Raw genomic sequence first — 71,588 nt, 5'->3', positions numbered from 1 at the left:
GACTGGTTACTTTTAATAAACTGCAGACAGGAAAGCAACTGAAGAGTGGAATTTACTTACCCTTTGTTAAGAGACATTTACATTGTAAAGGAAATCTCCATCTGTAAAGGTGTCTCCCTCTCTGTTCCTCTCTGTAACTGTTTCTTATCTCTAGAAACTCTTATCAATGCCAAAGGCAAGGACTTAAATCTGCATAATATTCTTATTCCTGTTTATTGTGCTTGTCTGGTGACCTCCTGTAACTGACTCCCCCCACCCCCAACGTCCTCCTTTGTCTTTAGCTGAATATGATATTTAAGGTGGTGGCTTCAGCCATTTTGGCGAGTTGTTCAGTTTGCCTGAGCCTCTCCCATGTATACCTGTTATAAAGCTTTGTTTAATTTTCTCCTGTTATTCTGTCTCATGTGAATTTAATTCATTCTCTAGCCAGAAGAACCCAGAGAGGGTAGAGGAAATGTCTTCTTCCCTTACACTATCCTCTTTAGGCCCACATTATATGCCATCTGAGAAGCAATTGCTGGTTGCAACCTGGGCTCTTCTGGAAATAGAGATTCCCACAGGCCCAAAGCCTGTGGCCTCCATTATGCTTTAGGTCATGTGAGCAGTAAGGTTGACATCACCACTGAAGACTGCTTGCTAGAATGAATATACATATAAAGCTTTGAACACAGAGTCTGGTTCATAACATTACTCAACTAACAATTATAACTATTATTATTACTTGACCAAGGTCACAGACATAGCTGGGATCAGAACCTAGCATTCCCAAGAAGTCACTGACTTTAAGAGAACATTCATTGCATTGTGTTGCCAGCAACTGGCTTCCCCAGCCACTGTCAGGAACCAAGTACCTGAGCACATCTATGCAACTAGGAAGAGAGTGGTAGAGGGGAGAGCAGAGGGAAGGATACACTACATGTTCTTGCAGTTCTTAGGTAGGAAGAAAATATTCATATTTTGTGTAATACAAGCACAAATACAGATAAAATATATACATATTAGAATTATATACACGTATATAGATACATATATACATATATAAATGGATTTTACTCCTGTGATTAGATTATGTTACATGGCAAAGTTGACTTTATTTTGGGGATAGTGTAACATAATCACAGGAGCCTTTTAAAAATGGTTTTCTCCAGGTGGTGGAAGAAGAGGCAATCGGAGAGACCGGAAGCATAAGTTCTCCATTGCCAAGATGGAGAGAGCCCTGGGGTGAGAACTTGAGAGTGACTTCTAGGAGTTGAAAGTTGTACTTGGCTGACACGTAGCAAGAGAATGCTACCACAAGTCCTACAACCACAAGGAAGTGAATTGTTCCAACAAGAAGAGTGAGCTTGGAGGAGGATTCCAAGCTCCAGATGAGAACGCTCTCAGCTGACATGTTGATTTCAGCTTTGAGCCTCTGATCAGAGAACCCAGCCATGCTGTATCTGACTTCTCACTTATGGAACTGTGAGATAATAAATGAGTGTCATTTTAAGCCAGCAAATTTGCAGTAATTTGTTACGAACGCATTATTTGCTTAAATAAATAACATTTTTTAAGGAAACAATAACAATATTTTCCAAAAAAACTTAGTGCAATAACCATGCTCTATCAGATATGTGATTTACAAGTATTATCTCCCAATCTGTGACAGCCTGACTCCAGATTTCTGTTCTAGGGTGGAAGCTCATTTCTCCCTTAATTCTTAGATCCCAAGGTGGTACTTTTGGCAGTACCACTGTGCTTTCTTGTCAGCTTTATCGGAAAAGCTGAATAGCACAGAGCAGATTCAGAGCTCAGTGTGTGGAGCATCTTCCCCCTCCAGGGGCAGGGAAGGAGGGAAAGCGCCCTTCCATCTGCCCAGGCTTCCTGAGAAGGGAGCTGCTGGGGAGGGGTCTTTTGGAACACAGGGTGGATACAGAGTGACTGAGCTAAAACACTGTGGGCGCAATAGTGAGGGACTCTCAGAGCAGATCACACTGTCTCAGCTGCCCAGGCCCTGGCAGCTTAAACAATCCTCTGGATGGTCAGGACCCTATGTTCTGGCTCCACTGAATTGCCCTGCTTTCCAGGGATCCTGAACCACTTACCCTGCAGGAGGCAAATGCAGCCTAGAAGCCAGGAGCCCCAGCCGAGTCCCAAGCCCCCAGGCAGGGGCCACAGCAGGAGTCAGGCTGCCTGCTCATTGGCACACAACACAGAGAAGAGGAGCAGTGTTGTCTAGCCAAGCCTGCAGATAAAGACACTGTGATCCACGTTTGCTGACCACCGACTAGCAGGTTAGTTCTGGGGAGACAACTCCAACAGAGAACCAGGGTGTCAGGCTAAAATGAAAACAAAACTCTTTCTAAGGAGAGTCAAGGCCCTCTGTCATTTCTGGCAACACACTTCCTCTGGTATCTTGAACATTCTGAACTCCTTCCAACTCTGTGTCTTTGTGTGCTATTTTCCTAGAGGAAGATGCTCTTCAAACTGGTCCTTGCAAGCAAATTTCTGGTCACCTGTGAATTGCTCTCTCATTCTTTATCTCTGAAATCTTCTGAGTGTTCAGGCCAACAGAGGACTCTTTCTTCTAAGGTCACAATGCATTTTGTACATAACATCAGTAGAGCAATTTCCTTTTCCTATTATGGTTGTTTGAGTATATCCCTGAGGACTGTAAGCCCCTTGTGAGTTGGAATTAAACTTGATCATCTCTCTATTCCTAGTACCTTCTCTGCTGAAGCAGAGTAAGCACTCAATCCCAAGCACCACAGTAGGTACTCAATAAATAATCATAGAATGAAAGAACAAACAGCATCACTTTAGGACCTGCCTGGCATTGTGTTGGACAGGCCCCACTTTGTGTGGTCCCATCCAGCTTGGGGTTCTCACACACACCCTTCCCCCACCCTTTGCTGCTTCCCTGGGTCAGCAGCTCTGCCCTTGGCAGTCCTGTTCCTCAATGCCAGGTCAGTCCTGGAAGTTGTGTTTTTACAGCAAGGCTAGACTAGGCTCTCCTGGATTCAGTGGCCGTCTTCCAGTCCCCCCTTTCAATGAGTCAAGTCTCCTTTCTCAGTTTCTACAAAGTTCAACCGTCAGTTGTGTAACTAAGAAGCTGTGGTCAAAGAACAAAGCTCTTTGGGGGACGTGTTAACTCCCACGTCTCCAATGCAAATATTGGTATTTACTTTGTCCTGGAACCAGTATTTGAGGTTCTATAGCCTGAAGGTCTGGCTACACGCCCACACACTCAAGGAAGATGGATGACTGCATATAAACTCATTTTATGCATGTGAAACATGAGTCTTAGAGGGGTTATGTGATCTTAAAAGGTTGTACAGCTAATCAAGAGGCAGAGTCTGGAGTCTTGAGAACAAGCTCAGGACTCATCCCCCAACATCACAGCCCCTCTCCCATCCCACTGCACGGCCTCAAGCAAGTCCCCTGCAGGCCAGTCTGTCCTCTTCCAAACTGCTAGGCAGCATCTCAGACAAGGGCTATTCAACATTGGCTTCAACATTGGCTTCAACATTCCCTCTACAGCCCACTTAGTAATGAGGAAATATCTCCCAAAGGAGGTCCATGCAACCTGTGGTCAAACCTTCTTCTTATACAGAATCAAAATCTAAGCAGCTCATCCCCTGGTCCCCCACAAGATGATGGAGAACAATTCTCACATGCCACAACTCCCACTCATGTTCCTATACCTCTCCTGAAAGGACTCAAAGGAACTGCTTGATTAGGAAACCGATTTGTGTGAGGGAGAGTGGGGAGGAGGATCCTAGAGAGGGGAGACAGTAATGTGGCTGGGAGCCAGGAGTACTGGGAGGGAGTCAGTCCATACACGCTCCCTGCTGGAAAAATGCCAAAGACTTAAAAAAAAGTCTAATCTCAATGTCCCATCCAGCCTGTGTCAAGGCATAACACATGAACAAGCACACGCATATCAACTATAGAAGAGTTTGGGGAAGGGGGTGCTACATGTGACAGCCTAGTGCCGGTAATGTTCTAGAGAATTAAAGGAAGGTAGACTTCTGTCTCCAGAACAGAGTGTGTGTGTGTGTGTGTGTGTGTGTGTGCGCCATATAGGAGAGAAATGTAGAGTTGTGAGATAGAGAGTCCACGAAGAAGAAGATATCTGAGAGGTGACCAGAAGAACATAATTCACAGAAATTGTAGGGAAGTCTGGACCTCTAAAAGACTCTGTGATCATACCTATTTCATTTGACCCATTTGCCCCACCCCTCTGGCAATCACCAACCTGTTCTCTGTTTCTATGAGTTCAGATTTTTTAGCTTCCACATATAAGTAAAATCTACAGTATTTGTCTTTCTCTGACTTATTTTACTTGGCATAATGCCCTCAAGATCCATCCATGTCACAAATGGCAGGATTTCTTTCTTTTTTATGGCTTCATATATTCTATTGTATATATATATATATATATATATATATATATACACCACATTCCTTTATCCGTTCTTCTGTCGATGGACACTTAGGTCACTTCCATGTCTTGGCTCTTGTAAATAATGCTGCAGTGAACATGGGAGTGCAGATATCTCTTTGAAACACTGATTTTATTTCCTTCAGATATATACTCAGAAATGGTTTCACGGGATCATGTGGTAGTTTTGCTTTTAATGTTTTGAGGAAACTCCATGCTGTTTTCCATAATGGCTGCCCCAATTTACATTCCCATCCATAGTGCACAATGGGTTCCCTTTTCTCCACATCCTTGCTAGCACTTGTTGTCTCTTGCGTTTTTGGTAATAACCATTCTAATAAGTGTGAGGTGATATCTCATTCTAGTTTTGATTTGCATTTCCTTGTTGAGCAGTTTTCAAGTACATTTTGGCCACTTGAATATCTTCTTTGGAAAAATGTTTATTAAGGTCCTTTGCCCATTTTTAATTGGATTATTTGTGATTTTATTTTTATTGAGTTTTATGAGTTCCTTATATATTCTTTGTGTTAACCTCTTATCTGATATATGGTTTTCAAATATTTTCTCCCATTCCGTAAGTTGCCAATTCATTTCATTGATTGTTTCTTTAGACATGTAGAAGCTTTTTAGTTTGATGTGACAAAGTCAAAACATCTTATGTTTACATGATAAAAGGATAAGAGGGAAGAAAACAAAGATATTTGATATATATACACACACATACATTTGTGCATAATATAAACACATGCACTATATATAGATTATGTACACACTCTCTATCACACAAACACATAAACATATTCATAAATTAAGAAAGAGAGACTCATGACAATGACAGTCCTTGTTTCTGGTTTCTGTAACCGGTCACATGGTCAGATCTGGTTTTTATAACTACCACCTTCCATAACCCATTCTGTATTTCCTTTGCCCTCAGCAAGCACTTCAGCTGAGTGTGGTTCTTTATCTGGTGGGATGACTTAAACTTTCATTCCTGAGGTGTCTGGGTCATTAGTATTCTTGTCTGGATTGCATCGTGGTGATTTTTCAGTGACTTTAATCACAGGCCATGATAATATTAAGAAATACCCTAAGGGAGCCACCATATTCTAGACACGCTCTTCTTTACCCCCACTGTTGAGCAGCAGTCCAAATTATCCTTTGAAGTCATGTTGATCAATCAACACAGCCAGCACAGTGACTCCACTCTTTGCTTGTTGATTTAGAGGGATAAAGATCCCAAAGTGGCTGGGTTGGACTCCTAACTTCGAGTTTGATAAAATCATTGTTGTGACTCCTGGTGGAAGCATTCTTCCTTTTGTAACTAAATCTCTATGCTAGCACATCATAAGGTCATGGGGACAGGAAACAAAATTTTTGCTAATGAGTCACTGGGGGTAATAGTGAATGGTGTCACTACCACTCCCACCCCTTGATTCCTGGACCCATGAATCCTGGCTACTGGAGAAACAGCGCTATACAATGGATGTTGATTCAGAGCATACACAGCCTTCTCGAGAACCTTGCCTCAGCCCTGCAGGGTACTGCTACCTAGCTGGGACTGTAACTGGGTCTTCAAAAGGCCATTCACCAGTTCTATCAAGCCAGCTACTCCCTTCACAAATTTATTTCCACAGACATGGTGAAAGATGTGTCTGATGGACCCACCCAGAGTAGGTGAGTATGTCTTAAATGACGAATCCTAACAACCCAATCTCCTTAGGCCTTTGAATCTCTTCCTCTACAGTAAACCAAGGCAGCTTTGAGATTTTGAGATTACTCACTGTGGGCTACCTTTGGTTCATATTTCAGCCAACCAACCAAACCAACTGTTAGAGCCCTTTCTAACTTCCCAAGTTGCAACATTAAATGCAGAATCTCTGCTTAGTGAGCCAATCAATTTATTGATTTATTTACAGCAATAAATTCAGCTTGATCCAACTTTATGCTCCTTTCTCTCTTTCCTGCCCAGTGCTCTCCCCTGCAGGAGCTGCCCACCAGCTCCCCCACCCTTTCCCTGCCCTCCCCAGGGCTCCTCCCTCCCACCACTCTGTCTGATCCCAGGATCTGAGCAGGTCCTGGAGTCTCACCCTCCAACTTCCCTCTACCGGAAAAGGGGAAGCAAGACTTAGAGGGGTAGCATAGCAGGGGCTTCTGGCTAGGGGAGGGTTAAACAGCAGCCCAGCCTGACTCCCCACTTTCTAGAGAGGAGGGACCAGGGAGAGAGGAGGCTCAGCCCTCAGGCTGCAGGGAGGATTGGCCCCAGAAGCTGCGTGGGGAGCACCAGCTGTGAGGAAGATGGACGAAGACTTAGAAAGAGAAGGAAGGCAGCAAGAGCTCTCTGATTAACAAGAGATGCTAATCTTCAAGAAGAAGAAAAAAACCCAGGAGAGTGGATGGTAATAAATAAAATTGATTTTAAAATGTATTTAATTAATATAAAATTATAAACTCTCATACATGTCAACGTAAAATTTTGTCCGTTTTTCTGACCCTATCACCACACTGGGAAACCAACAGTAGTTCCCTCTCAACTCATGCGTCAAAGCCAGCTTCCCTTTCTTTGTGGTGTTTCCACTGTTTCAAAGCCTATAATGGCAAGGACTTGTTCTTGCCCAGCTCCTCGCCAGCAGACATAGGGACACTCCAGGTTCTAGTGGTTTCTTTGCCAAAGCAGTATCACCTCCCTGGTAATGGGTTCCCTTAATGCAGCCAAAGCTGCCCTAGATCAGGATTCTCAGCTTTGTTGCCACCAAAAGGCTATTTCATTCTTTCCATTCATCTCAGAGCTCTAAATCAAGCACACTGCATTTTCAAATTACAAGACAGTGGTTTTCTCCTTTTGTTCACCAAAGGTATCAGAAGTGTCCTTTTAGTGGTCAGCCACCCCACCACCATCCCAGCTCCACACAATTGCCTTCTCTTCCCAGGAGCCTGGGTCACTCACTGAGGAGGAGGCTGATGAATGTCAGGAGCCAGCAGAGGTGGGGGTGCTCACGAGCAAGGCCCCATCTCAGGCTGCCTGCCACCCTGTTGAGCTGCAGAGGAAATGTCCTCCAGAGGACAAGAGATGTTTCTGGGACTCTGACTGGCATTCCCATGCACTGTGGTTCCAAACCCTGTGGGTGAGGTTCTAACAAGGGCTACAGTTAGACCGGGGTTATATAGGGATATAACAGTTGATGAGATTAAGGTGAAAGTTTGGATAAACATTGCAATGTTCGAACTGATTTTGTGTCAAGTGGTTGTATCTCCTTTACCAAAATATATATTGGAGATAAAGATTGTGTCTGAGTTGGGAATTCTTCCCCACCAAGTATTGTAAAACAGAAGACATGTAAATTCACCCTCAGTCAATATTAAGAGAACATGCTAAATGAACAGCCATAAGATTGCCTGAGCCCATACAAGTCATCAATTTGGATCAGTATGGAATATCTGGTGGACAAAAGGAGACTAGCCCTTTAATTAATGCCCTATTAGTATCTGGCTGGAGTGCTAGTGCAGACAAATTCTCTGTACGATAGCCCTATGTGGAGCTTATGGCTAAAGCCAGTGAGTACTACCCAGCAGTGACTGCTGGGACTTTGGACCAGGAGTTTGAGAGGCAGATATTTGAGAGACAATAACCTTGCTATCGTATGTTAATTGAGACTACTCCTGTGACTGAGAATAATCCTGAAATACTGAAAATGTCTTGAGTGATGTCAGAGAAATGCTCTAATGGAGAGGACAATGCCCAGAAGCATTCCATAATAAAATGGATATGGTTTATACAGGAACATGCTGCCAGAGGAATGCAAGGAGAACTCACGAGCAGATGAGTTTTCGTCCCTAGCGACCAACTTTGGAAACACCTGAAGAGTTGCTAAATTCTGAGGCCATTTGGACCACTTGAGAGTTGCCTTATGAACAATTCTCTATTGACAAAGATCTGCTTGCTTAACGGATGGCAGTTATATGGTGAATAAACAACATCCTGCTTGGAACGGCAATAGTTTAATTGAAGAAGGTAAAAATAAAAGAGTTCATGTGGCATTAATTGTGTGCTGTTTACCTCATGTCTGGAATTTTATTGGCCTAGCCATATGGTCAGGCAGAAGTGTAATGGAAAACTGTCCTAATGGGATATCAATATAGAATGTGGTCTCAAGGAAATGACTATGGAATATACGGGGTGTATTTATGCACATTTTGATGTGCATAAAAAGAACTCCTTCCAGGATGGGAAAGTGATTGGAACCGGCAAGTAGATATCTTGGTGCACTCACTCGAGGTTGCCACCTGGGCCCATGAGTGGATAGGGGTTGCTGCAGCAATGCAGAGATGAGCTTAATCCCCTTGTACCCGCTGAGGCACAAAATGCCTATAAGAGCTCTTCTATCCCAAACAAGAGGGAGATGCCCAGGGAGCAGGCCCTTACAATACTGAGATATGGTCTAACACTGCTGTATTAGTCTACTAGGGCTGCCATAACAAGATAGCAGAGAATGGGTCACTTAAACAACAGAAATCTACTTTCTCATAGTATTGGAGGCTGAAAGTCCAAGATCAAAGTATTGGCAGATTTGGTTTCTCCTGATGCCTCTCACCTTGGCTTTCAGAAGCCTGCCTTCTTTCTGTGTCCTCACAAGGCCTTTCCTCTGTGCATACATCATTTGTATCTCCTCCTCTTCTTATAAGGACACCAGCTATATTGGATTAAGGCCCCATCCTTATGACCTCAATCAACCTTAATTACCTCTTTAAAGGCTCCATCTCCAAATACAGTCACATTGGGAGGGGGAACATATGAATTTTGGGGGAATGTAGTTCAGTCCATACCAACTGGAATTGTTGGTAAGATTATAATACTGATATTGATGGCCAAATATATTGGCAATTTGAGTTAAAACCTCCTCAAGATGTAATATCGATGGAGAGTGACTACCCTGAGGAAAACTGAGTTTATCCAACCATCAGCTAATTTCTATGCTAAATAGTTTTGCACAAGTTTACCATAAAACACAAAGGTCAAGGGGGAAATGAGTAATTCAACTGGTAGAAAAGTATGTTCCACTACCACTCAGTCTCACCTGCTTGGCAGCCCTAGATTGATCCAACTCTCCTCCACCTCTGCACAGCACTCCAACTGCCTGACAGAATCACCAGCCACCTGGACAAAGCAATTATAAATTCACAGTATCTAACCTCAACCAATCTTTAACACCACCCAGCAATCAGTTATGCGCTTGATAGCTATTTAAAGATAAGTTAATAACAGCTAACACTCATTGAGGGCTTGCTATGTGCCATGTACTATTCCAATCATTCTACGTGTTTTTAACTCACTTAATCCCCATAAACACCCTGTGAGATAGACATCATTATCCCCATTTTACAGATTATTAAAAGGAGACATAGAAAGACTAGTCCACACAGCTGGGAAATATCCGAACTAGGATTCAAATGCAAGTAATTAAGATCCAGAGCCCATCTTTTCTTCACTCTGCTGACTTTTTCTCACATTCTCCCAAATCGCAACTCTATCGTTTCACTCTTGACAAATGACAGTGCCTCCTACTTCTCAGGAAAAAAGAGAAGTCAGAAAGTGATGCCTTGAATTTCCTACCGCTTAACCTTGAACTGACCTGCGTTTACCTGCATCTCTCCTAACTTTCTCTCCTGTCCCCACAAAAGACACTGACTCCTCGTGACCAAAGTTAGTACTTTCACCTGTGCTTTAAGCCTCTTCTCCTCCCACCTTGTCAGGAACCTTGCTGTCGAAGGTATTTCCTCTTTCTCTGGTATGTTCCACTGACCCTACTCTCTCCTTTCCTGCAGCCCCTAAATGTTCTCGGTACTATCCCTTCTTAACGTGTCCGATAACATCACACCTCCAACTGTTGCCCTATTTCTTCCTCTTCCACATCACAGCCACTTCTACATTGCTCCAAGTCATTCTCTCCTTGTGCCTTCCTCGACCAGCACTCCTCAGGATATTACCAGGTTACCAGCAACTGCTCCAGCGCTTAACACTGTTGACCACTCCCTTCTTCTTGAAACACTCTTCTTCAGTTTCCTTGGTATCACACACCCTAGATCGCCCCCCTCCTCTCTGCCATCCTTCTCAGGAAAATTTGCTGGCTCCTCCTCCTCTACTTCTACCCTTATCTCAAACATTGGTGCTTCCAAAGATTTGATCATAAGCCCCTTTTCATCTCATTTTTCATTCTCTCACTAAGATATCTACTCTGTGGGCTCCGATTATCAGTCACATGCTGCTAATGTCTGAGTCTGTATCCCCACCCCACACCATCTGCTTAGCATCAGTCCTTGCATTCCCACAACGTGTCCAATAATGCATTTATTATCTCCAACTTCCAACCTGTTTCTGTGTTCCCACTCTAAGTTAATGACCCATTCCAGAAACCTGGGCCTTTTCCTTGGCTTCTTTCTCCTCCACCATCTAGGGTGGTTGATCAAGTACCTACAACACATCAGATCGTGTCCGAAGCAACTCACGTGCAATGATTTTATTTTATTGTCATAATCTTAAAAAGGAAGAAAAAATAATTAAATGTTAGCCGTTCTTAGCACTTATTGGTAAGAAAATTGAGGAAGAGTTCGCGAAGCCATCCCACTTTTTCTCAGCTTCAACCCCTCCCCCCCATTTTGTGCACATCCAGAACAGCACCCTCCTTCCTTATCTCTCTCTCTGACCCCAGCCCAGTGGACATGTTCCTCTTAGCCCTCTCATCACACTGTATGGCAATGTGCCAGGTTCCTTTTTTGTATTATATGGAACTTGGCAAGAAAGAGGATGGATTCTTTTCCCACAGGACATGAAAGCAGAAGCAATTATTACCTATGTAATTTGGCCATAAATGTGTGTTTTCTTTCATGGGAAAGGCTGGAGTAGTTTAGCTGGTTTACCTGGGCCTAAGAAAAATATTGTGAGGTTATTTCTTCTTACACAATACATTTTCTCTCCGTCCTTTTTCTACTGCCATCATTACCCCATATAAACGAAGCAGCCTGCTATTTGCCCAAATTATTAATTTAAACAAGACAAAAGTGTGTCTCATATGTGTCTTCCTTTCAATATCCCCAGCTTAGCCTCCAAACTCTACATGTAGCAGCTGGATTCCCAGAGATCAGAGGGAGCCAGGGAAGCCGATCCTACCTAAAACTCCAGCCTCTGCAAAGGAACACACACAAGCCTGCACACGCAGAGACATAGACAGCAGCCTCCTGCCACGCAGCTGTGCATGATTTATAACCAAGGCTCTCCCAGAAACATGCAGGTTGCAATTTAAAGGAGGGTTCTAAGTATCTGCAAACATTATCATCTTCTAGATGGGTGGGGAGCAGGGGTGTCTCTTGGAATTGGGCAGTGAATGCTCTGAGCTAAGCTCTTTTGCCTATAGGTTCCCAAGATGCTCACTCTTGCTGGTGGGCAGGGGGCATGGAAGAACCATTAGGGAACACCGAGATCCATTAACTATAGCAGGTGATGATATTATTATTAACTACACTGTAAATAATCTGTGGGAAAAGTGCTCCAACTTGAATGAAATATTATTCATATTTTCAATTTAGAACAAATGGTAAGGGTGATGGGTCAGATACTGCGGGTGAGCATACAAGGCTAAGATGATACTTACAAAGCATAACAGGGCTCCGTGCCACCAGTGTCCTGTTGTACCCTCTAAACCATTTTGCACAGCTTCACTAGATTAGTCTCCGTCTCTGAAAACCCCCTTCAAGAACCTCAGTGTATTCCCCACAACCTGGAAGACAAACTTTTAGTCTGGTCTTCAGGGAGGGTAATTTTCCCTCCTTGTAGGCTTTATATCCTGCAACCTTGGTAGACTCACGTATTAGTTCTAGGAATCTTCTTTTGTAAATTTCTTGGGATTTTCTGCGTAGAAAAACATATAAATAATATGGTGAGTGTTGAGAATGGACATCCTTATCTTGTTCACAATATTAGAAAGAGAGCATTCAGTTTTTCACCATTAGGTGTGATTTTAACTGTAGGTTTTTAGAATATATTCTCTATTAGATTTATCAGTTTCATTGATCTCTGTTCCTATTTTTCTTCCTTCTTTCCTTCCACTCACTCTTGGTAATATTTTGCTCTTATTTTCCTAGATTCATAAGGTAAAAGCTTAAACGACTAATGTGAAACATTTTTGTTTTGATATATAAGCCCTTAATCACATATACTTCCCTGTGAGCACTGCTTCTTCTCACAGATTTGGTATCTTGTATTTTCATTTTCATTTGGTTCAAGTATTTTCTAATTTCCCTTGAGACTTCCTCTTTGACCTATGGAGTATTAAGAAGTGTTTTGTTTAAGTTCTAAGTGTTCGGAGATTTTCCTGTTAGGTTTCTGTTATTAAATTCTATTCTAATTCTATGACGGTCAGAGAATATACTTTATATTATTTCAAATCTTTTAAATTTGTCGAGGTTTGTTTTATGACTCAGGATGGGATATATCTTGGTGAATTTTCTATGTGTACTTGAAAAGAATGTGTAGTCAGCTGTTTTGGGGTTGAATGTTCCATAAATATCAATTAGGTCAAGTTGGTGCATGGTCATGTTCATTTTTTCTACATTCTTGCTGATTTTCTATCTTCTAGTAGCTTTACTGAGACAGGAATGTAATAGGCTGACTATAATAGTGGATTTGTCTATTTCTCCTGTCAGTTCTTTCAGTGTTTGCTTGGTGTATTTTGGTGCTCTGTTGTTAGGTGCATACACATGTAGAATTCTCATCCTTTCTTGGTGAATTGACCTTTAATCTCTGTATAATATCCTTCTTTATCCATGGTAATTTTGTTTGCTCTGAAGTCTGCTTCCTCTGATATTAATTAGCCATTCTAACTTTCTTTGGATTAGTGTTTACATGGTGTAAGGTTAATTTTATGTGTCAACTTGGCTGGGCCATGGTATCAAGATATGCAGTCAAATATTATTCTGGATGTTTCTATGAGGATATTTTGATGAGATTAAAACTTAAACTAGTGAACTTCCATGTTAGAGGACTGAGGGAAGCGAAATTGAATAGCTCCATGATGCAGAAGACAAGATCTGGGAGGATGAGACCTGATGTGTTCCATAAATCTCTCTGTTGACCTCATTTCCTTCTACTTCATCTTCATCCAGAGTGGAATGGAGAGAGACTCAGATGCCTCTGGTACCTCTACTGCCTCTGTCCATCACTATGCTCCCTCTCCAACTTCCACACTCATTGGCTTTGGTGGGATAGACCAGAGGCTGGGTCCTGGAAGACTCTCCTTTGGGACTTTCCAAGACTATAAAACTCTTGCTTTCCTTATTTCATTTGCATAAAGTGAACAGATGAAGCTTGTATAAGGAACCATCTTTCCTGTTCATTTCCCTTTCATATCTGATCTGTTGACGAAAATAATCCATAACCTATCTATAAATGAAAATTTGGGAGAGTTTTTCTGAGCTAAAATGTGAGGACCATGGCCTGGGGCCTTCCTTCCTGAAGGAAGAAAGGGCACCAAAGAAGTGGGGTATACAGAGTGGTTATATACCCCCAAACAGGATGTTTCACATAGGATTGAAATGTCCCTTTTACAATAGTCACGAGACTGCTCTGTTGGCACAGTGATTGATGGACACAGCAGGTAGTGAGTCTGCTATCTTGGTGGGCGTAGCAGGAAGCAAGTCTGTTGTCTGGAGCTGGGTGGTCACAGGTGAGCGCAGCAATCAGTTTCTAGCCTAAGGAAAGATGCTTAATCTTTAAGGAAATGCCAATGTTGGGAGGGGGAGGGAAGTTGCACCTTTATCTCAAGGGCCTTTGTTCTTGCCATAGGAAATGTTTTAAAGCAGATATGCAATGTGTGCTCAATGGCCACAGTCAGGTCCTTTTGGAACAAACAAAGTCAGGCCGAATTATGTTTATACCAAATGGCTTCCTCATATACTCCAATATATCCTATTGCTTGCCATTTCTATTTGTCAGATCCGTGTTACTGTTCACAAATGCTAGTTGTGCTATTAGCATCCTTAGTTTTAGTGTTATTTCTTGCTCACTAGATTGTAGGCAATTTGAAGGAAGAAGCTTCTTCTTGTTCTCTGCTACATCACCTGTATCTAGTGTTAAAAAACAAAATTCAACCTAGTAAACTTGAAGATATATTTGGCTTATTAAATGATTCATAAATTGAGCAGCATCCATCTAGCAACTAGAAGGGTGCTCCAAGGGATTGCACAAAAAATCCCACCTTTATAGGAAGAAGGGTGGGGCAAAGGAGCTATTAGCAAAAGAAAAGAAAGGATTGTTTTTAGGCCAGGACATCTTTCATGGGGGGCGAGAGGAAGGGAAAGGCAAGTGTTTTATCATGTAAATTGCCTTTTCTCCTCCTGGGAGATGGAGAGGACCCACGTGAGGGATTACCTCACTCATGCTGACCCGAAAATTCCAGACTGGTGAATCAAGATTTACATTTCTGGGAGAGATTGAAACCAGTTAGGTTAGGTATTAAATCGAGGTTTGGTATTTACAGGCTTTAGTACCAGTGACGTCATTTGGGGCTTGTGGTTTACTCTTTAACATTGGAACAAGAGTCGTTTAATTGTAGTTGTTCAAAAACTGTTGGTGAAGATATGAAACATTTGCTCAAAACCAATTTGCTCCTCCTTTGGGCTCGGGGCTGCTAGGGGAGCTCATCCAAGCACACATGTCAGATCACCTGAAGTTAAATGTCATTGTCTCTGGACTTGCTCAGAGTTGCCCACTCAGTTCTTCCAAAGAGAACTGCCAGGGTCTCCTGTGAATGGATCTATCCAGTTTGCATCCAGCTTTGAGAACTAAGCTGTTTTGTACAATATATGCTGTTAGGCTCATATCCCATCCCATCTGCCATCATGCTGATTTACCATAAGGATTAAGTCATGTTGATTTGATCTAGTGAGAGGGAAGTAGCAGGTACCCTAGATGTCCTGGTGCAACAGAAAAGCACCAGAAAATGGATTATGAATGCCATGAAAATTAAGGGTCCTGACATCTCTTTCTAGGAGTCCCATCATTTGGGGGAATATCGGTATATCCCCTCAAAGTTAAAAGCAAATTCGTTTCAGTTTAATGTCCTGTCATGAGGAGAGAGACACTAGGTGTTCTAGGCCTTTTTGTATTTGGAGGCAAATGCATCACAACTAGGTGTACTATGACAGTACTTTTACCAAGTAACCCATAAGACAACCAACTTTGAATGGGCCCAGAGCAAGAGAAGATTCTTTTGCTGGTGCAGGCTGCAATGTAAGCAGCTCTGCTACTGACCCTTATGGTCCTGGAGACCCAAAGCTGTTTGATGTGATCTTGAGCCGTCTAATTGCTCCTTGGGGCCTGTGCCAGACTGCGAAAGAAGAAAAGACATAGAGGTTCCTCTGATATTATGCAGAACCATATCTTCTTTGGAAAGTAACTCTCCTCTCATATAGTTATAGGTTTATATTGGACTCTAGTAGAGTCTTAACATCTGACCATAGGACACACTCAATGACCACGCAACCCGAACTGATCATCCACAACTGGGTATTTTCTGACCCACAAAATCATAGTCAGGCATGTCCAATAACATTTCATTATCAAGTGGAAGTTATGTACAAGAGTAGGCTCAAGCAGGACCCAAAGACAATTAAATTGCATAAGCAGTTCCCTTACAGTCGCAATGTACCTACTCCTGCTGCCAAGACCATCTCTAACATTAGCAGAACCCTGGGCAAGAGGACAAATGGAGATCCACACGGCATATGTCTACGTGTGGTTAAACGTTAAATAAAATATGTACAACCATCCTACCTTGAAATATCGCCCTCTGAGGATACTTGACTGAGTAAATTCTAACAAATTACTCATGAAACTGCAAGCTGGAAGTTGGTGTTAACCTAATGGAACCACAATTCCTTAAGAAATTGGAAACATTCCTAGAAGGGAGGGGAGGTCTGTGGCCAATACTGGGCTAACGTGGGCCTCCTACCTGTTTCACTTGAAGCAAAGTTTCCTGAAGACTACTGTTGCAGCAAAGGGGACAATTGTCAGGCAGGCTCTAGTACCACTGCTGAAGGCAGCCTGTTGCCAGAAACAAGAGACGCTTGCAAGAAGTGCAGTGTCAGTGACTGAAGGCATACCAACCAAAAGGAAGGAAAGGCCTCTACCCATGTGTTGAGATTAGAGAGATATACTCAGTGAGACATCAAAAGTGACAATGGGATTGCCCACTAGGCCATGATATTGCAGGAGGATCTATAGTGAAGTCTTACAGACAGAGGCTTGAACTTTACCAGACAGGCCTCCAAATTATTATTTTTGATGAAGCTATTTGAAGAGGAAGAAAAAACAGTGGTCATATTTGTCAAACACACCAAACGACTCGGTTGGATGGGAGACATCAGTTCAGGTTTAGGGATCTGAAGGCAATGTGGTATGTTGTGCCCCTCAAGTTAGATTTCTACAAACTAACCTTCTGGGTAGGAGGATAAAGAGATCCCTCCTCTAGCCACAGAAAGGACCTCAGATCAGATCTGTAGGAAGCCTTATCATGCACAGTGTTCACTAATTAACGTTCATGTATGTGGGATGGGGGCAAGTAGTTATCATAGCTGTGACCACCCGTCCTTAGTATCTAGCAGTTCTAGTGTGTGTAGTGTAGATTCAGATAACTCAAAGCATTGCCTGGAAACTGGGAGGCAAAAAAATCCCACCCGCTTCTTTCAGTTAAGATAAGAAAGAGTATTGTGTAGCAGACTGCACCAGAAGCAAACCCCACCCTAGGAGTCCAGAAAATAAGGTCAGGAAATGAAGCGGGTGTCAGAGTGATGAGTAGTTTTAGCTCTAGAGGTAAAAGACCTTAGCAGGTACACTAGTCTGCTCCTCTTGTAACAGGAAGGGCATCCGCCAAAGGATGCTCTCTTCCAGGGAACAGGAGCATATCAGGGTGATCCCTGACTCTGACAGGGAGGGTGTGTGGCAGAAGATCAGTTCTAAATCCAAATGCTACCATATTTGATCAAACTTACAGTTGCGCATTTCCCAGCTTGAACTCCCTAGCACCTCCTGCTGATGCAGGGGAATGCCTGAATGGCTGGGTTGGATAGATACAGCCAGATTTGATGAGCTGGTGCCCCCATGGAGAGGTCCAGAGACATAAAGGACCATAAAGTAACAGGATTATTAAAAGTGTCCCCGGGGGCTGGCCCCGTGGCCGAGTGGTTAAGTTCGCGCGCTCCATTGCAGGCGGCCCAGTGTTTCGTCAGTTCGAATCCTGGGCGCGGACATGGCACTGCTCATCAAACCACACTGAGGCAGGGTCCCACATGCCACAACTAGAAGGACCCACAACTAAGAATATACAACTGTGTACCGGGGGGCTTTGGGGAGAAAAAGGAAAGAAAATAAAATCTTTAAAAGAAAAAAAAGTGTCCCCGGAGAGGTTGGCCTGGTGGCGCAGTGGTTAAGTTCGCATGTTCCGCTTCGGCGGCCCGGGGTTTGCTGGTTTGGATCCCAGGTGTGGACACAGCACAGCTTGGCAAGCCATGCTATGGTAGGTGTCCCACATATAAAGTAGAGGAAGATGGGGGCACGGATGTTAGCTCAGGGCCAGTCTTCCTCAACAAAAAGAGGGGGATTGTCGGCAGATGTTAGCTCAGGGTTAATCTTCCTCAAAAAAAAATAAATAAATAAAAGTGTCCTTGGAGAAGAATTCTGCCCCCACCATTATAAAAAGGAGGGAGTGTGATGCTACACAGGACGGAGGAGCCCAGTGCCACAAGTAAATATTGTGATTCGTCTTCTCCATTCCCACCTTGGGGGAGAGAATTTGCAAGGAGCTATAAATATTTTTCTGAGATGTAATGAGACAATTTTAGTGACCAAAATTCCAAAGAGGCTGAGGAAGACCAACTAGCATGAGGAAGACAAGAGACAGGTGATTGGAATGCAGAGGCTGGTTGTCCCCCTCTGAGGGAAAAGTCACTTGTCAAGAGAAGCTGGCTTTGAAAGGAAGTAGACAGTGAGAGTAGTGCCAAAAAGATGGTGGAGGTTCTGCAGTGTGATTCTTATGACGATCTCCAGATGTTCAGTGAAGTCATTAAGCTAATGAGATGATGAGCTCGAGTGGTTCATTTCAGTGGAATGCAATTAGGGCAGACCGGAATCATCAGGAGGAATTTAGTAATGGAGGAGGCATGGGGAGGGGCATACAAGAATGTAGAGAGTTAAAAAATTACTGAAGACTGAGGATGGTTTTTGATCATCCTAGACTAAAAAAGTGAGTTTCAGTTTGATTAAGTTGATATCCAAGTTACATAAAGATGAACATTCCAAGAGATACTGGGCCAGAGGAACTTCCATTGGGTTACTCAGTTACAAGGGCATCATTCATCAGAGGTGCATGGGGGATTTCCATGTTGGGTAGAAAAGTTGTCTCCCTATCCAGGCTGGATGAGTCTGTAACCCCATGAATCAACCAATCCTTCAGCAGGGACTCAGCTGATATTCTTCCTCTTCTCAGCCCTTGAGAGTTCTCCCTCCATGGGAGCAACTCCAGACAGGGCTCCTCATTGTGAGCCATGTATGGGAATTGAATCAACAACTTCCCAGGACATCTGAAACAACCACTTCTCTGTCTCTCTAATCACCCAGCCCTCATGACTCTGATTAGCAAGCCTCTCCCTTGGCCTTTTCTTCCTGTCCAGAAGACAGCTTTATTTCTCCCTCAGATGCTGTGACACAAAACCTGTCTGTATCAGTTCAATCAACTTTTTCACACATCTCCAGTTCTGAACACCCCCTATAAGACAAGTCATGTCTTGGGCAGTTAGGATGGGGGAGAAAGGAAGAATCATTTCCCTGGTCAAACCCCTCTTTGTCAAAGCCAATAAGTTAACTTGTAAAAGGATGCTCAAATTCACTTGTCAACAGGGAATTAACAAATGAAACATGATACCATTTTACATATATCGAATTGACAATCAGGATTGTCAGACACCTGCAAGGCTGTGGAAAAGTGGGAACTCTCATACACTGCTGGTGGGAACATAAACACGCACAGCCTTTTTGGGGAGCAATTTGAAGTATATCAATGTAAATGTGGAGTGCACTTTGATCTTGAAACTCTACTTCTAGGACTATATCTTAACAGGAGTAAAGCTATACCTATATGCTCAAAGAAACGTGTTTAAGAGTGCCATGGCTGAAAATTGCTAGTTGCCTACCCATTGTCTATCATCTCCTTTCTAACTATGTATTTGGTGGTAGTGACGTGCCTAACTAAAAATGGGGATTTCTAAGACTCCCTGGTAAGACAGGGAGGGCAATCAGGTGTAAGCAGAAGTCCCCGGTCAGGACTTGAGGGAAAACCCTTTCACTCTTTCTCTCTTTTCTTCTTTCTGGTGTCTGGAACTTGTACGTGATGGCTAGAATTCCAGAAGCCATTTTGTGACTTTGAGGATGGGAACCACAAACTAAGGAACAGAAAAATACAAGGAACCTGGGACCCTGATGCTACATAGAGCTACCGTTCCTGCCTTTCACTGCTTCCCTACGGATTTTTTTCCGGACACAAGAGAAAAAAAAGCCCATGATTTGTTTGTGTCACCATGGTTGGTTCTCTTTCACCGGCAGCCAAGTGCATCTCTAACAGACACAAATGTTTGCTGTAACATTCTTTAAAATAGAGGAATAATGTAAACAGTCCAAATGTCGCCAGCTTCCTCTTTCCTGAGTTTTCCAGATCCAATTTCAGTCTCAGTACATGAGAATCCTGACACTGAACCTCTTTTTTTACTTGAAGAAACTTGAGCTTGGCCCCACATCAGTACACTCCTCTCAAGCTGCTGGAGAACCAAACCTGTAGTGCAAATATTTTTAAATTTCTGGAAAAGAAGACATGAAGTAAACAAGATTCAATAATTATAAACTATATATAAAATCCCAAGTTATATCAACAAAAACTGAGAAGAGTTAGAGATGGAGAGAGAAAACACAGTGAATTATCACTGACTATGGGCAAAGAAATAGCATTCTGTTCACAGCATTGATAATTAGAGGAAAAACAGGTTCAAACTCCTTTTTATTAATTTATAGGAAACTGCTAGTAAAATTGAAAATAGGATGTTTACCTTCAAAATCATTAGGAGGTAGAGAAGGCAAAGAAATAAGTCTATATCAGCGGTCTACAAACTTTACAGCAGGGTATGAAAAATAAGTTAAAAGATTTTAAGCAGGCAATCCAAACATACGTATATTTATTAGTTTGTGGATTGTACATTTTGAAGCACACACCAAAAAGTTAAAATCTAGAAAAATATGAGATATCCTTATCTATGAAATAAATAATCTTTTAATATCTTGCACTTCCTGATGACTTCATACATTAGCTAACCCCTCAAGGCTCAATATGCATTTAGAGTTACAGTTATTATTAACAGTGGTAGAGGCAAATCTATATTTCATATGGTCTTGAATTTTTTGCGAGTTTGAATTTTTGAGTTCAAAAATTCAAGCTAGGGACGTTTAGAGGCTAGGGACATTTATTCTGTTTACATTATTCCTCTATTTTAAGGCCACGTTACAACAAACATCTGTGTCTGTTAGAAATATGCTTGGTGGCTAGCGAGAGAGATCACATCATGGCAACCTAAACAACTTTGAATTTTTGACGTTTCTTCTTCAGGTTAATTGGGTCATCTGTTTTGTCTTGTAATGCGTTGACGAAAAGCATACACCAAGCATGGGAGAAGGGTCAGCTCTGCCTTTATCTTGTTCTTTGTCTTTTGTTTATTATCTTCAATCTATGAAAGTCAGGAGGCGATCTTTTTAAACAACTCAACCACTCTGTGCTGGTTAGTTCAGTGACATTCTTGCCCCCTGGACAGCAACCATCTGAAACTGACCAAAGAGTGAGTGCGCCACTCTCAACTTTTCCTCTTGGGGTATTTCACTCTCCTGTGATCATGTAACATACAGACCAAGCCAGGGTGCCAGAGAAATTCTGTTACATGTTAGAAGTGGGCTTTTTCTTTCTTATCATAAGTAAAAAGATCAATAGACATTTTCTTCTGATACCACAATGGATCATCTCACATAACACACTCTGGAGATCACTACTTTGTCTAAAAAGATAACTTTTTTTCATTTTATTTTAAAATGCACAGAAAAACATACCCAGAGGAGCTACATAAGGATGCTTATGATTGATTAAAAAAGGGGCAAAGGAACTGCAAATATTTTCCTAACGAAAACACACAGGTGGACAACATAAAAGATGATCAGCATCACTAATCTTCAGGGCAATGCAAATCAAAACCACAACGAGATGTCACCTCGTACCTGGTAGAATTGATATTACCAAAAAGATAAGAGAGAGTGCTGGCCAGGATGTGGAGGAAAGGGGATACTTGTGCACTGCTGGTGGGAAGGCAAACTGGTACAGCCACAGTGAAAAACAGAACAGAGGTTCCTCAAAATGTTAAAAACAGAACTATCATACAATCCAGCAGTTCCACTTCTGGGTATCTGCCTGAAGGAAATGAAATCAGGACCTCGAAGGGAATCTGTCTGCCATCCCCCATGTTCATTGCAGCATTACTTACAATAACCAAGACATGGAAACACCTAGATGTCCACTGATGGATGAACGGAAATACACACACACACAATGGAATATTATTCAGCCAAAAAAAAGAAGGAAATTTTGTGTTTTTTGACAACATGGACGTACCTGGAGGGCTGTGTGCTAGGTGAAATAAGTCAGACAGAGAAAGGCACATACTGTATGTTCTCACTTATATGTGGAATCTAAACAAGCTGAACTCATAGGAACAGACAGTAGATCGGTGGTTGCCAGAGCTGGGGGCTGGCGGAGATGGGAAGATGTTGGTCAAAGGGTACAAACTTCCAGTTATAAAATGAATAAGTTCTGGGAAGCCAGCATACAGCATGGTGAATATAATCAACAGTACTGTATTATACACTTGAAAGTTGTTAAGAGAGTAGATCCTAAATGTTATCATTACAAATATAAAAAAAAAAAGTAGTTGTGTGAGAGGATAGAGATGTTAACTATCCTCACTGTGGTGTGCATTTTGCAATATAGATATGTATCAAATCATCATGTTGTACATCTTAAACTTACATATGCTTTATGTCAATAATATCTCCATAAACTGGGGGAAAAGAATGTGTATGGTGGTTAGCTTTCTGAGGTGTCATAACAAGTGATATTTCTTCTTCTGGACAATTTTCTATGCTTCCCAAATTTTATATAATCAATATGAATTATTATCAGAAACAAAACCCTTATTTTTAAAAATTCGTGTGTCCTTTGGCTCATCAGGCAAGGTGAGCATGAACTGAGAGGATTCAAAAGGAGAGTGAGGGGGCCGGGCCGAGTGGCGCAGCAGTTAAGTTCCCACGTTCAGCTTCTCAGTGGCCCGGGGTTCGCCATTTTGGATCCTGGGTGTGGACATGGCACAGCTTAGTATGCCATGCTGTGGTAGGCATCCCACATATAAAGTAGAGGAAGATGGGCATGGATGTTAGCTCAGGGCCATGCTTCCTCAGCAAAAAAGAGGAGGACTGGCAGTAGTTAGCTCAGGGCTAATCTTCTGCAAATGAAAAAAAAAAAAGAGAGTGAGGCTGGGAGGGGGGCCGGAGGCGGGGGAGAGGAGGAGCCACTGGTTTAACCTTGTCAACAGACAGTCATGGACTCCTTGTGCTGCAGCTGGTTCTCCTGCCAGACCCTGATGCTCCAAATGAGCCTCCTTCTCGGTGAGCAGCAGAGCAGGTGGGGCAGCTCCAGGCTAGTGTGGGGGAGGCTGAGGAGTCAGGTGGGAGGGGGAGCTGGGGCTTGCATGGTATTAATATTCTGACTCTTCCAGCTTCTTTGAGGGTTGAGGGGGAGGGAAAGGGGGCTAGGGCTTTTCTGGGATGCCTGCAACTTCCTCAGGACAGGAAAACCTCCATCAAACCTCCACCTTAAAGGGCAGTTATTTGTCCTGCTCCATTGGGCTGCTGCCGCTGAGATCCTCAGACCAGCATCTCATTTTCCACCTTCCTGTTTGGTGGGAACAAATCCACAGTCTCAGGTCCTTGTGTCCGTCTGCTCCCCAGCGCCAGCCTGCTTCCTTCTTCTCCTCCCAGGCTGACGAGGGCATGTGTGGGGAGTGAGGGGTCAGAACAGCTCCCACTGCCCATCATTAGGGACAGCTGAGCTGTGGCACCATCTGCAGAGGCAGAGGAGGAGAAAGGAGGGGAAGCGGGGTGTAGGGGGGAAGTGGGACCTTCCCCTCTCACTCTGCTGGTGACCTTTCTGTGTGGTTACCGGTTGTTTCCCAGCTCTCCATGGGGGTGGGGATTATGCTGGAGGTGCTGCTTCATGGGAACCAGGCTCCAAATTGGTGGCCTGGTCCCCTGCCCTTGTCCCCAAAACTTCCTTGTAGTAGAATGAGGGGCTGAGCTCTGCAGTGAGACCCACTGGGTACAAATTCTGGTCCTGCCATATATTGGCCATAAAATTTTAGACAAATTGTAAATACCCTGGAAAAGTGGCTTTATCCTTCTGAGCTTCAATTCCTCACCTGGAAAATGGATAGAATAATACCCAACTTGAGGTGTTATTTGGGAGAGTAAGTGAAATAGGGCACTTTCCAACCGGTGTCTGACACAGGGACACAGATTCCTCATGTATATAGCATCATACATTTCTTGCTTGATAAAAAAACTTGCCAATAGACACCAAAAAAGAATGATGTTGTTTCCTTGTTTCATAATTGACAGTGATATCGTGATCCAACAGTTAAAAACAGGAAAGGTTTCCCTCTGGGACGTGAGGTAGTTGTGGTAACACAGAGGTCGCACACGTCCCTACGCTCCCCACTGCCCTCCACCTCCTGCACTGTGGTGAACATTGTGGGAACCTTTGAAAAAGTCCATTCCCCCTTACCAATCAATAAGAGAAATATTACCACAATTCTTGGTAAATGAGCAGAGGATATGAATACATGAAGCATAGAGAAAAAATATATAAGATAAAGAGAAGCATAAAAGACAGTCATCCTCACAGGTAATCAAGCAAATGCAAAGTAAGAAAACTGGATATCATATTTTCATATCAAATTAGCACAGGTTTTTTTTTTAATGTGAATACTTCATTTGACAATGGGACAGTGTGACAGGCACTCTCGTATATTGTAGGCAGCTTTTTAAATGAGTAAAAAGCTTCTGGGTAGTACATTTGACGTGGCAGAAACATTTAAAATATGTCTACCTTTTCCTTGGTAACTCCACTTCTGGAATTTACCCCAAGGGAAAAACCTTCATGCAGAAGAAGCTTATGCACAAAGACGTTCATTTTGGTCTATTTATAATAATGAAAATCTTGTAAGCCAACGAGAGGGTAAATGACATATGGGCCAGTTACAACATTAAGGTGGTGACAATGGCAGCCCCAGGTAAGCCGGGTTGGGCGGGTGACTGAGAAGATGGAAAAGATTTGGTCAGAAGGGACAGGAATAAACATGTGCTGAGCATCTACCATAGGCAAGATCTGCACCTGGAGTGTTCCATACACTCTCTCATTGCAGCCTCACATCACCATGTGTTTCCTGTGGGGCTGGGAGGGATACTGAGGCAGGGAGGACAGGACAACGGAAGACCTGTTGCTCATGACCAGGCACTGTGACACATGGCAGGAATCTGGCTTTCTATGTAGCCCCACTGAGTAGATGACACCACCCTCGTCTTACATTTGAGGAAACCAAGGCTCAGAGAGGCCAATGAACTTGCCTGAGAGCTCAGCACTACTACGTCTTAGCCCAGGTATCTAAGAGCCCCAGAACCACGTTCTGCCTCAGACTGCAGAGAGCTGGGGACTCAGGCTGCATTGCCCTCCTCTCCTAACCCTCCCCACCCCCACTCCCACACCCAGACCTCTGAATTCTTAACTAAGCAGGTAGGGGAAAATCTGCTAGTTGAAGGGAATTTCTCTCTCACCTTCTGTTCCCGCCACCCCAGCCTCTAGGAAAATTATTCCTTTTATGTTTCTCAATAGGGAAACAGCTGTTCCCTTAGTGCCTTCCCCCATCTGAATTCTCTTTCCTTTTTCTGCTCAACAAATGCTATCATTTCCCGTTAAAGGTCACAGAGTCTGTGGGGTCAGTGAGCACTTTAAGGAGTCCTCCTGGGTCTTTCCTTTCTTGAGCTGTAGTTAGGTCTATGCTGGCTCCTCTGCGAACATTTCCACTGCTCTGCCATTGTAGCATTTGTCACCATTCTCAGAGAGCTGCACACATGGCAGGACCAGGGTGCACAGGAAGCTGCCTCTGCCCCCAGCTGCCCTCTCTTTGTATGCTATTGGTTGCCACACAACCACTGAGGGCGGTAAGTCCCCCAGAGGAGGAAATGCAGCTGTTCCTGCCCCACCCAAGCTGGCATCAGCCTTACTGAATTCTAAGCAGATTGAGAGCAGCCATTACCAGGCTGCATGGGGTCTCATAGGACAGGGGAGGGCAGGGAGGTGGGAGGGGCCCAGTGGCTCTAGCCACAATGCCCTTTCTATCCTTTAAACATTGACAAAACAAACACTCTTTCCTGTAAACATAGCTTGGATTAAAGCTGATTCAGGCAGCGCTGGGTTCATGGTTAACTCATTTTTATTAAGAATCAAAGTTGACTGAGCTAGTGAACTCTTGTCCTTTATTTAAAAGCATAATATTTAAAATAGTCAAAGGATATGGCATTTTATCATCATATTTAATTTTAGTTCCTTCAAAATTTGCAAGGGAAAAATTTTATGGAAGTATATTTGCATGTGTCTCAAGCAGGGCATAGGATGTGTTGGTATATGAGAGATGGATTGGCTGTCATTGCACTGCCCTTGCCCAGCCTCTCAGTCGTTATTGGAATTGGTCCTTCCTGTACGTTTTATCTGTCCCAGCAGTGCACTGGGAAGAGAACTGGAAATCAGGAACCTGGATCTCATAAAGACTGTGGCACCAACTTCTCTCTAGTGATTTCTCTCAGTTTTCTTGTAAATTGAAACTGCATTTCCCTGTTAACAGTAAAGAATCTTTTCTGTAGCCTGTGATAAATAGGTTAATAAATTTATTTAAATATAAGAAGGAAAGAGAGAGAGAGAGAAAACAGGAGTCAGGCAGTTGGAGACCACTCAGATGCACAGATCTAGCTTCACTGCTGTGTGAGCTCTGGCAGCTCTCTTCATTAAATCGTTGGTCTTTGGAAATTCCCTCATTCCTGCCTTTTCCTGAACCCTGGCCCCTTGCCTTCTTTTTAGTGATTTAGTTCCCTGTTTAAATAACCAACCTTGCTTTGGGGGGACAAACTGTTCCTACTTTCAAGTGTTTTGTCTGAAAGAGATAAAACTCCTGGATCATTGTCACAAGCACACAAGCATGATTGAGTGGTTCCAATCTTTCAAAAACCCTCCCTTGAAAGCCTAAAGGCCCAAAAGAAGAAATGAAAAAGCAGGATAATCACATATACAAAGGAAGTTAAACAAAAAACTATTGTGTATGACTTTATACAGATACATGGAAAACTGAGATGAAATGGATAATTTTCTAGGAAAATATGATTTAGCAATACTGACTCCAGCAGAGAAAGAGAATCTAAACAGAGAAATTACCTGCTATGGAAAAACACACTCCTGTGTTTCTCCTTTACTTACACGACTACCATACTACTTCTGACGCTAGACGTGTGTGTTCTTTTCCCCACATGGAGCAATTTTGTGACTTAGATACCAGCTGGATGTCCTACAATTTTACTCAGTTCTAACACTGTCTTCCTGCAGTTTGTGTCAGATCCCACAGGTTTAGGGCTCAACCCCACAAGACTATCATCCCTCGACTTCAGACGCCAGTGACGAGTCCAGGTTGTTACCAACTGGCTTCTGACTGACGGGGTAAACTTCGGAGGTTCCCATGACCTCCTGGTTAGGTTTGAGTAATTTGCTAGAGCACCTCACAGAACAATGGGAAAACAATTTACTTACTAAATTCTTAATTATAAAAAAATATAACTCACGAACAGGAAGAGGTGCAGAGGGCAAGGTATGCAGAAGGCATGTGGAGCTGCCATGCCCTCTCCAGGTGGGCCACCCTCCAGCACCTCCTTGTGCCCACCAACCCAGGAGCTCTCCTACCACCGCCCTTTTGGGTTTTTATGGAGACTCATTACATAGGCATGATTGAGTAAGGGTTACCAGAGGATGGGGGAGGAGGAGGAGAGAGTAACTATTTGGTGGGTACAGGGTGTTTTTCTGGGATGATGAAAATGTTTTGAAACTGGAGAGAGGTGGCGGTTGAGCAATATTGTGAATACACAAAGTGCCACTAAAAACTATACACTTTATAGCATCAATTGTATTATGAGAGTTTCACTTCAATGAAAAAAACAACATGCACCTAAGAGTAGCTGGCATAATTCTTGAAAGACCACAAAAAGGAACAAAAACTTAGGAAGCTTCCAAAGGAAAAATGCTTTGAAAGGAGAAATAATCAAACATCTTGTCTGCAATAACGGAAGCTTGATAGCAGTGAAAGAACATCTATGAGCTGCTTAAAGGAAAGGACAGCAATTGACAAATCCTTGCAAATCAGCTAGATGTCACTTACTGTCAGGATAAGACAAAATATTAGCACTGAGGTAAGGATTCAGAGACTATATCACCACAGAGCAAATTTGAGGAAAATCCTCCAAACAATTCTCCATCAAATAACAAATTCATCATAACAGACATCCCCAGAGTAGGAAAAGATACAGTCAACAGTGATAGCAAAGAACCACAAGACAATTGTAATTAAACGCAACGGATGATGGTAATGTGACTGGGAACTTGTGATTTAAGTGAAAAGTAAAAATTCCTGGATCAAAGAAGTCACATTTTTGGAGAAAATCTAATAATGTCTGGAGATAGAACACTTGACTGTTTCGGTAAAGCCTCTAGGTTGGAAGGCTGCTGCAGGGAGAGGGGTAAGAATGTTACAGGACTGTGAGGTGGCAGAGAACACCTGGGCTACTGAGTGTTCCGCATTCTCATCCTACTTGGGGTGGTGAGCAGTGGGACATGGAGGGCAGAGGGTGTAATTTGAATACTTAATATAATAGCAGAGAAATGTATGTATTACGGGGGTAAGCACCAGTGGAATGGAGAAGCACCAAAGAATTTTGGAAGTACTCAGGAGGATAAGAAAAGAACAGAGGGCAGCCTGGCCTCACCTCTCAGCAGGGCTGTCACAGTGGCCTCCCCTCCCTTCCTGAAACTCCTTCTTTGGCTTTTGTGACACTGAGCTCACCGGCTTTTCCCACTGGCTGCTCCTTCTCCCTCTCTCTTAATGGTGGTTGGTGCTATGCCATCTTTTCTTCCCTAGCTATAATCCCCCCCCCACCCCAGGTGATTTTTGCTAATCCCATGGCTTTAGTAGCATGGCTGGGCTGAAGGCCATGTCTCCAGCCCTGACCTTCCCCTGAGCTTCAGACCCAGACCCTACGGCCTATTTAACATCTGTTCTTGGAAGCCAAGGTTAACATGTTTAAAACTGAAAATTTGTTTTATGCCTCCCCTCACCCCGAACTTGCTCTTCTCTAGGCTTTAATAATAATTACAGCTCAATAAATGTCACACCATCTACCTAGCTGCTTAAGCTGAAACCTGGAAGTCATCCTTGAGTCTTCTTTTCCTTCGCTCTGACATCCAGTCCATCAGCAATCCATGTCAGCTCTACCTCCAGATTTTTCCTGAATCTCTCCACTTCTCTCCATCCTCTGCCAGCATCCTTCTCTCACTTATACTATTGCAAGAACCCCCTCACTGGAATCCCTTTTCCTAGTCTTTCCCTCCTATCAACCATTCTCCAGACCGAATCTAGGCTAAAGTGATCATTAAAAATGTAAATCACGTGGTATCACTTTGCTAAGAACCATCTGGCAGCTTCCTGTTGCACTCAGACTGTGTCCAGTCTCCCTACCGTCCCTGCGAAGCCTTCCCTGCTCCCAGTCTCCTGTCTTCAGATCTCTGCTTCGCTCCTTCCGCCCCAGCCACGGCGCTGCTTCTGTCCCACATGCAGACCAAGATCATTTCTGCACTGGGAACTTGGCACACGCTCTTTCCTCTGCCGGGAATAATTCATTCTGTCCTGTCATCATTCAGGTCTCGCCTTAATTGTCAAATTGTCACCCCCTCTCGGAGGACTTTCTTCATGAACCACGGACCCCACCCCACAATCTGCCAAACCACTGCTATTCTATCACATTATCCTAAGTGTCAGTCAGGGTTCTTGGTTACAAGCAAGAGAAGTCAACTGACTAATTGAATATGTATATATCAGAGCTTAACAGGTGACCCACAGAACTTTGAGGGGTTCAGATGGCCAGGCTTTGAGACCACTCATCCAGGAGTCACACCCTGAGTCACACCACCAGAGCTGGTCCAGTAGGAGCTGGTCCAGTAGAAGCTGGTCTGTTCCTCTTGGCCAAGACATCACAGCTCAGACCCCTATTCCACTGACTCTGGACACTTTCTCTGCCCCAGAACTGCTGCCACCATTGCCTCAGGCGATTGTGTGTGGCTGCTGCCATGACTGCCATTGTCAACAGCACAGATCGTGTGGGCCACCTCCCTTCATGTCACTAGCTTGTGTTTGAAAGTCTGTGGTAGGTGCATCTGATTGAAAGAGCCCAGATGATGTGCTCTCTCAGCCGCAAAGGAGGCTGGGAAAGTATCTGGCATTCATAGCAAGAGGTGGGCTCTGCCTCATAAGGTAGAAAATTCCACAGATATGTGAAGGAAGTTCAGATGCCAGGCAACAGAGATGAAATCTATGCCACATCCTTTTTATTTTCTTCACAGCACTCATAACTGTCTGAAGTCATTTGTTTTCCCTGATTTTTTCAGCAGTGTCCCTCACTAGAATGGACGCTCCATGAGAGCAGGGACCTGGTCTTCTTGTTCATCACTGTGTCCCCAGCAACCTCAACAGCACAGAGCTCATTAAGCATTTACTGAAGGAAGGCTGGCTGAGGGCCCAGAGGGGGAAAAATTTGTATCCAATAAGTAGAATTTCAAGGAAGGGAGAACAGTCCCATGTCAAATGGCACAAGATGGTCCTGAAAGACTGGGACTGACCAGTGACAATTGACTTTGTTAATTTTAGGGGATTATTAGTGACCCAATCAAGAGCAATTTCAGAGGGGTGATGGGCCAGAAGCCACACTGCAGTGGGTTAAGGGGAAAATGGTGGCAACAGAGAAAGCTGGAATGATTTTCTTCTGGTGTGTACAAATTAACGGGGAAATTGGATTATTGTTTAGCAACATTAATATTTTCAGTTTCTTTTTTCTGCAATGAGACCAAAGACCATGTTAGGTGCAAGCTGCAAGAAAAGGAAAGAGCGTGAGTGTGGGAGGGTGACAGACACGTGCTTAAATCAAAACTGCCATGTTCTAGGCAGGACCAAGGCCTGGGCAAGTTGTCTCTCAGCTTTGTTTCCCTGTCCGTAAAAAGAGAGAATTCTCTTCGTATAAATATAAAGTTAATGAGATGTGAAAGCAGAGAGGAGATGCAGCGTGGTGTTTGCCCTGCTTCTTCCTTTCCTCAATCTCAGCTGTTCTCTCACCAGGTTCCCAGACTGTCAAAGACCCCAGCTCGTCCTGCACATTGCAAAGGACCGTGGGGGGATCTGTGCAGCTGCAACTGACCTCCTCCTCGTCTCCTGACATCCGAGAGATTGAGTGGATTCGGAATTCCGGTGATGAGAGAGATTTGTTTCTGGTGTCCTGGAAACCTAATACCTCTAATCCTGAATGGTATGGCCTTGAAGAAAAATACAAGCACAGATTCAGCCTAACAGACCTGGCTTTCTTGATCATCAGAAATCTCAGTATGGAAATGAGTGGACTGTACACAGCGAAAATCAAGTTCCAGTCAGGAAAATCCCAGGAGGAAGCCTTCAGACTCTGTTTATATGGTAAGGTTTGTAGGGACCATGCCCCACACAGGCATTCTGGCAACCACTTTATCTAAAGTAGGTTAGTCTAGAATTGGGTAAAACCCCCATATTTTATAAGTTTTTGCGTTTCTTCTGATGCCATAAAAATAAAACTAATTTTAAAGATTACATCTCAGGAAAAAGTAGCTAAAATTTCTTAAAAAGTATAAAATGCACATGAAACTGGGGGTCGGGGGCGGGGGGGGCGGGCAGGAGCTGCCCCAAAAGATACAAAAAGTTTTTTCAATCATAAAATATTGCAAAGTTGTTATTAGACATGCACAAGTAGAGCCAGTCCTGGTGGTCTAGTGGTTAAAGGCGGCGCTCACTGCTTCAGGGGCCTGGGTTTGGCTCCCAGTCATGGAACCACACCACCCATCTGTCAGTTGCCGTGCTGTGGTGGTGGCTCACATAGAAGAACTAGAACAGCTAACAACTAGCATATACAACCATGCACTGGGGCTCTGGGAAGGAGAAAAAAGAAGAGGAAGATTGACAACAGATGTTGCTCAGGGTGAATCTTTCCCTGAAAAAAAAAAAGAAAGAAAAATGCAATTATATCAGCAGTGTCATTAATTGGTTGGTTCAAAAACTGATTTCAAAATTCTTAAATGATCCATAAAAGTTGGAAACACCAAAACAACAAAACTGGACACCAAACAAGATGAATAAAAAGCACTAAGAAGGAGATTGATGTTAGGACGAGTCATTAGGGAAAATACTTTTAGACCAATTGACCTGAAGTCCCCTGGAGAGATCTCAGGACAAATCTCTGTCCTGCTCTGTCCAAGTCAAAGATGCAGGAGGAGACCCAGCCACTGTGCCCTGGAGCTCCCAGGCCAAAGAGGAGCCCAACACCCTGCCCCAGGACGCAGAGAACCTGAGCAGACGTGCAGTGGAGAAAGCAGCAAAAAGGGAGGAGGGGGAGCAGAGCCTGGGGGCATCCAACCTGCCAGAGCTCTCGCCCATTGCTCCTCTGCCTCCACCCTCCGTCTCCTCTGCTTGGGTGATCCCAGCAGCCTCCTAACGGGCCTCCCTGCCTGTTGTCTCTTCCTCCTTCCAAATCACCCTCCAACCAGCTGATATTTGGATCTTTTTAAAAATGCAGGTCTCAACCTGTTATTCCCCTGCTTAAAACCAAATAATGCTTCTTGTCCCCACCCCCACAGGATAGTGTCACTCAGGAAAAGTCCAACCCCACACAGGATTTGGTTCCTGGCTGCCTCTCCAGCCTCATTTCCCAACATTTTCCCTCATGGCCATGCTCCAAATTTGCTACCCTCACCTTACCCCTCTGGCCCTTTCTCTTCTCATTGACGTATGCTGGTGGCTCTCCAGGGGACATCCATCTCCCTCACTTCCCCTGCGCAACCAGCAAAGCCTCACCTAGTGGGAATAGGGGAAGGGTGAGGGACTCCAACATGGGAGATGGGAACGCTTGTAAGAAGAGACTGGGGTGACTGGCTTGACTGTCCAAACTGGAGTTTTCAGTTGGTGAAGGGTGGAGAATATACCCGCTGCCCCCTTGGCCTCCAGCTCTTGATTCCTGATCTTGTCTCTGTCCTCCTTGGCTGATAAATTCCTTGAATAGCTCTCTCAGTGATATCATACTGGTACAGTCTCATCCTATCTCTTTTGGCAGCATGAAATGGAAACCTGCACAAATTAGGTCAATAAAGAGGTTTTCATTATAAAGATACATAGATCTCTAGGAGGAAGATGAATATAGGAGCTCCTCTGGCCCTCATGCTCAGGGACTGGAAAGCTGACGGGCAGTCTCTTCTCTTTGTCAGGGGCCGTATTGTCTCCCATCTTTGCTCTCAGTCTCTCTCTCTCTCCTGTCAGCTTTATTCTCCTGGGCTTCTCTAGACAGTAGGGAACATGGCCTTCAGCAGCTATAGGTCCCACTGGATGAGAGAGCAAAGGGAGTTTCCTGGTGCACTCCACATGGAAATTTCCAGGGAAAGACTCTTATTGGCTGGGCTTGGGTCACAAGACTGCCCCTAGATGGCTCACTGGCCAGGGGAACAGCATATTCTGTTGGCAATGCCTGGGACTTGTGCCCTCCCCTAACTAGGGTCAGGGTCCTATGACTTACATCATATCAAAAACACAAGGTTGGAGCAGAAGTTGCCAGAAAAAGAAGTGCTACAAGCTGGTTTCCTTTTGCCTTGTTTTCCATTTCCTGACATGCCACCAATGCCCAGACTAAATCTTCCAACAACATCGCTCTCTCCCCATCGCCTGTAGGACTAAGTACTCATCACAGCGTTAGGCCCTCCGCAACTGATGCCGTCATTCCAGCCTTGTTTCCAGCCAAACACGTTGCTCCTCAAATACAGCCTCTCTCTCCCTCATGGCTTTCAGAACTGCCATGGCATACGAAACCGATTTCCTGATCTGTATTGAATGAATATTTCCGTTGTGAAGTCCCAAAGTTCTTTCTCTTAGTTCTTTTGCAGATCATGTTTCTCTCTGCTTTGCACTACAATTGCTTGCATGTGGTCTACTCTCCACTTGAGAGCAGGGTCCGTGCCCTGCTCTCCTTGGCATCTGCCCACTGTTTTCGACAGCTCCCAGCAGGCATTCAGGAAGTACTGTATTCCTTTAACCAGATAGAGTTAAGCAATATTTAAAGGATACATACAGAAACACACCTACTTTTTCTAGGATTTTTGATGATTCAAGCCTGATTACTATTCCTTCACCTATTGAAAAGAGCACAATAAAGATTCATGTAAACCAATTATTGAGTGAATATTCTAAATGCCTGAGAGCATGAGCTTTCTAAACACCCATCTGTGTTTCCTTACACTTTGTAATAGACAGTCCATTTGGTTTTATATTTAAACTATTTGTTCATCAAATCAGATCTTTTAAAGAAGCTACTTAAAAGTACCATTTTATCCAGACACGTGTTCAAACAATCTTGGAGAGGGCCCACACGTTTGTATTTTTAATAACTGCCCCAGATCAGGGGCTGGCAAACTATCACCATTGGTCAAATCCAGCCCAGTGTCTGTTTTTATACATAAAGTTTTACTGGAACACAGCGGCAGCCACAGCCATTCATTTACATGTTGTACTTGGCTGCTTTCTTGTTATAATGGCAAAGTTGTGTAATTGTGACAGAGACCATATGGCTGGTGAAACCTAAAATACTATCTGACCCTTTACAGAATAGTTTGCCTACCCTCCCTAGATGAATCTACTGACAGCTGATCCACGCAACTTCAGAGGATTAAATGAGTCCATGTAAAGCCCTTGGAGCCGTGACTGGAAATGCATACCTGCTCTTAAGTGCTAGCTGTTGTTTTCTTTACATCTGCTAATGGAATAAATTACATTAATAAATTTCCTAATTACACTAACTTTGTATTCCTATAATAAACCCAACTTGATCGTGATGTATTGTGTGACTGTATTTGCCAATATTTAATTTAGGAATTTTAAGTTCTCTCTTTATCGCTGACATTAACCCGTGGGTTTGCAAATGTGTTTTGTCTTGTGTTGGTGGTGGTATTCTCCTTGTCTGATGTGAGCATTCAAGTTCAACCATCCTTTCAGAACGACCTGAGAAACGTTTTGCCTTTTTCTAAGCTCTGAAACAGTGTCTGTAACACAGGAATTCCATTTTCCTTGGCCATTGGGTAGCACTCACCCCTGAAACCATATGCACTTCATGCCCTTTGTAAGGACAGATCGTTGTCCACCTTTCTACTTTCTTCTAAGGCTGTGGGTGTATTCAGGATTGCTGCTGCCTCTTAACAGAATTTTGATCATTTACACTTTCCTGGAAAAGCATTATTTCATTTACATTTTCAAATTTATTGATATGTAGTTGTACATAACGTTTCCTTATAATTTTTAATATCTTATCTGTAATTATGCCCCAATGCTCATTCCTGGTGACATTTATTAGAGCCTTAATTTTTGTCAGATATCGATATTTTTTCTTTTGATTCACCTATATTTAAAAAGTCAACCTTTGATTTTGCTGAGAAAATTTCCATTTTAATTGTTGTCTATCCCTTTATTTTAGGAATACGTTTGACAGAAATTCGCATAAAACTTGATTTTCAAAGGCTTAAGCAAGTGGGGGTCTATTTTTCTCATGTCACAAGAAGTCAAAAGATAGCATTTCTGGTGTTGGGCCATTTGCTCGGCACTGTCATGGGGACCCAGGCTCGCTCTGTCTTTCTGCTCTGCCATCCTCGGCACATAGACTTTTGTCCTCGTGCTTGTTGCCTCGTGGTCCAGAGGTGGCTGTTGCTCCAGACGTCACTCCATAATAAAGGCAGCAAAGGAGAGAAGGACAAGGGGAAGGTCCTTCTCGGTCTGGGGCTCTGTCTTTTCAGGAGTGAAGACCTTTCCTCCCCCAGCAGATCCCCCTACTTCCCTGGTCAGCACCAATGCAGCTGCAAGAAAGACCGAAACCGAGACTTTGGCTCTCTAGATTCCACAGCAGAGGAAGCGAGGACAGAGAGGGAAGTGGGGCTGCGTGTGGATGAGCCACCTCTCAGATTGGCCACATACGTGGCGGTTACGGGCTGCTTTTACCTGTGTTACATCCTTTGCTCTAGTCTACCCACCATAGTAAAATAATCCACTGGAGTAATAGCGGGTTTGAAAATTTTTCCTTGAATTTCCAACATGTTTTGGTTTTGATTTTGTTTTGTTTTGCTTTGTAACATTTATCCACTTCCAAACCATGTTGTTAGGTACATATTCATCTAAAATGTCTCTCTTTGGCCTGCTTAATGTTTTTTATCTTAAATTTTATTTGGTCTGTAGTGACTGTTGCTACACCTGCAGTCATTTTGTTGACATTTTCCTCATCTTTGTTTACCATCTCTTTCTTTTTAATCTTTCCATGCCATTAGGTAATGGAAATAGTGTGCAGCTGGCTTTGCCTCATCTGAGTCCTGGCTTTTTAACAGGGGGATATAATGCATTCAAATATATATTTCATTGTGTTTTACAGGTATGGATCTACTCCTGACATCTTATTTAATGTTTTTTATTTACCATTTTTTTCTTGTCTTCTGTTGGATTAATAGAGTTTTCTTTGACCTAAACTTTTCTAGTAGTTTGGAAGTCATACCACCTTGGGTTTCTTTTTTTTTCCCTTGGCTGAGGAAGATTAGCCCTGAGCTGACATCTGTGCCAATCTTCCTCTATTTTGTAGGTGGGTCGTCACCACAGCATGAGTGATGAGTGGTGTAGGTCTGCCCCTCGGATCTGAACCTGCAAACCTGGGCTGCCAGAGTGGAGCACATGAACTTAACCACTGCCCCATGGGGCTGGTCCCCAGCCTTCTATTTTTATCTAACTGGTTACTAAAATTAAATTTTTACTTCAACATTTAAAGATAATCAGTATTTTTTTTCCTCTGGAAAAAACAAGAACTTTAACATGTTCTTGCACTGTATTCTCAACACCTCCCATGTTGTAGTTATTATATATAAGAATATATAAAATTATTATCATCTGTATGATTATCATGGGTACATATCATTGTGTGGTTATCATGTACATCATGTCTATTTAATCATCTAGGCTTCACTGGGCACGGGAGGGCCTCAGCCATCTGCCCCTGGGCTGGAGTCAGAACCCCTTGGGCCAGAGGGAGAAGGGTCCTTCCCTAGGGCTGCAGTTAGAAACCTCACACAGCTGCATCACCTTAGTGAGAGCAGATGATGTACTTGGGGGGGCCTCCAGTCCTGAAGGTCAGTTTCTCTTTTGTCCCCCCTTGCCCCAGAGCCCATGCCCCAGCCCCAGATTCAGATTCATTCATCATCTCACACATCAGGCTGGTGCAACATCAGCCTGGAGTGTGGGACCCCAGGAGCCACAGAGAACCTGGCAGTGACCTGGCTGAGCAAGGGCCTCCCCAGGGAGCTGGAGCCGAGAGAGACACTGGGGCCAGCCCCCAACTCCAGGAATCTAAGCCTGAGCCTGCCCCTGGGCCAGTTGAATGGCCACCTCACCTGTATGGTCAGCAACCCTGTGGACGAGAAGAATGCAACCTTACACCTGGAGAACATCTGTCCATCGACGGGTGAGTGTGATCTGCTGGGAAGGGTGACGAAGATGGGCTAGCAGAGAATGGGGGACGGACGAGACTGGGCGGGCTCAGGGAATGTGGTGGGACAGGGGAATATTTTAAGGCACTTGATGTGGTGCAACCAAAAGTTCCCCACCCCAGCGAACGGCCACACCCTCGTCATTGTCTTTAAACTTGCAAGTCCAGAAATTGGACCAATATGTGGAAACTGCGGCATCACCCAGGACATAAATCCTGGACTGGTATGTAGGCACCCCCTTTCCCAGCCTTGAGGAGCCCAGAAGGCTGAATCAGTCATCAGAATCCAAGCAGGGGAGGAGGAGGACTTGAGGTTTAAGGACTGAGGAACCCTTAGCCCTGGAAAGCTCATGTTCACCAGACTCAGGCCCCTCCCTGGATGGGCTGGACACGCTTAGCACATTCAGGCTGATAGATGCCCGTTTTTTGCTTCATGACAGATGTGCCATTTCTAAGATGATTAGCACCTCTGAGTAAGTAAACCACAATTCAACCACCCACTGAGCAGTGAGAGCACCTGTGGTCACTACAGCCAGTTACACACTTCCCCCATCAGCCTAAGGTGTCACCATGCTAGATAAAGCGATGGTCCAGGGTAGGTTAGGGGGTCGAAGCCCTTACAAAGGAGACTTGGGACCTCGTTTCATACAGTATGAAACCTCCTACTTTCCCTAGGACTATGCAGCGGGAACAGTGGATGGAACAAAGGCAGTGTAATGATCAGTTCAGCGGCCCCCTCCCACACACATCCCCCAAGCTCTGCTTGCTCACGTGGGGCTCCCGTCTGAACAGTCTCCTCCATGTCATTTCCTCCCTCGCTCAGCCACTCAGCATTCAACCCTCACACTAGGACTGAGGGCCTACCACATGCTGGGGGGCGTCAGTGAGAAGTAAGATGAGCCCCTGCCCTCAAGGAGCTTACAGTGCAGTGGGGCGTTGCAGCACACCAGCTGTGTGACCCTGGAGAAGTCGACTGATTTTTGGAGCCTTTTTGTAAGATGTGCAATAATTGTATCTACTTAATAGGGCTGTGGTGCAAATTCAAAGGGGAATCTATGGAAAGTTATCAACACAGTGTGTGGCATAGATTGTGTCAATAATTATTAGAAAATACTTTAAAGCAGAGGAGGAGTATATTTCTAAATATAAAGCCACACATTAAGTGCTGAAGTCAAAGCAAATACAAAGGATATTGTTCAAGCACAAAAACAAAAGAAAGAAATTGAGTAACTACTACAGGATTTGGTGAAGGTATCACAGAAAAGGGAACACCTGACTTGGGCCTTGAAGGATGAATAGGAGTTTTCTTGTGGCAGTATGAGCAAGATACCCCAAACAGAGAACAGAAATGTTCTGAGGTCTGGGGATCCTAGATTCTTCCATCTCTCTCCTTCTTGAGATGTATTTCTCTTCTGAGGGTCTGAGAGCAGAAAAGAGAGGCAGGTTGAGGGGATGAACAATGGCACATCCAGCTAGTAGGAGCCTCCAAGTTTCCTGTGTAGAGAAGAGACAGAAATCCTAGCAGCAGAAACGTTAAAGTGACAGTGGCCAGCATTCAGGGAGACTAGAAAGGAGGAAACCTGTTGGGGCTGCATCAAGGATGTCCACTTAGGATACAGGTCCTGAGCCAGGGTGGTCCCACCTCCTCCCCCTGCCTGCACCAGGCCTGACTGAGGCAGACCTGACACCAGCCTTTGACCCCAGGTTCGCTTCAGAGCAAACAGCTTTGGGTAGGCATCCTTCCCACGGTTCTGATGGTGGGCCTGGGCGCTGGAGTGTGGATCTGGATGAGGAAGAAGATGGAGACTGGGAAAGGCAGGTGCTGGGGAGACCCTGAGGGGAGCACTGGGATGGGGGGCCTGGAGGAGACCCCAGGGAGGGGGGCAGGGATGGGCAGAACAATGGGCAGACAGAGGCTCATGGACCTCTCCTGTGAATCATCCCTGGAAGGCTGGGGTAGAGCCTGCTGGGGGTGGGAGCTGAGAACATGCCCAGGAAGGAAGGTGATGTGTGGCAGGGATGGGGCAGGGGTCTGGGACCTGAGCTTACAGCCTGGGGAGCAATAGCTGCCCTCACCCGAGGGCTGATGAGGGGTCACCTCAATTCCACACAGCCTCATTGAGTGTCTGCTGTGTGCAGGTGGGTCTGCTCTCCTGCCCGAGGGGCCCGGCTCAGCAGCTGCTCCCCAGGCCCTTCCCACAGAAGAATCTGCTGACCTGCAGACTGGTGAGGCTGACAGCCACTACTCCCCCTACATGAAGATCAGACTCCTGGGACACCCTGAGGTGGGTCTGAAGGAATCAAATCAGGTTGACCAACATCTACTCAGAGGTCATGAATCCCGGGAAGTCCAGGGTACTCTGCTCCTTGTCGGGCTCTGGGTTCACTCCTTGCTTTGGATAATATGGTTGCTGTTCCCGGGCACTCACAGGATGCTGGGAGCTGAGGTGCAATGGGAGGAAACCACTGATGGGGAGGACACCTCGACTGAGTGTCCACAATCTCATCAGATGTCACTGCCACCCAGGGAGGAGGGGTGGCAGAACAGGAGAGGCAAGAATGTAAATGGACAGGTGTCTGGTAGACCCCGCCATCTGCATAGGACCCAAAGGAAGCAAAAGTAGGTGAGACCAGCAGGGCCTGGAGGTGGGGCAGACCCAAGTATCTGAGGAACATCAGGAAATCTTCTCCTCCCTGCAGTCTGTCTCCCTCCTACCTGCCTGAGACCCTGCCATTAATGCCACCTCTTTGGGTAAAGGCATTGTTGTCACCACTGATGAGATGTCCCAGGGAGAGCATCTCATGTGGCCACTCGCCCTTAGATGGAAATTGGTACCATGGTCACAGATGGAATGATTCCACCAAAGGGAAAGAGCTGGAGACAGGACAACTGTAGGAAGCGAGGACACTTAAGGGACTTCCCTAGAAGCAATGGTTCTTAAACTGAGATCACATCAGAAACGCCGGTAGGGCGTGGTAAAATAAAGGTTGCTGGGCCCACATGCAGAGTTTCTGATTCAGCAGGTCTAGGGAGACCTGAGCATTTGCTCAATCTTAATGAGTTCCCAAAGGATGCTGACACTCTTGTTCCCACTCTTTGAGAACTACTGGGCTAAAGAGAGATTGGGGGAAGGCAAGTAGAGCCGCTGTCTGGACGTGCAGGACTAACCAATGGCCGAGGCCTTTCCTCTCCCATCCTTTGATTTCTTTAAAGAGGGAGCAACACTGGCTCATTGTGCCACAGAACATCAGGATCTTAGAAATCCCTTGGTCTGGTCCCAGCAGTTTAGAGTTGGGAAAGTGGGACCCACAAGGAACACTGGGGCTTGGGCAGAGAACCACACAAGCACAGGGCAGAACAGGGGTGTCCTCGCTCCCCATCCAGTGCTCTGTGCATTGTGCCCAGCTGCCTTAGTGCCTGCCACCTTGCGACTTCCTGTCTCAGCCCCTCTGAATTATGTTCCCTTCTGACTTGGGCCTCAGGGATCTCAGGAAATAGCTCCTTGGGCCCAAACCCCAATTCCCCCTACCAGAGAAGCACAGGAAAGGAGCAATGTGTGACTTTGGGACAGGGAAACAAATCAGGCCACATCTGACCCAGACACTCAGCACGGCCCTGAAGCCCCCTGCCACCGTAGTCCCTGCCCTTGGGGCACTCCCAGTCTGATGGAGAAAATGAATTCCCTGCCAGGACATGGGAAGACAAGCACAGAAGAGAGATGGGGGTGGCATGAAGCAGCAGAGTCCAGAGAAATGGATGTGAAACCCAGCCCTGATACTGACTTCTTGATCGACCTTAGAAAAGTTACTTTACTCCCTGGGCCTCAGTTTCTTGTTTTATAAAATGAGGATTACAGTAATAACACTTTCGTTTTATCTGATGCTTCTCAATTTTTCAAAGCACTTTTTCAGTGAGAGCAGTCAAGGTGATTGACAAATTTGTCCAAGAAATATTTACGGAGTGTCTCCTGTGTTCCCAGAATTGTTCTGATCTGGGCTACATGAGTTAACAGAACAACAAAAATCCCTGGCCTCATAGAATATACATTCTAGGTTGGGGGAGGGGAGAACGAAAAACAACATAAGCAAAACATGAAGGGTCACATGACGATAAATGCTAAAGAGAGAATAAAACAGAGAAGAGAGATGGAGGGTTTGTGTGCGATTTTAACAAGCCTGTTAGGGAACCTCACCGACAAGAGATGAAGGAGTGAGCAAAGTGGAGGTCTGGGAGGGTGTGGGTGGGGCGGGGAGAGGGCTAGCATCCTGGGTCTAGGACAGAGCAAGTGGAAAGATTCTGCAGTGTTCAAGGTAGAGGTCCGCACCGAAGCCATATTCTGTGGAGTTGTCAGGATGGAGAGCCAGAACTACCTGGTTGAGCACAAGAAGAACATGACGAGATGTAGCTTGAATAACCCTGTTCCTAATTCTTAGAAACTGACCAAGACCAATCCTAAACTCTTCTTGAATTGTAGAAAGACATGGAAAAGGGCAGCTGCCATTCATATAGCCCTGAGCGTGCTCCAGTGGTCCACACTATCTACGAGAAGATCCAGAAAAGCCCAGAACCCCAGGGTGACACCAAGACCATGAAGACCCTGGGGCAGTGAGGGACCTTGGCAAGATCTCCCCCACCTCACCCTTCACCCCAGGATCCCAAGATCTCCCTCCTTAAGGTGGAGCTGGGACTAGACCCCAAGTCTTCCTGACCCATCCCACTGAGACAGCAGAGCAGCAGGAGCTGCTCCCCTGGGTTCCCCACCAAAGTTTTCTCACTTCACAGACTGTGGGCAGTGATGGTGCTACTCGAATATCCAAGTACAAGAGGTAAGCCTTTCAGCGGTCAGCCAGATTTCTGACCTGTGACCATCTTAACCCCATTAGGGAACACCCATGGTTAGGTGGGATGTGCATAGGGATGGTCAGGGACAGAAATTCTTTCCTGGAATAGGGAGGGTCCTGGTGCCCCCAAGAAGCATGGGCCTTGGTTGGAGAACCTTTAGCATGTCTCAGCACAGCCCAGTACCCAAGAATTGAGAAAGCGATGGCCTTTGACTATGGAAAAGCAAGAGGCTGGCAGATACATGATCCCGGGTCAGTTGTGCCTTAGAAGGGAGGGGTGGAAAGGGAGGGAAACATGTTTTGAGCTCCATCACCTACCAGACTCAATTCTAAGCACAGTAAATGGACTATCTCAGGATTTCTCAAATTAAGTAACTCACAGTCCCTTTTTTTCCCCATAATATATGCATGTAGTATAAAGGTCAAAAGGCAGGCGTTGTTGACATGATAATGTATCATCATTTGCTACTATTGTAAATAGAGTCTTGTTCCCATTAGACCTTCCAGCTAGTTGATTAAAATAATACATACATAATGTATTAATGAAGCTGAGTTACTGAATTTCTCTTTGTTTGTAACGGTTTTCAGTTGATCCCTTTCTATTTCTAGGTAAATGACCATTTTCTTCTTTCCAGGTTAAATAATAGTGATGATAAGGGATATCTTCGTATCGTTCCTAACTTCAATATCAATGCTCCTAGTGTTTCTCCATTATGCAGGATGTTCTCATTTGGTTAAGGCATATATGTTTTATCTTGTTAAGTAATTATATATTCATTCCTATTTTATCAAGAGTTTTACTGAGAATAAAATGTTAAATTTCTCTTTTCCTTTGTGAATATTTCATATGTTTTTCTTTTTCCTCTATTAATAACGCCTTAACAGATTTCCTAACATTGAACTACTTTTGTGCTATTGGAATAAATCCCACTTTATGTATTGTTCTTTTAATGTGCTACTCTTTGATAATATTTTTATCTGGGATTTTCCATTATTATTCGTAAATAAAATTCTCCTGTATTTTTTTTATGCTTTACTTTGTCTATTTGGTATTTGTGTGATACTTATTAAAGATTCTTTTTATCCTCATTTCTTGTAATAATTCAATAAAAATTTGCTATATAGTTCAAAAAATAATCCATTTAAAGAAAAGAATTCCCACTACCCAGTGTTGATTTAAATTACTTTTATTATAAATTTACTTAAAGATGTGTAAACATGAAACTATATATAAATGTCTTGTGCTTATAGCTTTTATGCTATAAACCAAAAAACATGTATAAAGTAAATGAAAACAAAGCAGTAAGACAATAAAGCAATGGTCATTCAAACTAACATTCAAACCTACAACTTTAATGTGATGGGTGTTCTTGTTTTGCTGAAACTAAATGATTAATGTTGGGATTATAGGAAAAAACTGTAGGCTCCCACCAGATTGAGTATTTAATCTATTTTTTAACTTTAACACAAAGACTACCAGTTCGTGTACATTTATTGGACAACACTTGATTAAAGTCTTTGTTTACCAGTTCAAGACGGTCAACTTCGTTCTTAACCAAAACTCTGCCAGGTGACAATTGAGAGATCTATAAATTGTTTGATTCACCTGAAAAAGAAATTAACATTACAGCATTATGGAAATCTTCACTGAATACATATCTATCTACTTACTACTGAAACCCTAGACCAAAAAATTCTTCTTTGGATATTTGCTACTGTAGCGAGTATTGACTACATTACCGCTAATGAACTTTGGAAAGCTGTTACTACAAAGACAGAATCCCACACCTCTGCGTGCAGGGCAGATACGCCCCTGACCGCTACAGAGCAGGAACTTTGGAGCTTGACGTGCCTGTGTGAGAAGAGCTGTGGGCCAATTAGAGGCCAATTCAGTGAATGATCAAGCCATCAAAGTGATCAAATCTATCCATTTACCAGAATCTTCTTTTAACTGTGTATAAAGTTTAAAGCAATTCCTATTGTATAGTCTCGTTTAACAGCTTTCGAAGATTTCTGTCATTTTCCTTGACAGGTTTTCACTATTTCCTCCTTAAAGCACCTAAAACAATGTTTGATTTTTCTCTACTCAGCTCCCTGCGAGGAGAAAGAAGGAGAAGTCAGTTCACAGGATAGCCTGAACTGGTGATTCCTAAAAGGGGGTGACCGGGGGGCAGAGAGGTGAGGAGACTGACAGGCAGAGCGAGGAGGAGACTGAGGGTCAGGGAGGCAATCCAAAGCCAGAACCCTGGAGTCTTTGCTCCCCAGGGTTCTCATAGGCCCTGTTGATGCATTCGATTCACATTGTTATAAACTTTATCAATAATTGATAGAAGTACAGATTCTATCAATTTAGCAAATAGATCATTCAGTGATTTGCTCATTTAGGAAACAGATTCTTCTGTAAACTGTTTTTCAGCAAACCAGTTTTAGATGAATTGACCTTTGGGCAGGTTGATGTGAGCCTTACTGCTTAACGGATAAGAAATTTGGCTTTGGGGCCAGCTGCGTGCATTAAGCCCTCACTCCGCTTACTGGCTGTCTACTCTTGAGCAGGGTCGTGACCTCTCAGAGCCTCAGTCTCCCCATCTACAAAAGTGGAGTAAGCAGGGGCTTCCCTCCTAGACTTGTTAGAAGAGTCAACGAGTTAACACACTCACAGCCCTCAGAGCAGCACTCGCGTCACCAGTGCTCAGTGCATGTTATTACTGTCATTCTGCCCTCCCCGCCTGAGGGCCAGTCCTCCCACTTGTCTCCTCTACATGAACCCCGCACTGGAAAGTCCCCGTCAGGACCACCGTCTGTGTCGTCATCTGGTCCTCCTGTGAAGATGCCTTAACACGAAAGCAAGCAGAGCCCTGAAAATGCCTGTTATAAGGTGGTCACTGCAGGATCCAGAACATGCACGTGATAATGTTCAGATTATTATCAAAATGAAAGCATGAAATATACACATTCTAACGGAGCACTTGCAGGCCCCTGAGACTACTGGGCACACCAGTTTGGGAAACACCGTTCTAGAAGCAATGGACCCAGACAGGAAAGACAGCAGACAAAAGAGCAAGAGGGGCAGGGTTGGGGGAAGCCAAGGAGCCACAAGGATGTCACGCCACAGGGCTGGCCCAGGCTGACGGGAGGAGGGGAAAAGGAATGGAATCCCACAGGGCATTCCTTGAGGAACAGGAATACTCCACTCAGCGGAGACTGTCTCCATGTGGTTTTCACAGAACTTCAGCGGATGGAGAAGACGGAGTTCTCGAACTCCTGTTGCCCAAAATTCCTGCTCTCTTCTTACGCTGCCCAGGCCACTGTGATCAAACAAAGAATACAGCCATTATATCTAGTTCTCTGACTCCTGTGCTGAGATTTCAGTGTCCTGACAGAAAACAAAGTCAAAAGCAATCCAAACACTTTTGCTAGGCAAACAGCAAAATAAATAGGAAGACCTCAATCAAAGTTGAAAACGCAGAAGAAAAAAACCCAACATGGGATTTATGCAAATAACTGGCCCTCCAAAATAGAGGAAAGGAACAACAGTTTGCCAAAGACTGATGCAACCAGAGGCGGAAGATAAACGAAGATATCAGAATATGATTGAGGGAGGGATGAAGAAAATAATTGAGGGGAAAAGTCGTTCTTTTTCAGAATTTAAAAATACAAAGTGATGAATAAACGATAAGCGATAAGATGTATAGGAGTATATGAGGAAGCCATTTGGTTTAAAACTAATTTGGCCTGAACTTGTATTTCCAGAAAGGCCCGATGTGCCCCGTTGAGTATTCCTTGTACATTTGCTTTAAACATTTACAATGTCTAAAAACCAAGAATGATGCCCTTAAAGATAGAGCTGTAGCTCCCCTGACATGGGCACTTCCTTAAGGATAAGCAGCTCTTCCCAGAAACTAAGGATTAATTACTGACCTGCTGTATTCATCTTGTGACCACTGATGCGGGAAGGAGCAGCGTGTGGACAGGTGAAAGGGAATGCTTTTGGAGTTTGCTGGTTGCTTTGTATCTGCTAAGTTATAGAGCACAGAGAAGGAGGGGCTGGAGAATAAGTTGGACACGGTCATGGAAATCAGGTTTGGACTTCTTGTTCAAGATGTTTATGAACCCAGTAGATGCATCCATCTCCTCTCCTTCCCCAGAACCTTAAAACTATACTAAATTGATTTTCATTAAGTGTATACATCGCAAAACGAAAGAGAGACAGGAATAACTAGTCGGCAGACCTGAGATGCCTGGAGTTTCAGAGCGAGAAGGAAGAGGGCAGCCTAGCAGGGCAGAGCCAGACCCCAGACCAATGACATCAGAATCTCTGGGCTCGTGCACAGGAACAGAAATTTTTTTAAAGGCCCCAGTGCGCCCAATGTGCAGCCATGTTTGAGAACCAGTGACCTAGGACACATACTTAGGGGCTCAGCAGGGGACAAAGCTGTATGCCCAGAGGAACCCACAGGGGCTCTGAACTCACAGGCCCAGGTAGGACGGAGGGTGGGGTGAGAACGGGGCTGAAACAGGGAGAATAGTGGGAGGTCTGTGCATGGAATAGTCAACCCCCAACCCTCTGTCCAGCTCCAGGCGTGGACCGTCATGGAGCCAGGCATTTCCTTCTCAGACATCAACAAAGGAGAGCTCTTCTAAAACCAAAACCAAAATCCCTCAATGCGCTGTCTGGAGAGACTCGGCAGCTTGTGTGCGTATGTCACTCTGACATTTAGGGGATCCACGCATAAAAGCCAGCTCCCTGCCCACCCCCACAGTGGAGCCTGATGCTCACAGAGCTGCGTGACTCATTTATAATTATAAGAGGAAAACCAAGGATCACCAGGCAAATGAGAAAACCTGGCAACAGAAGGGTCAGTTCCAACCACTGGGAGGCCGAAGGGGAGGCAGGAATGGCATCAGTGAGTAAATCCCCCCCATGTTTAATTGGGTCATCTGTTTTGTCTTGTAATGCGTTGACGAAGAGCGTACACCAAGCATGGGAGAAGGGTCAGCTCTGCCTTTATCTTGTTCTTTGTCTTTTGTTTCTTATCTTCAATCTATGAAAGTCAGGAGGCGATCTTTTTAAACAACTCAACCACTCTGTGCTGGTTAGTTCGGCCCCATGAGTCTGCACTTTTTATAGGCCCCTGGGAGACAGTGATGCTGCAGGGCTTAGGACCGTACTCTGCGTAGCAAGGCTGTAGGTGATGCTGCAACCAGGCCGAGGCATCTGAAATAAATTCTGTGAATAGCTGGAAGTCAGTGAAGCTCTGTGAACAGGGTGAGGCAGGATAAGAGGATGCTTGAGAGGACTAATCAGGGTAGCATGGCCTCTTGGGAGACACTGGAGGCACAGGGCATGTTGTAATAACCCAGGCAAGAGACGAGGGGCTGAGTCAGGGTGGGGATGGAGGGGGATAGGATAGAGAGATGTGGCTGCGGGAGAACCACTGGGCAGAGGACTGGATGCGAGGAGTGAAGGCAAGGACATCCAGCATCCAGGGGAGAAGGTGCTGGGCCTTCACCCTGGGGATGAAGAGGAGGCCCAGGCTGGGCGGCTTGAGTGTGAGGGGCCTGTGAGACCACCAATGACAGGTAATTTTGAGATAATAGAAAATACACATTGGTCTCTGCCCTGGGTTCCTGGCACAGAATTTGTAAAACTTTTGTAATTTCCAAAGTGATAAGAGTACCACGAACATCTTTTGTTCTAATATTTGGTCTTTGACCCTGGTTCCCGACACAGCATTCCTAACTGCCTTAGAATTTTCGGGGTGACAGCAGTGTCTTTTGTTCTAACGAGGTGGCTGTGAGTGGCATGCTAGATAGGGGCTGGTCACCAGGAAGACCAGGCTCTGATTAGCAGCTTGAAACTTTCAGCCCCACCCCTCATTCTCCAAAGAGGGGACAGGGTCTAGAAACGGAGTTAATGATTGAGCATGCCTATGTGAGGAAGGCTCCATAAAAATCCCAAAACTATGGGGTTCAGAGAGCTTCCAAGTGGGTGAAGACGTGGCGGTGCTGGGAGAGTGGCGTGCTCAGAGAGGGCACAGGAGCTCCACGCCCCTTCCCACTACCTTGCCCTGTGCATCTCTTCCATCTGGCTGTTCATCTGTATTCTTTATCACATCCTTTTATAATAAACTGGCAAATGGTAAGTTGACTATTATCTTGAGTCCTGTGAGCCACTCTAGCAAGCTAATTGAACCCGAGAAGGGGGTCGTGGGAACCTCTGATTCCTAGCCGATGAATCAGAAGTACAGGTAACAGCCTGGACTTGCAATTGGCATCTGAAGTGGGGTGGGGTGGGGGGAGTACTCTTGTAGGACTGAGCCCTTAACCTGTGGAATCCGATGCTATCTCTGGATAGATGGTGTCAGAATTGAGTTGAATTGTACGACACCCAGCTGGTATCTCAGAATTCCTTGGGGTGGGAAAAATCCCCAGATATCTGGTGTCAGAAGCGTTGTGTTGTGTGTGTGGCAGTAGCAGTAGTGTGAGAGTAAAGGAGAGACACACAGGAGGAAAGGCTGAATTTTTCCTACATGTTAATGCAGAGCCAGGAGCTCAGAAGAGGCGGAAATTAGCAAGGAAGTGACCCAAGGGCAGGAACCATCTGTCACTCTTAGCTGTGTCAGGATCACACCCAGGGCCTGCATCCGATGTGGGTTCCAGCTCTCAGGGACACTTTGAGGCCATTCAGGCAGCCTCCTTCCTGCACCCCACTCTACTCTGGGGCTCCGTTCTCCAATCCTAACAGCACATTTGTAAGTCCAGGGCCTGAAGCTGACCAGAAGAGCTAGGACAATTCTGGCCCCTCCAGAGAAGGGCCTCAGGGTCCCAGAACAGACCTCATTCTCAAGGAGATGCGACCTCCGCTGTGGGCTGGGCCCAGAGTTTCACTTCACATGCCTCCCAACAAGGCTGGGGGTGAGGCAGAGAGGCAGGGAGATGGACACCCTGCCTCTGGGTGACCTCCATCTTTTCAACTCAAGAGATACTCACTGAGCATAGATAAAATTCTAAATATAGGCATGGTCTCAGGATAGTCACTGAGAAACTCATGATATGTGGCACTTTAGGTTAACTTTTTACATCTAATGTTTTCAGGAAACTTTTGTTTTGTTAAATCTGTAATATGATTTGCCAGAGTATCAAAAGAGAAAATGAAACAGCTGCATGGTTCTGTGGGGGACAATTGGGAAGGATCTCCATTGTCCGAGGCTGAGCAGCCTGAGAGAAACAATTCTGTGGGTGAGCGGTCCCCAGAGGTGGCTCATGGAAGCTCCTGTGCTCAGGTCACTGAAACAAGTCCCTGTGCCCATGGCAATGAGGTAGGAACCCTGCCCTGGGCTAAGTTCTGAAGGGTTAAGGATGGGAGAAATCTGACTGATGGATAAATGGCAGCACTGCTTAATCTGTTCTTGCTGAATCTACATAACAGACATTCCCATGGTCTTCACTCTGTCAGGGGCATCCAGAGCTAAATCATCTTCAGCGCCTCTTACTTGTCTAGCATGTTGCAGTTTACAAGCACTTCCACCTGTGAGAGACAGGCACCATTAGGATTACCTTCCCATTTCACAGATGAGGAAACTGAGGTTCCATAGAGTTTCATGGATAAACCCAAGGTCTGGAAGCCAGCAGGTGGCAGAGCCAGGCCTAGAACCAGGTGGTCAGCCTGTCAGACCCATGGTCTTTCCAGATCCAGGTCCCTTGGATCTGAAGTGAGGTGAATCTCCCACAGTAAGACGGCTTCAGAGCTTGAGAAGCTGCACGGAGGGGGAGGGAGGCCTGTCCCACAGCAGCCTCTCACCTCCCTCACACCACCCCCAGGCAGGGGAACCAAGGCCTGTGGCTGCATCTCACAGCCTCTGAGAACCAAGGCGGCCCCTGGCCAACCACAGCCGCCTCCCCCTGCACTCAGTGCATCACGGATGGGCCTGTGCCTCCAGGGAGGCCGTTTGAGTGGAGAAGCCCCACTGGTGGGCATTGCTCCCTTCTCCCGCTTGAACCCACCTCCCTTGCAGGACTCCCGACTAACCTCAGTTTGTCGCTGACACTCACCCCAACCACATCAGTTGGCCCCTTCCTGCCAGACTTCCTTTATCACAAGGTTTCCCTTGCGGGTCTTGGCTGAATGGTTCCCACCATCTCTCATCTGTCCAGTAGGGGAGGACAGACCACAACACCCAGCACCACCTTCTGCCCACCCCAGGGGCTCAGGCTACACCACTCCACCCCACAGGGCAGTGGGTGGGCTCTTCAGATTCCACACAGCCCCTGAGAATGTGCCCTTGGACATTTGAGACCCCCTCCTGATGGGGGCAGAGAGGGGAGGGAGAGCCCCAGCAGGACAGATAACTAGGAAAATATCTCCCTGTTTGTAGGGGTCAATCCTTATGCCCTGTGGACCTAAGAAAGGATGCCCCGTCAGCCTCCAGCCTGTGTGTCTGCTTCTGCTCCCTGGAGTAAGAACCTTCCCTCCTGTCTCCTGACACATGTCTGCTGACCCTTCCAGAAGCAGCTCAAATGGCCTCCCTGGGGGCCTGCCCTGTTCTGTCTCAGATGGAATTAGGTGATCTCTGTGCTGGGCTGTTACAGCACTTTAGCAAATTGTTGGTCATTTGTGACATCAACATCAACTGGCTCTGTCCTTCCGCTTCTGATGCAGGACCCAGGCCCTGTGAAGAGGTGAGACGTGGTCCAAGCGCAGGTCGGCACCTGAGAGTGGGTGTCTCACCCTAGCCCCCACCCTGCCTGTGAGGACCCTGCGTTGTCACATATGCTCTCGAACAAGACAACCACCTTTCAGCTAAAGTGCACATGGCAGCCATCACTAGTTTCCATTCAGCAGATATTTACTGAGCACGCCTGTGTCTCAGCACTGCCAGGGACTTCCCTTCCCCTCTTGGTCACCATCACTGAGCCCTGAGGTGGCTTCACAGGCAGCATGACCTCACCCAGCACCTCCTCTTCTGATGGACACTAGGCCCCGGAGGGCCCACGCCACAGAGTTCTGTGGGAAAACAAAGGTGAGCTCCTCTCTGCTAGTTGTCCCCACAGACCCTGAGCAGTCACATGTGTGCTGTCCTTCCCTAGCTAACACCACAGCCCACCCTGTCCTGGGCGGGTGCCCCACCTCCCCAGGACTCAGGCATGACTCCCTCATGGGTTGGGCCCAAAGACATCTTCCAGTGTCAGCCATCTTGCTTTACAGTGAAGACAAAGCATACGTGTGTTTTACTACTCAAATTCAGTTATTTGCCTCAACAACAAAAAATAAGAGAAAAAATAGCTGTTTAAATTATGTAGCAATTATATTCTAATAGAACCACTCTCTTCAAATGCTGAAGGACTTGGAGGGAGTTTGAGATGGAAGCTGTAAATCCATGGGTTAGCCTTGGGGTCCCTTTGTCCATCTCTCTGCTCCCACCGGTCTTTCCTGGTGGGCAGTGGTGTGCTGGTAACTGACTAAGAGCTAGCTCCTCAGGAGGAACAAGCCCTGGTCTCTAGCCTTCGAAAATTTCTGTGGTGTAAATACTCCCTCTAAGGCTCATTTCAAATTACCAACATGATGACACAGTACATACCGTTGGGAAAAGATGCATGAAAGCAGCTCTCACAGCCGCTTCCAGCTGGCTCCAGCACACCACTGTCTGTGGGGGAATCCTGTCTTGTTTAAAGAAGATGGTGTGAAGGAAGATTCTCTGTTTTTCTATTTTATTGAGGTCACTTTGGTTTATAACATCATACATTTCAGGTCTACATCATTATATTTTGGCTTCTGTATAGACTGCATCATGTTCACCACCAAAAGTTAAGCTTCCGTCCATCACCATACATATGTGCCCATTTACCCCTTTCACCCTCCCTCTACTCTCCTCCACTCTGGAAACCACCAATCTGCTCTCCTTATCTATGTGTTTATCTTTCACATATGAGTGAAATCATATGGTATTTGTCTTTCTCTGTCTGATTTTGCTTAGCATGACACCCTCAAGATCCATCCATGTTGTCTCAAATGGCACGATTTTGTCTTTTTTATGGCTAAGTAGTATTCCATTGTATATATATACCGCATCTCTTTATCCATTCATCCAATTATGGCATTTAGGTTGTCTCCAAGTCTTGGCTATTGTCAATAATGCTGCAGTGAGCATAGGGGTACACAGATCTTTTGAATTAGTGTTTTCATGTTCCTTGTATAAATACACAGAAGAGGAATATCTGGATTATATGTTAGTTCTATTTTTAAGTTTTTGAAGCATCTCTTTACTGTTTTCCACAGCAGCTGCACCAGTTTGCATCCCCACCAGCAGCATATAAGGGTTTATGAAGGGAGAATCTTGTGTGTCTCAGGACCATGTTTGTTCACAAGGCTGCCCCAGTGCAGTTGGCAGAGGGCTGGATGGGGTGGAGCAGAGGCCATGCCCCTGGGAAGACTGCCCTCGGTCTCCGAGGCACCTCCTCTGTGTTTCCCGCCTTCACAACAGACCCAAAGGAAACAGCAGCTGGTCACTACCAGGAAGTAAAGGACACAGGTTTTGGGGTCATGGGAAAGGGGCCAGGGAGGCCAGGGGAGGCCCTTCCATCCTGGGCACAAGCCTAAGGAAAATTTGGGAAAAAGAATAGGAAAAGCTTCTTGTGATGTGAAACCCACTTTCTGCACCCAAAGGAAGAGACTCTGATCTGCCACATAAAGTGCATACAATTCCTCTTTATAGCAAAAGACGCAACCAAATGAGCTGGACTTCCTATAATTCACGGGGCTGAACAATCATTTCTAAAATTCAATTTGCTGCTAGAATTTGAGACTTGTTTTTTGCTTAACACTCAGTAGAGGTAAAGCACAATGTTTTCTGTCTATTTGCAAACCTATAATGCCAATTTCAAATGTGCATTATATATCATACCTCTTGAGAATGAGGTGACAAATTTGCTTTCCTTTAAGGCCCATCTTAAAATACATCAAATCACAGCAGTTTTCTCTCAAGATTTTCTTCCTTTTTTTTACATTGCTGTGAATCCCTGTCTGTTGTGTTCAACACAGGACCTCCAGCACCTACAATAACATTTTTCTGGGACGGGGCTAGAAATGCCCTCGTATGGTCAGTTTGCCATCTGCAAAAGGAGTCATCATGCTTCTGGCCATACATAAAGTATTTGGAAGAGATTATTTAAATTATACATTGTCAGGAATTAAACATTCAAGTGTAACAAGTTTAATTGATGAAGGGATATTTTTCAGATGATGTAGTAACTAAAAAAAGCACATCAGTGAGAATGTACTTTTAAAAATATATTTAAATGTTGATTTCCTCTGTAGCTCCTCCATAAGGAAGCTATTTTGTCCCAAATGAAATGGAGCCATCACTCAAGGGCTGGGAAATGCATCATGGAGGTGTCTGTGAAGAACTCAGCCAGAGAGGCCTGTCCTTGTCCAAGACGGATGCACCCACCAGGGTATGCAGGGCCCTAAATGGGGGACCCTCTTCCTAATCATTCTCCAGCTTCTGAGCTGACTCTTGGATGGTGATGTTTGCTGTGTTGGGTTGTATTGGTTGCCATACATCTTCCCAACAGGCCCCAGGAGTGTCCAGGACTTAGAGATGGGGGGTAGCAATGATGAAGAGTGAGAGTGTGTGTGTGTGTGTGTGTGTGTGTGTGTGTGGAACATTTTGTGTATCCACTTATCCATTGTTTGATATTTGGGTTATTTCTACCTTTTAGCTATTATGAATAATGCTGCTATAAACATTTGTATACAAGTGAACATGTGTTTTCATTTCTCTTGGTACCTCCTTAGAAGTGGAATCACTGGGCTATATGGTAACTTTACATTCAATCATTTGAGGATCTTCCCAGACTTCTTTCTAAAGCAGCGGCACCATTTTACATCCCACCAGTGGTGTATGAGGGCTCCAATTTGTAGATGTCTTCACAGACCTTTGTTGTTATGTGACTTTTGATTCTAGCCATCCTAGCGGGTATGAAGTGGCATCTCATTGCAGTTTCGATTTGCATTTCCCTAGTGACTAATGATGTTGAGAAACTTTTCACATGTTTATTGGCCATTTTTAAAATCTTCTTTGAAGAAATGTCTATTTAGATCCTTTGCCCATTTTTAAATTGGGTTATTTGTCTTCTTATTGTTAAGTTGTGAGACTTCTTCATATATTCTGGATAAAAGTAACGTAGATATAGAACATGCAAATATCTTCTCCCATTCTGTGGGTTGTCTTTTCACTTTCTTAATGGTTCCTTGGAAGCACAAAAGTTTTGAATTTTGATGAGGTCCAATTTATCTACATTTTGCTTTATTGTTTGTGCTTTTGGTATCATAACTATAAGAATCCATTGCCAAATCCAAGATCATGAAAATTTACCCCTAAGTTTTCTTCTAAGAATTTGATAGTTTTGCTCTTAAATTAAGTCTCTGGTCCATTTTGTGGTAATTTGTGTCTATAGTGTGAGGCAAGGGTTCAACTTCACTCTTTTGCACAAGACTGTCCTGTTGTTTCAGCACCATTTGTGGGAAAGTTTATTCCCCATTGAATGAGATTGGCAACCTTGTTGAAATTTGTTGGCCATAGATGTATGGGTTTTTTTTCTGGACTCTCAATCTATATCATATCTAAATGATGTTCTTGTGCTAGTAGACACAAGTGTCTTGCTGTCTTGATTACTGTTGCGTGTAGTAACTTTTGACATCTGGGAGTGTGAGTTCTCCTACTTCTTCCTTTCAGGGTTGTTTTGGACATTCTGTGTCCCTTTCAATTCCTTATGAATTTAGAATCAGCTTGTCAATTTCTACAGGGAGGTCAGCTGGGATTCTGATAAGGATTGCTCTGAATCTGTTCATCACTTTGGGGAGTATCGCCATCTTAACAATGTGGAGTCTTCCGATACATGAACATGGACTGTGTTTCCATTATTCAGATCTTCTTTAGCTGTTTTGAGAATATTTGTAGTTTTCAGAATATTAGTTTAGCACCTCTTTTGCTAAATTTATTTCTAAGCGCTTTATTCATTTTGATGCTACTGCAAATGAAATTATTTTCTGGGTTTTTTTAAAGATTTTATTTTATTTTTTCCTTTTTCTCCCCAAAGCCCCCCAGGACATAATTGTATATTCTTCGTTGTGGGTCCTTCTAGTTGTGGCATGTGGGATGCTGCCTCAGCGTGGTTTGATGAGCAGTGCCATGTCCACTCCCAGGATTCGAACCAATGAAAGACGGGGCCTCCTGCAGTGGAGCGCGCGAACTTAACCACTCAGCCACGAGGCCAGCCCCCGAAATTATTTTCTTAATTTTGTTTGTGGATACTTCATCACAAGCGTATAGAAACATAAATGATCTTTGTGTACTGATCTTCAATTCTGTGACCTTGCTGAACTCATTTATTAATTGTAATAATCTTTTTTAATGGATCCTTTAGGATTTTCTATATAGAAAATCATGTTATCTGCAAATAGAGCTATCTCTACTTCTTCATATAAGATCTGAATGGCTCATATTTCTTTTCTTTGCCCAACTGCCCTGGCTAGAACCTCCAGGACAATGTTGAATAGAAGTGGCGAGAATAGACATTCTTGTCTCATTCCGGATCTCAGGGGGAAATAATCCAGTCTTTCATCATTAAGTATGATGTCAGCTGTGGATTTTTCATAGATGCCCTTTATCATGTTGAGGAATTCCCTTCTATTCCTAGTTTGTTGGGTGTATTTACCACGAGAGGCTGTTGGATTTGGGAAAGTGTTTTTTCTGTGTTTGTTGAGGTGCTCATGTGGTTTTTGTACTTACTAGTTTTACTATATTGGATTGATGCATTCGTGTGATATAATATATAATAAGAAATACATATTTGGTCTTCGTCTCCATTCTGAGCACAGAGCTCCTAAAACTCTTGGAATTTCCTAAGTGAGAAGACCTATAAGGTGTCTTTTGTTATGTTAATAAGATGATTTTTGGAAAGCTTCTGTGGATAGAAGTTGGGAATCAAGGGAACCAGCCTTGTGATGAGAGGGGTGAAACTTTCAGTCACCCCCGACCCCCAATCTCTGAGGAACGGAAAGGGGGTGGAGGTTAAATCAATTGTTGATGGCAATTGAAGCTTCTATAAAAAAAAAAAAAAACAATTGGTTTCAGAGAGCTTCTGGTTTGGGGAACAGGTGGAGATTCAGGAAGAGTGGTGTGCCCAGAGAGAGCATGGAAGCTCCATGCCCTTTCCCACATAACTTGCCGTATGCATTCCCTCCATCTGACTGTTTCTGAATTATATCCTTTTATAATAAACTGGTAACCTAGTAAGTCAAATGTTTCTCTGAGTTCTGTGAGCTGCTCTAGCAAATTAATCAAACCTGAGGAGGGGATCATGGCAATCTCTGATTTTTGGCCAGTTGCTCAGAAGCACAGGTGACAACCTGGACTTACTGATTGGCATCTGAAGTGTGTGTGTGTGCGTTGCAGTGAGTCTTGTAGGACCCAGCCCTTAACCCAGGGAATTTGGTGCTATCCCCATGTAGATATTGTAAGAACTGAGCTAACTGCTTGGTGGTGTGGGAAAAAACACACGCTGGAATTAAAATTCCATTAATTGATATTTCTACGTTAAACCAACCTTGAATTCTTGGGATGAAGTCCATGGGGTATAATTATTTTTACATGTTGCTGGATTTGGTTTGCTGCTGTTTTGTTGAAAATTATTGCATTCATATTCATAAGACATATTGGTCTGTAAGTTTTCCGGCAATGCCTTTTTCCGGTTTTGCTATCAAGGTAATACTGATCTTATCAAATGAGTTGAGAAGTCTTCATTCCTCTTCTGTATTTTGGAAGAATTTGTGAAGAACTGGTATGAATTCTTCTCTGAATGTTTGACAGAATTCAGCAGAGAAGCCATCTGGGTCTGGGATTCTTTTTATGGTTAGTTTTTTGATTACTTAGTCAATCTCTTCACTTGTTATAGATCTATTCCAATTGTCCATTTCTTTTTGTGTCACTTTTGGTAGTTTGTGTCTTTCCAGAAATTTGTCCATTTCATCTATATTATCTTTCTTATTGGTGTAAAAGTACTCATACCATTCCTTTATATCTTCCTTATTGCTGTAAGGTCATTAGTAGTGACCTCTCTTTCATTTCTGATTCTAGTACTTTTAATCTTCTTTGGGTTTTTTTGCTCAAACTAGTTTACAATTACCAATTTAGTTGATCTTTTCAAAGAACCAGCTTTTGCTTTCATTGATTTTATCTATTGGTTTTCTATTTCATTAATTTCCATTCTAATATTTACTATTCCTTTCTTGTGCTTATGCTAGTTTTAGTTTGCTCTTCTTTTTTGAGGGCCTTTGGTGGAACATAATGTTATTAATTTGAGATAATTTTTCTTTCTTAATATGGGTATTTACAGGTATAAATTCCCTCCAACCACTGTGCTAGCTATACCCCATAAGTTTTGGTATGTTGCGTCTTTATTTCCATCAACTCAAAGTATCTTCTGATTTTCTTTTTGATTTATTCCTTGACCCACTGGTTATTTAGGAGAATGTTGCTTAATTTCCACATATTTCTTTGTTCCTCAAATTTTCCCCTGTTATTAATTTCTAGTTCCCTTCCATTGTGATTGTAGAAAATACTATTATTTCTATCCTTAAAAAATTTATTGAGATTGATTTTATGGACTAACATATGGTCTATCCTTGAGAATGTTCATGTACAATTGAGAATAATATATATTCTGTTGTGGTTTGGTGGAATGTTCCATAAAAGTCTGTTAAGTCTAGTTGGTTCATAGTGTTGCTCAACTCTTCTATTTCCTTTTTTTCTTCTGTCTAGTTGTTCTGTCCATTTTTGAAAGTGGCACGTGGAAGCCACCACTGTCATTATTGAATTTCTCCTTCATCTGTCAGTTTTGCTTCATGTATTTTTAGTGGATGGTTTGTGGTGCTCTGTAATCAACTGCATATACATTTACTATTGTTATATTTTCATGCTATATGTTTTTACATGATTCTTTAAGTTTTTACTTTAACGTATTAGTGTCTTTGAATCTACATTGTATTTCCTGTAGACAACATACAGTTGGATCAATTATTTTTAATCCAGTTTGACAATCTCTGCCTTTTGATTGGATTGTTTAGTCCATTCACATTTAGTGGACTTTTTAATGTTATTATTGATATGCTTTGATTTATGTCTGCCATCTCACTTTTGTTTTCTGTATGTTTCATATCTTTTTTTGTGTCCTTTTTGCTCCTTTGCTGCTTTCTTTTGCATTGAGTGAATATTTTTGGGTGTTGCACTTTAACATAATCAGCAATATTTTCACCGTATTTTTGAAGTTTTCTTTTTAGAGGTTTCTCTAGGGTTTCCCATAAATATCTTAACATATCAGAATCAGCCTCAGGTTTATACTAGCTTAATATCAGTAATATATAGAAATGTTGTTCTTATATAGCTCTTGTCTCTTTTCCCCATGTTTAAGGCATTATTTTTACATATATTACATCTATTAATGTTAGAAACCCAACAATACATTGTCAAAATTCTTACTTCAGCATCTGTAGTCATTCCCTTAGCCCACACAGCTTTTCCCAAGCCTCCATTCCATGAGCTTTACAGAAATAACCAAATTACCCAACTTGGACCACACCTGTCTGGGACTTAGCCTCAGCAACAGACACGTGGGGGCAAGGCAAGAAATGTTGAGTCCTGCTCCCACCTGGAAGAAAGATCTCTGGCTGGGCGCTCTTGGGTTGGGGGAGTTGGAGAGCCTGTGTTCTTGGCTACAGCAGTCTGCAGTGGAGTCTCTGCCTTCCTAAGCTGAGAGGGAGAAGAAAAGGAGCAGTTTTGTCCAAATACCATGGACTCCCACCTTTCTTACTGAGTTTTCATAGATTTTCTTGAGTAGATGTTTCTTCCTTTGCTGATTATCCTAAGGACCATTTCTAGAGACTTTAATTTCTTAAAAATAATTTTTCCACTGGGAGGTAGGTTAACTAGTATGACGCCAGAAGTCAATCAATCTTTCCAATACAATCTTGATTGCTTTTATCAACAGGCCTTTACAACAGCATCTGAGCTGTAGCTATTACTTAGCTAATTCAGCAATAAGCCATAGACTCTCACTCTGTTTTCCTTGCCTGATGATCAACTTTTTGGTATTTTTCCAGCCAAATGACATTTCCTTCAGTGGCTTTTATTTTAATTACTCTTACTTCTAAAGATGCTTGTGATAATTTTCTAACCACTTTGTGTCATTAAAGTCTATTCATGACCTAAAAAGCAGGACTATAATAACGCCTGTGGGTTTGGGTAGAATCTCTGTCTACAGATGAGAAATCTCATTCTCTATTCCTAACACTTGAAAAAGTGCTGCCACCTCAAGTAGTACCAGGCAGAACTAGTGCCCAGATCATAGTTTTAATACTGTTCATAAACAAGGAGAACTGGAGCTTTTTGGAGAAACGGGTGAATCTATGTCCGGGGCAGGAAATATACAAGATGAGCCTGGAGCATCTTCCAGTGCTAGAAAGTAAGGAAAAACTCAAAAACATAACAAAACAGCCTACAGTTATGAGGATATGTCAAAGGGACCCAGGAGTCAACTAAAGGAACTCCCAGGAACCAAAGCTAGAACAATTTGAGTCAAAAAATAAAGGAATATTAAACTATATCTCAAGGATAAAATAAATATCTATGAGTTCATACTGTACAAAAGACTGAATAAATAAATAGATAAGGGAGAAGAGACAAACTTCCCATGCACAAGAAATTAAAACAAAGAATCACGTACCATTTAATTTAACCCTTTAAACAGCTTGATGAGGTCAGTGTTGTTAACATCCATTTTGAACTCATGAGAAATCAGAGGTTCTGAGAAGTTGGGTGACTTGCCAAGGGTCACACAGCCAGGAAAGGGGAAGCCAGGCTTCCAGCCCCAGCAGTCAGGCACCCAAGCTGTGAGTGCTCCAGGTGTGAAAAGATCCAGACAAGTGCCTTACAGGTTCCAAGCACCGTGCATCCATCATCTCAGCCTGTCTCCAAACAGACCTGAGAGGCAGGGAGGACTGTCCCCACTCTACAGAAAAAACAAAACCCACCTCAAAGGTGAACAGTGAGGATGGAAAGAGTGACAGAGACCTAACTGCGGGAGGTGGGTTTGCTGTTGACTGGGGGGCTTTTTCTCAGCCCTTCAAAGCAGGCTCCACTTCTAGGGAGCAAAATATTCTACCCAGAGCTGGGTATTTCCCTCCAAATGACACCTCAGCCAGGAAAACCCCTGAGCCCCATCTGCCCTCCCAAGGCGATCTGCCTTCACTTCTCAGAGTCTGTGTCAAGGTGTGGGGTGAAGGCTCCCCACTCTCCTCTTTGAAGCTGTTTCACCACAGAAGCCTCATAGCTGGATCAAGACCTTAAATCTGAGGCTCAGGATCCTCAAAGGTCCCCCATTCCCAATGGTAACACACCCCGCTCCAAGCCCAAAACAATTCTCACCCAGCGCAATCGGAGACATGGACCTTGAGATCCCATACCTGATCCCCAAGCCCCGACCTCTCCTACATCAGGACCTCGCCCCTGACTTCTCACTTGAGCTCGTAGTGCCTGGACTTGGCTCCTAACCACTGAATCCTGTGGGCATGTTTACATCTGTACTGCTGCCCCAGCTACTGACCACCCTCTCCCAGTTTCTCTGCCTCTCACCACTCCTAGCCGCCCCTGTGGTCAATCTGGGAGCCAAAGGGGAAGACTGACCCCACAGCGCCGCCTGCAACCAGCGTCTAAGCCTCCCTCAAAGCATCCCCCACCCCCCCACCCCCCCACCTCCCCCACCCCCCCTCCCCCACCCCCCCACACCCCCCACCCCCCCACACTCCCCACCCCCCACACCCCACACCCCCACACCCCCCACACCCCCCGCCCACAGGCAGCCGCTGGGCACTCGCGCCCCCTGGCGGCTGGAGACCAAACTGCCACCAGAGATTTCCTGATAGGAGGCCTTGCAACATCAGGTCACCACCATTCAACAAACATTAAATCAATGCCTACTGTGTGCCAGCACCGTGGGATGCAAAGACAGGAAGCAGAGCCATTGTCTTAGAGGAGCCCACAGTCCAGGGAGGTAGAAGCAGAAATCATTTCCGTGCAGGTTGTAAGTTCTGTAGTACAGACACTGAAGAAGCATTTTCTTTCATCAAGAAGACAAGTGGAAACTGAAATAAAGGAGGAAGGCGTCTTTGAGGAGGCGTGCAGGATGACCTGCTAGGGACAGGTGGAGCGCACACAGCCAGCAGGAGGGGAAGGGGCTACAGGAGTGGGAGGAGATGTAGCTCAGAGCCCTGTGGCCCAGGTCTCTGCTCCTGATGGAGGCCAAGGCGGCTGTAAAGGAGGAGATGATCCACGTCCTGGGGACCCACGTTCCTGAGTCTGCAGGTGACTGTTCTAAGGATGTTAGAAGTGGCCAAGGCAATGGCCTTAAGGTGAAGTAAACAAGAAAAAATGAGCTGCTTATGCATAAAATTCACCAGTAGCATGACAGTCTGAGGGAGAAGCGCAAAAGGGGAGTAAGTGAGCCCAGTGCCTGCCTAGGTTGTCCCCAGATCCCTCTTCACTCGTCTCCAGGGGCTCAGGTAAGGTTCAGGGTCTCAGCACAGGGGACGGAAGCACACAGGACTGATGGAGAGAAGGGACTCCTGCGCTGCCCCTTCCAGCTGTGAGTCAGTGTCCAGAGGGCTGATGTGAGCTGGGGGGATGGTGGTCCCATGGCCAGGCCCTAAGAGGACGGACAGTGACAACAGCAGCCTCAAGGCAAGGGTGATGACAGAATTCAGCAGCAGTGGGTTCCTGGTAAACCATCCACTCAGAGCAAGACTCAGCCAGCCGAGAGGAGGGCTGTGGAGAAGTGAGGGAAGCCACACGCAGGGACGCAGAGCCAGGCCAAGCTGACTGGGGCAAAGGTCAGGAGGGCAAGGCCAGCCGCGACCCAGGGAAGGTGGACAGAGCCCAGTGTCACAGGCCACATCGACATGATGAAAATACAGAGCAGCAGCACGACCGTGACCTCCCACCTCCCAGACTGTGGGTCCTGGTCTGGCTGCAGGTGGGGCCTGTGGCCCCCACAGGAAGTAGAGGCCCCTGAGGACAAGGACACTCATTTCCACTCTGTGTGCTCAGGCTTCACTCAGGCCCTCCAGGCAGTGGGTGCTGAGTAAACATGCTCTGGGTGTGAGGATGGTTCAGCTTCCACAAGTGTTGGGGGTGGAATTGCGACAATTCTCCTCTGGAGACTAGGCTTGCATGTGGTAAGACAGGCCCTGGAATAACACAGAATTCCTCCCACCTCCAGGTCTCCCTGAGGATCAAGGGCCTTGGGCTCTGAGCTAACTTTCTCCGGAAGGTGTTCTAGGCTCCAGTCGGGGCTCAGAGGTGCCCGCCTGCTGTGAACTCTGCTCCTCAGGGTCCCCAGAGGTCCCTGTAGAGAAGGCTGCCTCCTCCCACACCCTCACCTCCCCAGTGAGCACCTCAGCCCCCCGCTCCAGCTCAGCAGAGACCCTGGCCCCATACAGGTCAGGACTGGGGACAGCGACTGCAGCGTTTCTCTTGATCTGATCCTGCATCTTCATCCACGGACTCAGTGAACACAGGCTGACTGTTGCCAGGCCGCCTAGACAGCCCGGAGGACAACTGAACAAAAGTGGGCCCGGAGCTCATTCTGGGCTTTCCTGGATACTGCCCCAATTGGTATTGGGGTTCCTCCTCCTCCCGGGAGAGTCTGCAGCCACACTCAACTGCCCATGAGATCATGAGCTCTCCTCCCTGGGACAGAGGGCTCACCAGTGTCCTCAGGTCCCCCAAGGCTCTGGTGTTGGGCAGCCCGCACCCCCAGAAAACTCTTGTCAATTGCTGGCACCTAACATGGACTCTTGGGGTCACAGATCTACCCATCCCCTCACTGTTGAGGCTCCCCTCACCCCTTGCCCTGTAAGAAGGGGAAGGACTTGGGACCAGGGTCCCTCATCTGGAACACAGCCCCACTCTCTGTGCATCCAGCAAATTGCTGAGGCCTGGCCACACCTTTCTATGTGATGATGGGACGGAGGATGAGGGGTCACGTTCCTCTTCTCTTCTTGCCAACCTCTCTGGTAAGTTTCCAGGATAAAGCCTGCTCCTTAACCCGCATGCATTCTCAGGAATTCTTCCTGAGACCTGGTGTACACGGTGGCAACTACAATAGGACGCACCCTACAAAATGGCACAAGACACTGGAAACTGAGCAGGGGGACACAACGGTGATGTTTTGAAGGACAAAGTGAAAAAGAGGCGGGATTAAGGCGCCGAGGCTGTTTCTATAGGCCCCGCTCTGCCCACACTGTCCCTCTCCAAGTCTGGCAGCCTCCCTGCTGCCCCAGCCCTGCCTCCCACCCCTGCACGTTCCTGTGGGCTCCACTTCCTGGATTTCATTCTTTTTTGCCTCAACTTCTTTGAAAACATGTTCGAAAAGACTGAGTATTCATCCTCCTCTGAAATAGAGCTGAAATCTTTCCCACATCCCTGTGTAAAGATCCACCAGCTGAGAGCGCAGCAGCGAGGTCCTTCCCACGAAGGGTCTTAGTGAGGAACCAGGGGTGGAGACAGGGGCGGCCTCCACCTGGGTGACCCTGTCTTGCTCCTGGAAGAAAATCCCAAGGGACCCTCAGTGGAGCGGGAGCTGTGTGGGCGGCAGAGGGATGGAACATGGAGACAGCCCTGTCCCCGGAGCCAGGGGAGAGAGCCCGGACTCGGGGCGGCGGTAAGAAGCGGTGGTAGCGGGATGGGCAGCAGATCGTACTGGGGAGGGGGCGGGGAGAGTCCTGTTTCAGAAATGGGGCTGGGCCCTTGTCACAGAGCTGGGGAAAGAATGACACCGGTACTCAGTGTCCCCCGTGTGCTGGGTCTGTGCTAGGGGCTTCTGTGCTTTCGTTCCCCCACGGAATCCCCAGGACTCAGCGTCTGTCCCTGACTGCCGGGTCTACAGAAACGCCTGCACTGCGCTCCGGAGACGCGTGAGAAAGGCCCCTGTGATGTGGGTCACTCTGTGACTTCACTTGTGTGAACCCCAAAAACAGGTGCAGGGGAGGAACATTTCCTCTACTCACTCTACGTCCTTCTGGCTGGGCTAAGAATTAAATTGACATGAGACAGAATAACAGAAAATCAAACAAAGCTTTGTAACATGTATACATGGGAGAGAGGAAGGAAAACTGAGCAACTTGTCAAAATGGCAGAGGCTCTCATCTTAAACACCAGCTTTTGCCCTGTAAGACAAAGGATGATGTTGGGGGTGGGGGGAGTCAGTTATGGGAGATTACCAGAAAAGCACAGGAAAGGAGAGCAAGGTTATTATGCTGATGAGTCCTTGCCTTCCACATTGGTAAGAGTTTCTGGAAAAAAGATCCTGCCCCCTCCTTCCCGGTACAGCTAGGGAGTACCTTTAAGGTTGGAGATTTCCCTTGCAAATGTAAATGTCTCTCACAAATGGTGAATTCTACTTTTGCTTGGTTTTCAGAGATTTTTCCTGTGTTTGCAGTTTTTAAAAGTAACCAGCCCCAAACAATCCTCATGCCAAAGAGACACAAAGGTGGCCAATTCTGATCCATCATATTCGTGGACGCCTACTGACGTGGTCAGACAGGGAGAAAACTTTTGAACATAAAGTGTTTCCAATATTTACAGTTTTTTCCTTAGGATTTAGTCACAGATTCAGCAATGAGGCACATGGTGATGTGGATTAAGGCTGCCCCAGAGAGAGAAGCCCAAGGCCTTCTGGCCTACCTGCTGATCTATACCACCCTCCGGGAAGTATAGGACGTCCTGACCTGATTCGTATCTAAAGTCATAAGACCACACGATAACCAGACCCCACCTGCACTGATAGCATTTTAACGACGTTTTTTACTTGATCTTTCCTTTGTCTTGTAAAAAATAACTCACATACCTATGCCTTATAAATTCATCCCTACCCTCAACACATTGCAGCTCTTCACTCCCCATGGGTCCTGTCCCCATGCCCTTCTCTGAATAAAGGAGCACTACCACCAGAACTTGAGAGTCCAAGAAATCTTTCTTTCGACTCCTTGGCTCGTGGAGCCTGCATCACATGATATGAACACTTTATAGTTCTTGATACACGTTACATTTGCATGTCTATGAATACTATTAAATTAGAAAATGTGCCCAAATGTTTCTTAGCTGGTTGGATTTCCTACTTTGTGAATCATCTACACATATCTTTGAATATTTTCCTTTGGGGAAATTCAGTCATCTTTGGGATGGTAACTCCCCAGCATTTTGAGGGGAGAGAAGGACCCACGGAGAGGAAGATGCTCCAAACACTGAGGGGACCTGGGCTACTGGAGGAGCAGCCAGGCCCCTCTTCTTCCAGAACCTGTGAGGAGTTGGGGCCCCTTCCCAGGCTGTGGACACAGAGTGTGAGAGTCCTTTCCTTTGGCTCCATTCATCCTGCATCCACTGCAGCAGCTCACAGGCAGACCCTGGGGATGCGGGTGAGCTGGCTTTCTACCTGCCCAGGCGGAGCAGGTCCAGAGGGGCGGCAGACAAACCACAAGACAACTGAGCCCGAGCTGGATGGAATATGCACAGTGATGGGTGTAGACGATGCACACAGGTGGGGTTGGGGAAAGGGGAACTTGAGCAGAGCCAGGAAGGAGTTCTGGAGAAGGGGGTGGGGGTAGGGAGCTGAAAGAACCATGAGCAAGTAGAGAACTGCACATTATGGGTGAAATGTGGGGCATGTTCGAGACTAGTCTGGAGAGACCACAAGAGACTGTGAAGGCCTTGGATGCTGAGCTCAAGGTTCAGCTTTATCTTATAAGGCAGCGTTAGCCACAAATTTAGCAGGAGCTCAGTTAGAGCTTTTACTTGAAAAAAGAAAGAAGGAACATGGAATCCCATGGTCACGTATGTTGCGAAATACCAGCCGAAAGAATTTAAACTGCTGTTCCTTCTGGAGTCAGGACTCTGCATATCTCAGAAAGGATCCGGTCTGTAGCATTTCCCAAATTTATCTGAACCTTGCACCCCACTCCTTTTTTGAGGAGCATTCCTCAGAACGGGTATTCCATGGAGCAGACAGAGCACATCTGATGTAGATAAACTGGGTGCCAGTTTGTGGATTTGGTGAGTGACAGGAGCCAAGCCATGTGTGTTCTCCCACGAGCCCTCGCCTTCTTCTCGCTCTCCCCACCTGTGATCGCTCATCAGCAATGTGGGCCTTTCAGTGAAACCCCGTTTTGGTCACAGTAGCACAACCATTGCTACTCACTAAATATGAGCTATTTAGGGTGGATCTGTCTGCGCCCAACCAGGACCCTCCTCAGTGGTACACTTAGTCCTTCAGCAATGGTCATGAGCTCCTGCTGCGTTCCGGCTGTTGCTCCAGGTGCTCAGGACACGTCCATGAATGAGTTCAACAAACTCTGCTCTCGTCATTCAACTAGAAGGAGGAAGGCACTACACAATAGTGGTAACAGACAAGGAAATAGTACAGGATGTGAGAAAGTGATAAGGGCTCTGGAAAAGAGCAGGTTAGAATAGAAGGATCAGGACCTGTGGGGGTGGTTTCAATTTTACATTAGGAGGTCAGAACAGGCTCCATCAAGGAACAGACTTTGAGAAAAGACTGGAAGGAGGTGAGGGAGTGACCAAGTGGACATCTAGGGGAATAGCTTTCTTGGCAAAGGTGATAGCTGTGTAATGCCCCTCGGGGGACCACGCCTGGTGTGTTCCAAGAGCAGGAGGCCAGGGTGGCTGGACAGATGTGAGCACAGGCAAGAGAAGTAAGAGCTTCTGAGATCAGAGAGGTAACAGGGAGCCAGATCAGGTCCATCCTGACTTAGAATCTCGGGATGCCCGAGTCTGAAGGGGCCTCGGACACTGTGTGGTAACCCACCGCTTGCTGGACAGGTGAGAAACGAGGTGGTCAGGGTAGGATGCATTGGGTCCTGGACAGTCCTTCTCAAACCCAACTCTTGCTGGAGCAGACCTTGCCTGGGCCCTGTACAGGGCTGTGCTCCCCACCCTCCAAGTGTCCTGGAAAGACCGCCCAGGGGCCAGGGTGCAGGGCTGGGGACCTGGCTCTGGGTGGCTGCCGCTGCAACACTTTCCACCAGGGGGCGCTGGCCCGGCACGCAGTTTCTCCCTCCCTCTCCGCAAACCGCCTGTTCTTGGCTCCGCAGGGCGGCCCTCGCCCCATCTGACCCTGACTCCAGCCCACCCAGTGATTCCCTCCCGCCTGCTTGCCCCTTTGCTTCAGTTTCTCTCTCCTGCCTCTGCCCCTGGCTGTGGGGTGGGACAGCCCAGCCCCAAGAAGAGCCCTGAAGAGGGGACCCCAGCCTGGGATTTGAGGGACAGAGGAGGGGGAGACGAGGAAGGATGCCTGAGGGCCGGGTGTGGGGCGGTGTGGAACGTGCACAGTCACCGTGTTGTCTGCCCGGGGCCTGGCTCTTGCTCTTTCCCTGTTGTGTTTGCTGGGGAGGGGTCCCCAGGGGCTCATTTGGAGCCAGGGAACAGGGCAACCAGGGGATAAGGGCAGAAGCAAGAGTCAGAGAGGAGAGAGAGGCCTAGGAATGACTGGGAGGCCTTTACCAGGCCAGAGCCACTGGGAAAGGAAGCCACTCCTCCACAGCCGGCCCCATCCACAGGGGTCATCACTTCCAACAGCAACAGCCCCAGAGAGGGGGAAACTGAGGCACCAGAGAAAAGGCTGGCCTCCAGGTGCCCTCCTTTCCTGCCCCTAATTCCTGGATACCTCAGGTGTCCCATGGGGACTCTGCCCACACACCCGCTCTGCTCTGGGGCCACAATGGGGTTCCCATGAGGGCTGGGGAGGGTGGTGCTGCCACAGGCCCCTTATCGACACTCTGTGCCCTGCCACACCCACCTGGCACACAACCCAGCTGGGAGAGGAGACAGTCCCTGCTCCACAGGCCGAGGGACGGGGAAGCCAGGACTGGCGGAGGCAGGCAGGGGCAGCATAGAGTGTCTCTCACCCACTGCCTTCAGCGCCTCCTCTCCCTCTTGCCTCAGCCCCTGACCTTGTGCTCTGGGCCTCTGAGGCCTAAACCCCCCAAACCTGAATAGTAGAGGTCAGTGGGAGGCCCCAGCTGACAGGGAAACAGGCTCCTCCCCTGAACTTTGGTCTGGCTTAGTAGCTGGCCTGAGGCCAACAATGAGGTTTCCCCCATCCAAGGCTGACTTCCTGCTGGCCCTCAGCTGGGGAAATCCCAGAACCTGAACAGTGCCTGCCCCCCAGGGACTCACAGCCCCCCCAGGTCAGGGCAGGGAGCTGCTGTGCCCTCCTGGTGGCAGAGGGGGTCCCAGGGCAGAGGGTGGGGCTGGGCACTAGAGGAAGGGCTGGGGCTAGAACAAACCAAGGAGCGGGCTGGAGGCTGGCGGGGGGAGGGGTGGGGGCGGGGAGATACCGCAGGACGGCCAGGGCCAGGGGGAGCAACCTCTTCACCTCTTGAGTATCCAGATTTTATCTCTGTCAGCCAGCTCAGGGCAGAGGGTGAGAGCTGGGGGAGAGTGGACAGGAGGGGTGGGGGCGGGAGACACTGTGCAATGCTCAATTTGTCTGTTGGGACCAGACTGTGGGCTCTGCCAGCCAGGAGGAAGGGGTGGTGATGGGCTGAGGTGAGGCAGGAGGCACCTGGCCAGGCCCACCCTCCTCCACTCGCTGGGGGCTGGTGGCCCCACCTCCCCAGGGTCTGCTGGGGCAGAAAGTTGGGGAGTGGAGGAACAGGGAGTGGGAGTGAGGGGTGTCCACATGACAGAAAGCAAAGCCCCACAGGGACAGAAGGCCCTGAGCATGGAATGGGGCTGGGCACGGGAGTGGTTATTGTCGTCCTGTCTCCTAGAGATCTATCCGGGCCCTCACAACAGCTGTGATGTGTTCTTCCTCCAGCGTCCTGCTGACGGATTAGGGGACCAGCCCAGACTCCCAGCCGGGGGCAGGAAGCCTCGTCTTCCCTCAGTGAGCACCTCCTCCCCAGTTCTCTCTTCCTCCTTTGCAGCTGACTGACCCCTGCTGGCCAAAGCTGAGCCTTCCCCCGCCATCCTCTTCTCCAAAAAGCTCTCCTAGACTGACCCCTGTGCACCCCACTCACTCCAGGGCTCCTCATGCTCCCACGGTGACCAGACACCCTTTCTTTTCAGGGCGTTGATAGGCAGCTGTGTAAGTGTTCTAACACTGTGGTTTCCTGGGTGTGTCTCAGGTGTCTCCCATTAGGAACAACTCGAGGGCCAGGACCTTGACATCAGGTCACATGCCAGTCCACGAGGAGGGTGTAGGGAGCTGCCAGAGGGGTTTCTGCAGCCTGGAATCCTAATTCAGTGGCCACCATCTCTCCATCACAACCTGCCTAAACCTGACCTTCGCATCTCGTCTTCCCCCACTTTCTTCTCAAACCCGAGCCATCAGCTTCTCCCAACTTCCCTTTCTCTGCCAACAGTTCCACCTTCCCCACCTACCCAGACATGAACCCTAGAGTCGTCTTTGTCATCCCAGATTCGGGCTCATGTGGAGCCCTGCCTTTTCTACAAATCCCACCCCCATCCCCTCCTTTCAGGTCAGGTCAAGAAGCATTCTTGCGCACCTTCCAGGGGACGTCAGTGCTGGTCCACAAAAGATGAGTAAGACACCGGCCTTGCCCTCGAGGGAGTCCCTGACTATAAGCAGACTGTAACAAGTGTTATTCTAGAAGCACAGAGAGCTTTGGCATCAGGGAGGTGAGTGAACACTTGGATGAGGAAGGCAGTCTGGACTGTGTTTCTCCTTCACAGAAGGATGGGCTTCTGGCTCCCCAGTGACGGGCTGGGTGGCCTTGGGCAGGTTACTTAACCTCTGAGCCTTTGTTTCCTCAACAACAGTGTGGGGATGATGCAACCCCTTGCAGAATTTGAGGGGATCGGCTATAATAATAGCTAACGTTTATTAGCTCTCATCAGGTACCAGGCGCTGTCCTAAGTGTTTCATAAGTATTGTGTCATTTTATCCTTGCACCTGCCCCAGGAGGTAGGTGACATTGTTGTCTCTATTTTCAGATGGAGAAACTGAGGCTCAGGGAGGTAAAGTAAACTGTCCACGTGAGACCAACTAACCAGGAAGGAGCGAGGATTGGATGCAAGACAGTATTTCATAATCCAATCCATGCGACTTTGTCTTCAGAATAACTTTACTAGTAGCTAACTTTTTTCAGCATTACTCTGTGCCGGGCTCTATGTGATTGTTTTTATTCCTTTTATTCCTTAAAGCCATCCTAAACAGGAAAATACTCTTATATGATATTATGAGAAAATTGAGGCCCAGAAAGATTAAGAAATGCCCAATCTTGCAGGTAGCTCCCTGCAGAGCTAGACTTAACCCTAGTCTGTCTGAAAAGGAGCCTAGCTAGCCTAGAGTAGAAGTTTATAGAAGGCTTGGGTTGGGAGAAAAGGCAGATTATGCAGCCGTCACAGGCTCCAGAAGCTTCTCTCCTGCCCCTCCCTCACTCAGCTTTGAGAGCAGGACATGCAGAGAGCTCCAGGCTGGGTCGAGGAGGGGAGGTTGTCATTTTCCAGGGTCGCTCAACAGAAGGCAGTGGCATCAGGTGCAGCAGTGGGAGGGAGAGCAGAGGCATTTCCGCTTCTGCGCTGGCAGCTGCTTAACCTGGGTTCTCACTGCTTCTGCCCCTTCAGAGCCTCAGACAAGGATCCTGGGCCTGGGAGATGCAGAAGCTGTGAAAGGGTCGAGGGGAGGAGTGCACCCAAGGGCACCTCCAGCTATGAGTGGAGCTTGACGTCAAGAGCAACCACAGTCTTGCCAGCTGAAGGAACAAGACGTCAAAGTTCAGGGCTGTTAGGTAGCTGGAAGTTTAAAAGGAAAATCTGGAATCATGGGAATTTAGGAGTGTGAGAGGCAAATTCACAAAATAAATTAAGTGCCCGAATGGCAGCTAAACTATTTAGATATGAGCAGGAGATGCTCATGGCCTGGCAAAAAAGCAGGAATGCAGCAAACAGACATCAGTTGTTGTCAAATAGAAGAATGCAAACCAGACCTGTGAATCTTTTTTTCTTTAACTGAATTCATGCCCCAATTGTGTGCTGCTTGATAGTAAAAAGCTGGAGCCAGACAGGCTTGAAGTGTTAAAGAGCAGATTCCACATGTGACAGAGCAACTGCAAAAATT

At 45.7% G+C, this 71,588-nt stretch overlaps 1 protein-coding gene and 2 long non-coding RNA genes across 4 annotated transcripts; all 3 read left to right on the top strand.

Moving 5' to 3' along the window:
* Window positions 1-22,878: 22,878 nt before the first annotated feature.
* LOC106828441 (SLAM family member 9-like) lies at window positions 22,879-43,909 on the top strand. Of its 2 annotated transcripts, none has more exons than XM_044758330.2 (6): window positions 22,879-23,213; window positions 31,082-31,429; window positions 37,212-37,511; window positions 39,240-39,350; window positions 39,675-39,820; window positions 42,011-43,909. In XM_044758330.2, the coding sequence occupies exons 1-6, from the start codon at window positions 23,147-23,149 to the stop codon at window positions 42,143-42,145; spliced, it is 1,107 nt and encodes a 368-aa protein (XP_044614265.2). In that variant the 5' UTR covers window positions 22,879-23,146; the 3' UTR covers window positions 42,146-43,909. The 2 variants fall into 2 exon arrangements, with proteins under 2 accessions (XP_044614265.2, XP_044614266.2); XM_044758331.2 differs by having other exon boundaries at window positions 22,950-23,213; window positions 37,263-37,511.
* A 3,238-nt stretch (window positions 43,910-47,147) lies between these two features.
* Window positions 47,148-63,908, top strand: LOC139041971 (uncharacterized). Its single transcript, XR_011498091.1, has 3 exons — window positions 47,148-47,281; window positions 53,692-53,828; window positions 62,709-63,908. It is a non-coding gene; the product is annotated as an uncharacterized lncRNA (long non-coding RNA).
* A 5,376-nt stretch (window positions 63,909-69,284) lies between these two features.
* On the top strand, window positions 69,285-71,349 carry LOC139041957 (uncharacterized). The gene is made up of 3 exons (XR_011498029.1): window positions 69,285-69,392; window positions 69,988-70,147; window positions 71,096-71,349. It is a non-coding gene; the product is annotated as an uncharacterized lncRNA (long non-coding RNA).
* Window positions 71,350-71,588: the final 239 nt, after the last annotated feature.

The sequence above is a fragment of the Equus asinus genome, chromosome 25 (assembly GCF_041296235.1).
Source record: "Equus asinus isolate D_3611 breed Donkey chromosome 25, EquAss-T2T_v2, whole genome shotgun sequence".
Lineage (NCBI taxonomy): Eukaryota > Metazoa > Chordata > Mammalia > Perissodactyla > Equidae > Equus > Equus asinus.
The sequence above is the reverse complement of the archived record's forward strand: the minus strand, read 5'-3'. Positions and strand labels throughout refer to the sequence as shown.

What these genes read in the sequence shown, in the direction of transcription:
- LOC106828441 (XM_044758330.2), top strand. Translation starts at nt 23,147, where the DNA reads ATGGACTCCTTGTGCTGCAGCTGGTTCTCCTGCCAGACCCTGATGCTC. An exon ending in CCAAATGAGCCTCCTTCTCG is followed by an intron (nt 23,214 to 31,081) that starts GTGAGCAGCAGA and finishes TTCTCTCACCAG; the next exon opens with GTTCCCAGACTGTCAAAGAC. An exon ending in GAACATCTGTCCATCGACGG is followed by an intron (nt 37,512 to 39,239) that starts GTGAGTGTGATC and finishes CTTTGACCCCAG; the next exon opens with GTTCGCTTCAGAGCAAACAG.